The sequence below is a fragment of the Triticum aestivum genome, chromosome 3A (assembly GCF_018294505.1).
Source record: "Triticum aestivum cultivar Chinese Spring chromosome 3A, IWGSC CS RefSeq v2.1, whole genome shotgun sequence".
NCBI lineage: Eukaryota > Viridiplantae > Streptophyta > Magnoliopsida > Poales > Poaceae > Triticum > Triticum aestivum.
Window position 1 is genome coordinate 223,114,897 of NC_057800.1, and position 72,089 is coordinate 223,186,985.

Sequence of the window (72,089 nt, forward strand, 5' to 3'; positions counted from 1 at the left end):
TGTCTTGGGGCATAAAGTTTCCGAAAGACGTATTGAAGTTGATAAAGCCAAGGTTGATGCTATTGAAAAGATGCCATGTCCCAAGGACATCAAAGGTATAAGAAGTTTCCTTGGTCACGCCGGATTTTATAGGAGGTTCATTAAGGACTTCTCAAAAAATTCTCGGCCTCTGACTAATTTATTACAAAAAGATATACCATTTGTCTTTGATGATGATTGTGTAGAAGCATTTGAAATACTTAAGAAAGCATTAGTCTCTACACCTATTGTTCAGCCACCTAATTGGAATTTACCCTTTGAAATTATGTGTGATGCTAGCGATTATGATGTAGGTGTTGTTCTAGGGCAAAGAGTTGATAAGAAATTAAATGTTATCCATTATGCTAGTAAGACTCTAGACAATGCTCAAATAAATTATGCTACTACTGAAAAAGAACTTTTAGCAGTTGTATTTGCTTGTGATAAGTTCAGACCTTATATTGTTGATTCTAAAGTAACTATCCACACTGATCATGCTGCTATTAAATAGAATGTTCTTGATTAAATAGAATGTTATTGATGACCCACTACCTATTGATGATAGCTTTCCTGATGAACAATTAAATGTCATAAGTACTTCTCGTAGTACCCCTTGGTATGCTGATTATGCTAATTACATTGTTGCTAAGTTCATACCACCTAGCTTCACATACCATCAAAAGAAAAAGTTCTTCTATGATTTGAGACATTACTTCTGGGATGACCCACATCTTTATAAAGAAGGAGTAGATGGTGTTATTAGACGTTGTGTACCTGAGCATGAACAGGAACAGATCCTACGCAAGTGCCACTCTAAAACTTATGGAGGACACCACGCGGGAGATAGAACAGCACATAAGGTATTGCAATCCGGTTTTTATTGGCCTACTCTCTTCAAGGATGCCCGTAAGTTTGTCCTATCTTGTGATGAATGTCAAAGAAATGGTAATATTAGTAGACGTCAAGAAATGCCTATGAATTATTCACTTGTTATTGAACCGTTTGATGTTTGGGGCTTTGATTATATGGGACCTTTTCCTGCCTCTAATGGATATACACATATTTTAGTTGTTGTTGATTACGTTACTAAGTGGGTAGAAGCTAGTCCAACTAGTAGTGCTGATCATAACACTTCTATTAAAATGCTTAAAGAAGTTATTTTTCCGAGGTTTGGAGTCCCTAGATATTTAATGACTGATGGTGGTTCACATTTTATTCATGGTGCTTTCCGTAAAATGCTTGCTAAATATGACGTCAATCATAGAATTGCATCTCCGTATCACCCACAGTCTAGTGGTCAAGTAGAATTGAGTAATAGAGAACTCAAATTGATTTTGCAAAAGACTGTCAATAGGTCTAGAAAGAATTGGTCCAAGAAACTTGATGATGCATTATGGTCCTATAGAACTGCATATAAAAATCCTATGGGTATGTCTCCGTATAAAATGGTATATGGAAAAGCATGTCACTTACCTCTCGAACTAGAACATAAGGCATATTGGGCTATTAAAGAGCTCAACTATGATTTCAAACTTGCCGGTGAAAAGAGGTTATTTGATATTAGCTCACTTGATGAATGGAGAACCCAAGCTTATGAAAATGCCAAGTTGTTTAAAGAAAAGGTTAAAAGATGGCATGACAAAAGGATACAAAAGCATGAGTTTAATGTAGGGGATTATGTATTGATATACAACTCTCGTTTAAGATTTTTTGCAGGAAAACTTCTCTCTAAATGGGAAGGCCCCTATGTTATCGAGGAGGTCTATCGTTCTGGTGCCATAAAAATCAACAACTTCGAAGGCACAAATCCGAAGGTGGTAAACGGTCAAAGAATCAAACATTATATCTCAGGTAATCCCATAAATGTTGAAACCAATATTATTGAAACCGTAACCCCGGAGGAATACATAAGGACACTTTCCAGAACGTTTCAGACTCCGAAAAAGAATAGGTATGTGGTACGGTAAGTAAACTGACTCCAAAACAATTTTTAAGGCAATATTTCTCCGTTTTGGAATATTTAGAAAAATAGAAAATTAAGTAGTAGTCCGGGAAGGACACGAGGGCAGCACGAGGGTGGAGGGCGCGCCCCCTACCTCGTGAGCACCTCGTGTGCCTTCCAGACTCCGTTTTCTTGCACGATACGTATTTTGGTCGGTAAAAATTCACTATATATTCTCCCGAAGGTTTTGACTCCCGTATCACGCAAATATCCTCTGTTCTTGTTTTGCGCTGTTCTCTGTCAGGGTTGTCAAGGCCAGGCATCATGTCGTCCCCCTCCTCCAACAACGGTGACAAAGATGCCTGGCTAATGAAGATAGAGCTGAAGAGGGAAGAACCCATGGAGATCAACAAGGATGAAGGGATCAAGAAGGCCATGGAGAACCAAGCTCCAGCAACAGAAGACATCCTTCAACTTGATCACAACCTTCTTACCCCAACTGAGATCGAAGCTTTCCAGATGATTGAGTTAACTCGTATTCAAAACAAGTATCTCATAAGTGAAAATATTGTGTTGAAGGAGCATATCTTAGCACTCAAGGGCATTATTTGCAAGCTAGAGGACCTCTTACGCTCGATGTGCGACTATCCATCACCTCCTTCTTCACCAACCAAGGAGATATAATCACATGGGTATGGGCACTCCCGTTGGCAACTGCCAAGCTTGGGGGAGGTGCCCCGGTATCGTATCACAATCACAACTCCTATCTTTACCGTTTTCCTTAGTTCGATCCTATTAGTAGTATTTTGATCTAGTAGAATAAAGTTTATGGCATGATCTAGTTTTGAGTTTTGCCTTATGATCTCTCTATGTAATCGAGTCCGTGAGCTATATAATAAAGATTAGTGTTGAGTCAAGAGCTTGATTTTCTTGCTATGATCTTGGGTGAATAAAAGAAAAGAGAAAAAGAATAAGAAGAAACAAAAGTTCATATTGATCTTATTGATAGTAATGACTTCACATAGAAAGAGTGTGATGATTAAAAGTTGTTGGGAGTTGGCAGACATAGCTTTGGTCATCGTTGCAATTAATAGGAAGTAATAAGGAAAGAGAGGTTTCAGATATAAATATACTATTATTGACATCTTTTATGATTGGGAGCACTCATCAAAATATGACATGCTAAAGAGTTGATGTTGGACAAGGAAGACAACGTAATGGGTTATGTTTTCTTATATCTGAGATAGAGTATGTTGTCATGGATCATCCAACATGTTGAGCTTGCCTTTCCCCCTCATGCTAGCCAAATTCTCAGCACCAAGTAGAGATACTACTTGTGCTTCCAAATACCCTTAAACCAGTTTTGCCATGAGAGTCCACCATATCTACCTATGGATTGAGTAAGATCCTTCAAATAAGTTGTCATCGGTGCAAAGCAATAAAAATTTCTCTAAATATGTATGATTAGTGTGGGAGAAATAAGCTTTATACGATCTTGTGATGTGGAAGTAATAAAAGCGACGGACTGCATAATAAAGGTTCATATCACAAGGGGCAATATAAAGTGACGTTCTTTCGCATTAAGATTTTGTGCATCCAACCATAAAAGCGCATGGCAACTTCTGCTTCCCTCTGCGAAGGGCCTATCTTTTATTATTATCTTCTACCTTATGCAAGAGTCATGGTGATCTTCACCTTTCCTTTTTACATTTTATCCTTTGGCAAGCACAGTGTGTTGGAAAGATCCTGATAGATATATCTAATTGGATGTAGGGGGGCATGAGTTATTATTGTTGACATTACCCTCGAGGTAAAAGGTTGTGGGGTGAAACTATAAGCCCCTATCTTTCTCTGTGTCCGATTAAAACTCTGTAACCACAAGTATTGCGCGAGTGTTAGCAATTATGAAGGACTAGATGATAGTTGAGTATGTGGGCTTGCTTTTTAGCTCTGACATAGACTCTTTCTGATGTTATAATAAATTGCAATTGCTTCAATGACTGAGGTTATAGTTTGTTGGTTCTCAATAAGGTTTCTGATTCATACTTTTGCATTGTGAATAGATCATCACTTGAACATAAGTAATCATATGATAATATCTATTTATGTTGATGTCATGAGAATAATCATGATGCCTTCATGTCCGTATTTTATTTTTATCGATGCCTCTACCTCTAAACATGGGGACATATTTATTGTTATCGGCTTTCGCTTGAGGACAAGCGAGGTCTAAGCTTGGGGGAGTTGATACGTCCATTTTGCATCATACTTTTATATCGATATTTATTGCATTATGGGCTGTTATTTCAAATTATGTCACAATACTTATGGCTATCCTCTCTTATTTTACAAGGTTTACATAAGGAGGGAGAATGCCGGCAGCTGGAATTCTGGGCTGGAAAAGGAGCAAATATTAGACACCTATTCTGCACAACTCCAAAAGTCCTGAAACTCCATGGAATACCTTATAATAAATAATGAAAAATCCTCGCCAAAGATGAAGACCAGGGGGGCCACACCCTATCCACGGGCGCACCCCCCTACCTCATGGGGCCCCTAGTGGCGCTCCGATGACCATCTTCTGCTATATGAAGTCTTTCCTCGAGAAAAAAATAAGAAGCAACCATTCGGGACGAAACCCCGCCGCCACGAGGCGGAACCTTGGCGGATCCAATCTAGAGCTCCGGCAGAGCTGTTCTGTCAGGGAAACTTCTCTCCCGGAGGGGGAAATCATCGCCATCATCATCACCAATGCTCCTCTCATCGGGAGAGGGCAATCTCCATCAACATCTTCATCAGCACCATCTCATCTCAAAACCCTAGTTCATCTCTTGTATCCAATTCTTGTCTCCAAGTCCGGGATTGGTGCTAGTAGGTTGCTAGTAGTGTTAATTACTCTTTGTAGTTGATGCTAGTTGGTTTAATTGGTGGAAGATCATATGTTCAGATCCTTTATGCATATTATTACCCCTCTGATTATGAACATGAATATGCTTTGTGAGTAGTTATGTTTGTTCCTGAGGACAAGGGAGAAGTGTTGCTATTAGTAATCATGTGAATTTGGTATTCGTTCGATATTTTGATGAGATGTATGTTGTCTAACCTCTAGTGGTGTTATGTGAACGTCGACTACATAACACTTCACCATTATTTGGGCCTATAGGAAGGCATTGGGAAGTAATAAGTAGATGATGGGTTGCTAGAGTGACAGAAGCTTAAACCCTAGTTTATGTGTTGCTTCGTAAGGGGCTGATTTGGATCCATATGTTTCATGCTATGGTTAGGTTTACCTTAATACTTATGTTGTAGTTGTGGATGCTTGCAATAGAGGTTAATCATAAGTGGGATGATTGTTCAAGTAAGAATAGCACCCAAGCACCGGTCCACCCACATGTCAAATTATCAAAGTACCGAACGCGAATCATACGAACGTGATGAAAACTAGCTTGACGATATTCCGATGTGTCCTCGGGAGCGCTTTCCTTATATAAGAGTTTGTCCAGGCTTGTCCTTTGCTACAAAAAGGATTGGGCCACCTTGCTGCACTTTATTTACTTTTGTTACTTGTTGCTCGTTACAAATTATCTTATCACAAAACTATCTGTTACCACTTATTTCAGTACTTGCAGAGAATACCCTGCTGAAAACCGCTTATCATTTCCTTCTTCTCCTCGTTGGGTTCGACACTCTTACTTATCGAAAGGACTACGATAGATCCCCTATACTTGTGGGTCATCAGGGGCCCCTTCGTCTTCTTCTTCCTTGACCTCCTCCCTATATGGGAGAAGGGTTTCCCCTCTGGGCCTTGGCCTCCATGGCATGGGAGGGGCGAGAGCCCCTCCGAGATTGGATCTGTCTCTCTGTCTCTCTCTGTTTCTGCATTCTCAGATTCTTCCCTTTCACCGTTTCTTATATTCCTGGAGATCCGTAACTCCGATTGGGCTGAAATTTTAACACGATCTCTATCCGGATATTAGCTTTCTTGCGGCGAAAGAAGGGCACCAACCGCCTTACGGGGTGGCCATGAGGGTCAGGAGCGCGCTTGCCCCCCTAGGGGGCGCCCCCTGCCTCATGGCCCCCTCGAGCACCGTCTCGCGTGGATTTTTCTTCCCAAAAATCATATATATTCCAAAGAAATCTCCGTCAATTTTTATCCCGTTTGGACTCCGTTTGATATGGATATTCTGTGAAACAAAAAACATACAACAAACAGGAACTAACACTGGGGACTTGATCAATATGTTAGTCCCAAAAAATAGTATAAAAAGTTGCCAAAAGTATATGAAAGTTGTAGAATATTGGCATGGAACAAACAAAAATTATAGATACGACGGAGACGTATCACACAACGGCATCTTCATATCTCAAGAGAAATACCTCAAGGATGTGTTGAGAAAATTCGACATGCAAGATTGCAAAGGCGTCAAAATCCCTATGCCCACAAATGGCCATCTATGCGCTGATGAAAATAGTATAGACTTCTATCAAAAAGTATACCGCTCCATGATTGGCTCTTTATTGTATCTATGTGCATCTAGGCTAGATATTATGCTTAGTGTTTGCATGTGTGCCCGTTGAGGGAGTCCTGGACTAAGGGGTCCTCGGGTCTCCGGCCTGTTAGCCATGGGCCGGACTGATTGGCTATGAAGATATGAAGACCGAAGACTGCACCCATGTCCGGATGGGACTCTCCTTGGCATGGAAGGCAAGCTTGGCAACCGGATACGTAGATTCCCTTCTTTGTAACCGACCTTGTGTAACCCTAGATCCTTCCGGTGTCTATATAAACTGGAGGACTTAATCCGGAGAGAGAATCATTATCATAGCCATACTAGCTAGACCTCTAGGGTTTGGCCATTATGATCTCGAGGTAGATCAACTCTTGTAATACTCGTATTCATTAATATCAATCAAGCAGGGCGTAGGGTATTACCTCCATAGAAAGGGCCCGAACCTGGGTAAACATCGTGCCCCTTGTCTCCTGTTACCATCGACCTTAAACGCACAGTTCGGGACCCCCTACCCGAGATTCGCCGGTTTTGACACCGACATTGGTGCTTTCTTTGAGAGTTCCACTGTGATGTCGCCAAAAGGTTTGATGGCCCCTTCAATTGTCAATAATGACGATGTCAAGGAGAAACTTTCCTCCCCAGATAGATCTTCGTGTTCGGCGGCTTCACATTGCGGGCCAATTCGATTGGCCATTTGGAGCAGATCGAAAGCTACGCCCCTGGCCACCAGGTCAGATTTGGGAGCTTAAACTACGTTGCGGACGTCCGTGGAGACTTGATCTTCGCCGGATTCGAGACCGTGGCTGCCACCCCGGTCACGCCTATGATCATGACCTAAATCTGTCGTCAGGCCGCATCCAGGAGATTGCTCCTATAACCGCTTTGGCCTTACAGCCGGAGCAGACTGCACCATCCGAGGACGGGAGGATCAACCCCACCACGGAGGCCACAAATTCCACGGCATTGGAACCACACATAGACTTAACCTCTCACGACATCTTTGTCACCGGAACTCCGGACTCGTCTTCGACCGTAAGTTCCGAACCACGTGAGCCTGCGGACGCCGAACTTGATCGTTTATCGATCTTCGAGTTCAGCGTCGCAGACATCTTCCAGCACTCGCCTTTGGGCGATGTGCTAAACTCGTTCGAAAACCTGTCCTTGGCAGAGGACTCACAGCCGAACTATATTCGGTTCGAACTAGGGGCTGATGGTGGAGAATTTTTGCTTCCCACCCGCCACCCACTTCATCGCCACGGTCGAGGATTTGACCGACACACTTGATTACGACTCCGAGGGCATCGACGGTATGGACGGCGATGCCGGAGAAGAAGAGGCCCAGAACCCGCCGTTCACCGGATGTTGGACGGCCACTTCCTCGTATGATGTATACATGGTGGATGCACCAAAGGAGAACAGCGGCGATGACAAGGAAGATCCAGCCGAGGATAAACTTTCTGAAATACAATCCAAGCGCCGGCGTCAGCGGCGCCGCTCTAAGTCATGCCGCAGTAAAGACAGCAACACCAGCACAGGAGAAGATGATACTCTAGAAGGTGCCGAAGACAACGAAGACCCCATTGAAACAGCTAATGAACAAGATGAACGGGAAGATGAGCAGGCTAGCCCTGGCAAGCAGGCCACGCACGAAGACTCAGAGGACGGAAGTTATCTTCCGCTCTCCGAGAATGAGGTGAGCCTCGGCACCGACGATTTCATCGTGCCTGAGGAACCTCTGGAGCAGGAGCGCTTCAAGTGCCAGCTAATCTCCACGGCAAGGAGCCTGAAAAAGAAGCAGCAGCAGCTTCAAGTTGACCAAGATCTGCTCAATGATAAATGGACGGATGTCCTAGCAGCCGAAGAGTACAGCCTCAAGCGCCCAACCAAAAGCTACCCATAGTGCAAATTGCTACCTCAGTTTGACGATGAGGCATCGAAATACATACCTCCATCGTACAATGCGGCTGACCGACCACCACGTGGTCGAGAAAAAACGGCAACTCACGCCGAACACCAGCCAGCCCCGCCTCAGCGCACAGGTAGAGGTAAATTAGCCCACGTTCATACATATGACCTCCAGCAAAACCTGAACAATAAAGCAGGACACACTAGATCAATCTACGGATCACGAGGACGTGCCTCGACACGCGACGACGGCCACCTATTCGGGCATGACAAACTTAGTCATGTGCAGGCTGAAAACCACAGACGGACTACATCAGAGCTACGTCGCGATACGGCCCGATATAGAGGCGCCGCACACCCTCATTGCTTCACTGATGAGGTCCTGGATCATGAATTCCCAGAACGGTTCAAACCCATGAATATAGAATCATACGATGGAACCATAGACCCCGCGGTGTGGATCGAAGACTTCATTCTCCACATTCATATGGCCCGCAGCGATGACCACCACACCATCAAATACCTCCCTTTAAAACTTAAGGGGCCAGCTCAGCACTGGCTCAACAGTCTGCCTGCATATTCTATTGGCAGCTGGGAGGACTTGGAAGAGGCCTTCCTTGATAACTTCCAAGGCACATATGTTCGACCTCCGGATGGTAATGACTTAAGCCATATAGTTCAACAACCCGGAGAGTCCGCCAGGAAATTCTGAACTAGGTTCTTAACTAAAAAGAACCAAATCGTCGATTGTCCGGATGCCGAAGCCCTAGCAGCCTTCAAACACAGCATCCGCGACGAATGGCTCGCTCGCCACCTCCGCCAAGAAAAGCCAAAATCCATGGCAGCCCTCGCGGCACTCATGACCCGCTTTTGTGCGGGCGAGGACAGTTGGTTTGCCCATAGCAAACATAATGCAGGCGACGCTGGCACCCCTGAAGCTAAAACTAGCAAAGACAAGTCTCGACGCAACAGATACAAGCGTCGAAACAACAGTGATAACACCAAGGACACGGCAGTCAATGCCGGATTCAGGGGCTCTAAGTCCGGTCAGCGGAACAAGCCATTCCAAAAGAACAATTCAGGCCCATCCAGCTTGGACCGCATACTTGATCGTCCGTGCCAGATTCATGGCACCCCAGACAAACCACCCAATCATACAAATAGAGATTGTTGGGTTTTTAAATAGGCCGGCAAATTAAACACCAAGAATAAGGAAAAGGGATCGCAAAGCGAGGACGATGATGAAGAGCCCCAGCAACCGAACATAGGGGGACAGAAGAAGTTTCCCCCTCAGGTCAAAACGGTGAACATGATATACGCTACCCACATCCCCAAGAGGGAGCGCAAGCATGCGCTCAGGGACGTCTACGCGATAGAGCCAGTCGCCCCAAAATTTAATCCATGGTCGTCATGTCCGATCACCTTTGATCGCCGGGATCATCCGACCAGTATCCGTCATGGTGGCTCAGCCGCACTGGTCCTAGACCCAATAATTGATGGGTTCCACCTGACTCGCGTCCTTATGGACGGAGGTAGTAGCCTTAATCTTCTCTATCAGGATACAGTGTGAAAAATGGGTGTTAACCCATCTCAGATCAAGCCCACTAGGACTACCTTCAAAGGAGTCATACCAGCTATAGAGGCCTGCTGTACGGGCCCAATCACACTAGAGGTTGTCTTCGGATCACCGAACAACTTTTGAAGCGAGGAGTTAATCTTCGATATCGTCCCCTTTCGCAGTGGCTATCACGCACTGCTCGGACGAACCGTGTTCACTTGATTCAACACAGTACCACACTATGCTTATCTCAAGCTCAAGATGCCCGGTCCACGCGGCGTCATAATAGTCAACGGAAATACGGAACGCTCCCTCCGTACAGAAGAGCACACAGCTGCCTTAGCAGCAGAAGTACAGAGCGGCCTACTCAAGCAGAACCTTAATTTGGCTGCCGAGCCCACGGACACCGTTAAGAGGGTCCGAACTACTCTATAGCAGGAGAGCTCGGCTCGTCAGGAGCTCGACTAGCAATCCGGCCTCCGTCGTAGTTCCGATCAAGTGGTGGCATTCATGTCGCGCGTACATAACTACGCACTCAAAATCCCATGGGCATCGACGGAGGCATAGCTAGCTTGTGGTCTGTAGTACGGCTCAACCAACATTGGATACACACATACTTTCACTTTTACTTGTTTCCTTTTCAGGTCTCCATCCCATAGGCACCATCTGATGGTCTGGTCATCGGTCCTCTTGAAGGATAAACTCACCAAGACAGCGAGAAACGTAGACATATGGGAGACTTTTTAGGTGATTTCGTTAACAATAACTTTACCTGTTTTTCAGGACCCACATGCAGCTCCCCCTTGGTTTCGGCATGTCAAATAGCATGTTGCTTATCGCACTATTTGTATCAATGCGCCTTGACGTACTAATTAAATTACAATGATAACAGTTTGCGGCTGGAGCTGTAGGACTCCAGCTTTTTACCTTCGTACCTTTTCTGTTTTCTTTTTTTTAGCTCCCCTGTGGATAATCCTATCAGGTAGCACCCGTACACTTTGTACGCTTGATGTACGCCAGGGGCTTCATAGCACCCCACATTATGGCAACAAAAGTCCGGACACTTTTGATGAGACCGTTGATACAAAAAATGGCAGAGGGTTGCTAGGTTCTGCGCCATCATCAGCTTGTAATATTGTGTGTTTGGATTATTGGGGATCTAAAAGCAAGGAAGGTGCGTCCGCTTCTGAACCAAAACTAGATGAGGTCAATCCCAATTTTAGAATACCTCCGCAACATATCTTTGTTGGATCCCTCCTCGTTGAATTATGAATAAAGAGTCCCTTTGATAATAAAGTGTCCAAGCTCAGGAGATGAAGATCGATCCCAGAAGCATCAGGACGCCCGTACTAGTTGGTATTTGTAGTTTGAGTTTTGGCTTCTAGCGATCAACGTTGCCGGATATTTAATTAGTATAAACACCTTAATTAGTTTGAATAGAAGAGATAGAGTCCGTATCTTTTTGTTAGCTGGAGTCGGTTTGGTCAGGTCTGCGTCGCCTATAAAAGGGGTTGGCTATGACCGATGTACGGGAGTTAGTTTTTTTGCCGAAGTTTAGTTAAATAAGAAAATACCAGAAAACACACTTGATGTAGACCGAACCCTGTGGCGAGATCTGATCCGTTGTTAAGGCCCGACCTTTCATGACACTCCACCTTCAGCAGAAGCAACATCTCGCCCGCGCACGCGATGTACACGAAGTAGAGGGTTTGAACCTTGCGGCCCAGCACGAGAAAACCAATCTCGACAACGGTACTCACGCACAAAACAATTTTCACGAAGAGAAATCGCAACAGAGAGGTTTTCTAAAGCTTCCCCTAAAACTTAGGGATTTTTCGACAGCTTCCCCCAAAACTCGATATGGGTATTTATCCTAAAAACACATCGTGTTTATTCATACAAATATAGCATGTCTTACATGTGACGCGCCTTGGCTTTATATATCAGCCGACTCCTAACAAAGTTGGAAACCAAATATATTTCTATCCTAGACTTGCACTACCAAACAATAAAGGGAAACTTTAAATTGACTTGGACTTTACTGAACGGATGACTTGATGCATCTCTATCCGCAGGTGGGCCCCATCCGACTTCTTTTAAGGTAAGCTGATCACGTATGAACAATCCAATCCAGACATGCTCCTTCCATGGTAAGAAGAGGTATACAAAATAATATATATATTTGATCCTCACGTGGCAACCAATCTTTGCTAGCAAACACACAAGATCCATGGTGGACTCCTTAAGCTTGATGCCTCCTTGTAAACGTGGCTCACCAGAATAACTGGAATATATTTTTTCTTGTTTTCCTTCTAATGCGTCTAACGCACAAGAAATTATTATCTCAACCTGAACATGCTTCTCATCTTTCCAAATCCACATGGCCTGCAACGATTGAGCGTGCGTGCAAGTATATTTTATGGGTGGTTCCTCATCTTCGTAACTCAGCAGCGGGCACTTTGATATATACCCAGTGTACTTTTGCGCCATATTGTCTTCAGTCAAAACCGTAACAACCTCTGTATTTAAATTACCCAGGGTTACATCAACTTTTTATAAGTATAGTTCGGCACCCCGAATTTAGCATTATATGCATTGGCTCTGAATCATGTCTTTGGTCAATAGTTGGGTTGCCCGGCTCTTGTGCTTGCTATCTTACGTTCCGCTATATCGGCTAAGGTAGTAAAGGGAGAACTACTGCGATTGTGACTTGGTTTATCCAAAGGAGCACCTCAGTAGAGAAAGCCAAAAACTAGCTGTCATGATGCGGCGAGAGCTGGTCAGCTGTTCGGAGGTTGCAAATCGTTGGAGATTTCTTCCGCATTACGCGAAGGATTGGTACTTCCCGATCAGACGCTTATAGCACTCTAGTTCGGATACTAGGGGTTGCGCCCATGTTTTTATTGTGGCACTCCTATGGCTAAGTGAGGGCATTACAGCCGCATAGTCTGGTTGCCTGGTTCGTTGCGCTAAACAACTCCTTCAAGGACCATCTAATTAGATCATGATTGTTTATATTCCATCCCGAACACCCCCTATCGGTGTCAAAACCGGCGGATCTCGGGTAGGGGGTCCCGAACTGTGCGTCTAGGTCGGATGGTAACAGGAGGCAGGGGACACGAAGTTTTACCCAGGTTTGGGCCCTCTTGATGGAGGTAAAACCCTACATCCTGCTTGATTAATATTGATGATATGGGTAGTACAAGAGTAGATCTACCACGAGATCAGAGAGGCTAAACCCTAGAAGCTAGCCTATGGTATGATTGTTCTTCGTCCTACGGACTAAAACTCCCCGGTTTATATAGACACCGGAGAGGTCTAGGGTTACACAGAGTCGGTTACAATGGTAGGAGATCTACATATCCGTATCGCCAAGCTTGCCTTCCACGCCAAGGAAAGTCCCTTCCGGACACGGGACGAAGTCTTCAATCTTATATCTTCATAGTCCAGGAGTCCGGCCGAAGGTATAGTCCGGCCATCCGGACACCCCCTAATCCAGGACTCCCTCAGTAGCCCCTAAACCAGGCTTCAATGACGACGAGTCCGGCGCGCAGATTGTCTTCGGCATTGCAAGGCGGGTTCCTCCTCCAAGTACTTCATAGAAGTTTTGGAACACAAAGGTAGTGTCCGGCTCTGCAAAATAAGTTTCCACATATTGCCATAGAGAGAATAATATTTACACAAATCTAATCTGCTGACGTATTCCGTAGCGTGACATCACACCACGGCCAAGTCTTTATTCGAATCGTTTTATTGTCCCACCTCAGCGTGTTTAGCGAGGCGGCTTCCTTGGCACGTCTTGTTAAAGCAGAGATCGTGTCCCCTTATTCCGGGATTCTCATCAATACGGGTGTGGGTAACCCAACCGCGCCACTGACTATGGCGCTTGGGAGATAAGCGAGTTTTACCAGGCTGGTGGGGACGCATAGTCGCGTCCACCCATATAAGGGGATAAGGATCCACCTTTTCATCCATGCCTTCTTCTCCTTCGCCTATCCATTTCCGCGCACTCGAGCTCCAGCGCCCAAGTCCGCACACCCCACCTCAACCTTCTCTAGCCATGTCCGGAGCGGGAGGCAAGTGGATGGTCTCCTCCGTCACGGAGGGACACATCAAAAGACTGAGGAAGGCCGGATACTTGTCTAGCGACATTGCGCACCGGCTTCCCGAAGAGGGGCAGCTCATCCCCACCCCTAGGCCCCATGAGAGGGTGGTGTTCCTCCCCCATTTCCTCCACGGACTGGGCTTCCCTCTCCACCCATTTGTCCGGGGGCTCATGTTCTACTATGGCCTGGATTTCCATGATCTGGCCCCGAATTTTGTCCTCAACATCTCGGCGTTTATCGTCGTGTGCGAGGCTTTCTTCTGCATCCGCCCCCATTTCATCCTATGGCTCAAGACTTTCAATGTCAAGTCGAAGGTGGTGCGCGGCACTCAGGCGGAGTGCGGAGGCACCATGGTGGGCAAGATGCCCAACGCCCTATGGCCCGAGGGCTCCTTCGTGGAGTCCCTAAAGGGGTGGCAATCGGGGTGGTTTTACATCACCGAGCCGCGTGACCCTGAATGGGTCGCAGCCCCCGAGTTCCGATCCGGACCCCCTACGCGGCTCACCTCCTGGAAAGAGACGGGCCTGTCATGGGGTAAAGAAGGAGAGCTGACTGGACTCCAAACATGCGTCCAAACCCTGGTGGACAAGAAGCTCAACCTTGTCAATGTAGTCCAGGTTATGCTCATCCGCCGGATCCTCCCGTGTCCACAACGGGCTTTCAACCTATGGGAGTTCGACCCAGCGCAGCACCGAACTCTAAGCAGGCTCTTCGACACAACGTACGAAGATGCCTGGAAGGTGCTTTTCAAGGGCGCCGAGGCCCCCGCATCCGCTACCGAGGATCGCGGATTCAGCACGCAGCGTCGCGCTCGTGCGGTAAGCTATATTTACCTTTTACATGGTATTAGTTTTTCATAGTTTGACTCCACGCGGGATCTTAAGCTCCCTTACCTTTGACAGGATTGGCAGGAGACGTCCGGACAAACCAACTGTCCGGCTCCTTTGCTCGAAGGCCCAGCGGACGCTTGCTTGGCGAGGCTGCTGGTTCCGGCACCCTATGTGGTGCCAGAGAAGAAGGCCAAGAAGAAGTCCACGGGGACTTGGAAGAGTGCCCGGCGCCTGGGGGTGTCGGATTCATCATCCGATGACTCCAAGACACACCCCTCCCATGAAGACGAGGAGGAGGAAGAAGAGACCTCTCCCCCTCCAGCGGGAGGAGAGAAGAAAAGGAAGGTCGCCCCAACTGGGGAGGCCGAAGGGTCCAAGAAGGGGAAAACCCTTCCTCCGGATGGCTCCACCAACACCGACGACGGCGAAGAGGAGTGGCCGCACAGGGCCAAGCCCCTGGCGAGATCGTAAGTGTCCGGGTACCAGAGTGATTCATAGTATTCTTCCATTGCACAACTTTTCCTTATGTCAAACATGTTTATGCAGTCCACCCAAAGACCGGCTCGACGTGTCGTCAAGCGGTTCCCTGGATTCGTCGGATGTGAATTCGCTTCTGACGGCTACCTCCCCCCCACCCTACGGACGACGCCGAGGTGTTGTCCCAACAGGTTCTAAGGCAGGAGGAGGTGGTCCTGGAGGCGCCGCAAGGCGACCTCCCGGACTCCAGGCGCGAAGGGGATAAAACCCCCAAGGGCTTCGAGTCTGGCCTTGAGTCGGACACCGCGCCGGAACCTTTAATGGTTCCGGACTCTAGTAGGCGGCCTCCTTCCAAGAGGAGCGAGCCTACCGAGCCGGTGACCTGCGTCCAATCGGAGGCACCGGAAAATTTGCTGGAGACGCTTAACGGCGCCTCCATCGATGAGGAGCACCGCACTATTATGAGTGCGGTGATCCAAAAGGTTCAGTCCGCCAAGAGCAGACTGACTAAAGCCTGTGCCAGCCTTCTAATAGGCTTTGAGGTAGGTAAAGAATATGTAAAAATATTACCGCATAGACAGTAGCCCCTGATGCTCTAGTCGGCGTTTGGAAAGAAAAGCCGAATAGAGGATCTAATAATCGCATGAGTCTAACATAATCAAGTCAATATGCGTATGCAGGCTTCGCTGCTGGCCTCCGCCGCACTGACTGCGGAGGTGGATACGCTGAAGCAGAACCTCGTGCAGTCCGAGAACGAGCTCGGCCATGCCAAGAGGCAACTCGAGGAGAAGGAAGGTAAGTAATACCTTGCGCAATTATATAGAGAAGATGTGGTTGCAAAAAATGATAGGATCAACGTGTTATTATAGGGGCCACGGCCGAGGTGGCAACCCTTAAGCAAGCGTTGTCCGAGGCCGAAAACAGGGCGGCCGCGGAGCGCACGGAGAGAGAGAGAAACAGGAGGCGTGGGTGGAGGAGGTGCAGAAAGAGCTCCAGGCTCTCGTGAAAAAACACGAGAGTTTGGAGCTTGACTCAAAGACGCAAGCGTCCGAGCTTGCGGCAGCCCTCAAAAGCGCGAAGTTTGCCAAGGCCAAAGCCCAGAAATCCCTCAAAGAAATTGACGTGATGAAGAAGATAGCGGCGGGTAAGGCATTCATTACGCAAAGCAAGCACGTGAAAGTGCATTGTTTGTTACTTACCCGAGTCCGGAGCTCTCCAGGAGCATTCGCAGATTTGCCCCACAGTGCGTCTGATGCCGCTGCCTACTACCGAGCCGAGGAGGGGAGCTCGACGGGGAAGGTATTCTGGTCTTAGTATGCTGAGGCCGGACACCTGGTGCCTTTGAGCGACCAGCTGAAGCAGATGGTCGAGCTCCACAAGGTTGCCGAACAGGCCGTAAAGGGCCTCATAGTTTGGCTGTGGCCTAGAGAGGCTCTGCCTGGGAGCTACTTCGGGCTGGTGAGGCAGCTGGTGGATGCCTATCCACGGCTTGAAGTAATCAAGCACTCCGTCTGCATCGAAGGTGCCCGTAGGGCGCTTGCCCGTGCTAAAGTGCACTGGGGCAAGATGGATGCGGAGAAGCTGGTGAAGGACGGGCCGCCGCCGGGCAAGGAGCATCGTGTCCCGGAAGCGTATTATGAGGCGGCGTCCTGAAGGGTGCCCGCCTTATAGCGGATGAATGCTCCAAAGATGTAACTTTCGAGTAAACTCACATTTGTGTTCCTGTACGCTGAAAACGTGTTCATATGCGCTAAGCAACGCTTTTGAATTTAAAATATTACCTTCTGTGCGGCCGTTTATCAAATTTGAGAGATGGCGAGTCGTCGGCTTCTGCCCCCATGCCATGAGTGCTGGGGTGTTCAGGATAAACATGAGCGCTCTTTTTCCCATTCTTGGGTCCTTCGAGGGAGGCGCTCAACACAACGAACAAGGCAATCGGACTATAATGCTTGAACACTCTCACTTAGCCATAGAATTCTATAATTTTAAATTTCGGTGAAGCCCCTAGTGTTCAGAAGACCGAGTTCGGGGCGCTATCCACGCCTAGGCCGGACAAAGCCGACTCCTCGCTCTAAGCGGCAAAAGTCATTAGGGAGTCGAAAACCTCTCGAATAGCGACCAGCTCTCGCCTCATCATGACGGTCAGTTTTAGCTTTCTCTACTGAGGTGCTTAGCCCAGCTCAACTGGGGCACAATTGCAGTAGTTCCCCTAGTGCTACCTTAGCCGATATAACGGAATGTAAGGTACCAAAACACAGGAGCCGTGCAAACCCAACTATTGACCCAAGACATGATTCGGAGCCGATGCATATAATGCTATAAGTTCGGGGTGCCCCACTTGTGAAAGTGTTCGGACTTCTCACACCATGTTGTGGGGTACTTAAGCCCCTAGCGTATTGGCCGTACCAAAGTGTACGGGTGCAACATGTCATTAATGCACATATATTCGTAAAAAAGAGGTAATGCGGTAATAGACGTAAGCTATGCATTGTTTATTTAAAAAAGCTGCGATCAAAGCAGAACGATACAAATAGTGTGATAAGCAAAAGATGGAACTATCAAATATGTCCTTTCCAGGGGCGAGCTGCGGAATGTTATGCGAAACAGGTATACTGCTCGTTATAGAGACCACCTTAGAGTTCCGTAGTGCGGCGTAGCTTTCTGCTTCCCTGGTTGTATCATTTGTGCGGCAATTGTACTGCCGGACAAGCCTTTCGAAGAATGGAGTCCTGAAAATAAGAGAAAATTTAAGAAATCGGCAGCCCCTAGTGCGGTTTAAGCCGCGTTTCGGGCTTGCCGTGATGGTGCCCCTCCCCCTGTGCCCATGGTATTTCCATAGCGTAGTTATGTACGCGCGGCACTGGTTTCGCAAGTTCGCGAGGGCTGGGGTTGGGGCCGCATTACTACGCTTTCTCGGAACGTGCCAGGCGGTCTTGTTGTAGGTTACTCCGGGCGCGCTTGATGGTGTTCGGACGTTTAATGGCCGGACTGGAGAATTGCCTTGAGAGGCTGCTTTGTACTTCCGCTGCGATAGCCGCCGTATGCTCCTCCGTTCGGAGAGAGCGTTCGGTGTTTCCATTGACCGTGCTGACGCCTCGAGGACCTGGCATCTTGAGCTTGAGGTATGCTAGTGCGGCACCGCATTGAACTTGGCAAATGCGGTTCGCCCGAGCAGTGCGTGATAGCCACTGCGGAACGGGACTATGTCGAAGATTAACTCCTTGCTTCGGAAATTATCCGGAGATCCGAAGACCACTTCAAGTGTAACTAAGCCTGTACAGTTGGCTTCTACACCTGGTATGACGCCTTTAAAGGTCGTTCTGGTGGGTTTAATCCTCGAGGGATCGATGCCCATTTTCCGCACTATATCCTGATAAAGCAGGTTCAGGCTACTGCCGCCGTCCATAAGGACTCTAGTGAGGTGAAATCCGTCAATAATTGGGTCTAGAACCAATGCGGTGAATCCGCCATGACGAATGCTAGTGGGGTGGTCCCTTCGATCAAAAGTGATCGAGCAGGAAGACCATGGGTTGAACTTTGGGGCGACTGGCTCCATTGCGTATACGTCCCTTAGCACATGCTTCCGCTCCCTCTTGGGGACGTGGGTTGCGTATATCATGTTCACCGTCCGCACTTGTGGGGGAAAACCTTTCTGTCCACTATTGTTCGGCGGCCGGGGCTCCTCCTCGTCATCGCTATGCAGCCCCTTGTCTCTGTTTTCGGCATTTAACTTGTCTGCCTGCTTGAACACCCAACAATCCCTGTTGGTGTGATTGGCTGGTTTTCCGGGGGTGCCATGTATCTGGCATGAGCGGTCGAGTATTCGGTCCAAACTGGACGGGCCCGGAGTATTTCTTTTGAATGGCTTTTTCCGCTGACCGGGTTTAAAGCCTCTGAATCCGGCATTAACTATCATATCCTCAGCATTGTCCTCGTTAATGCGGCGCTTTTGCTTGTTGCGACGTGACCTGCCACTGTTGTCCTTGGTATCCAAATTACGAGGGTTCTTGGTCATGTTATTGTTGCGAGCTAGCCAGCTGTCTTCTCCCGCGCAAAAGCGGGTCATAAGTGTCGTGAGGGCTACCATAGATTTCGGCTTTTCCTGTCCTAGGTGTCATGCAAGCCACTCGTCGCGGATGTTATGCTTGAAGGCTGCTAGGGCCTCTGCGTCCGGACAGTCGACGATTTGATTTTTCTTGGTTAGGAACCGTGTCCAGAATTGTTTGGCCGATTCCTCTGGCTGCTGAATTATGTGGCTTAGGTCATCGGTGTCTGGTGGTCGCACATAAGTGCCCTGGAAATTGTCGAGAAATGCGGCTTCCAGGTCCTCCCAACAACCAATTGATTCTGCTAGCAAGCTGTTAAGCCAATGTCGAGCTGGTCCTTTAAGCTTGAGTGGGAGGTATTTGATGGCGTGTAAGTCATCACCGCGGGCCATGTGGATATGGAGGAGATAGTCCTCGATCCATACCACAGGATCTGTCGTGCCATCATATGATTCGATGTTCACGGGTTTGAAACCCTCGGGGATTTGATGATCCATTACTTCATCTGTGAAGCATAGTGGGTGTGTGGTGCCTCTATACTGGGCTATATCACGACGCAGCTCAAACGAGCTTTGTCTACTGTGTTCGGCCCGGCCAGATTTACTATATCCGGCGTGACGAGTACCGTCTCGTGCCGTGGGGTGCCCACATGATCCGTAGATCGATCTTGTTTTCCTTGCCTTGTCCTCCAATATGTCTCGCAGGTCTGGCGCATTTTCCCATGCCTTGGTATTTTTGGAGCGGCACCGGGGTGCGACTTGAGTGGAGGGCCGAGAGGCCTCTTTGTCGCGGCCACGGGGTGGTCGGTCGGCCGCATCATGCGATGTTGATGTAGGTTTAAGTGCTTCCTCCTCTAATTGGGGTAGCAACCTGCGCTTTGGGTAGCTCTTGGAGGGGCATTCGAGTTCGTACTCTTCGGCCGCAAGGACTTCAGTCCATCTGTCGACTAGCAAATCTTGATGAGCTCTAAGCTATTGTTGTTTTTCTCTTGAGGCTGCTCGCCGTGGCCATAACCCTGCGTTTGAAATGCTCTTGTTCGACGGGATCCTTCGGCACGACAAATTCGTCATCGTCGAGGCTTGCCTCGTCTTCGGAGGGAGGCATGTAATTATCGTCCTCGACCTCTCTGTCTGCCGCTCTCTCATGAGGGCTGGCTTCTTTATCCTCATGTGCTGAATCTTGCTGGAGGTGGTTGTCTTCGGCACTGTCCGGGGTGTTATTATCCCCCGTGCCGGAATCACGGTTTTTGTTTTGGCAGGATTTAGAGCGGCGCTGCTGACGCTGGCGCTTAGGCTGCTTCTTGGAGGGGTCATCCTCCGTTGTTCCATCGCCATTGCCTTCTTTTGGGGTGTCCACCATGTATATATCATACGATGAGGTGGCTTTCCAGTGCCCTATAGGCGCTGGTTCTTGATCGTCTCCTGCATCGGCGTCCATACCGTCGATGTCTTCGGAGTCGAAGTCGAGCATGACGGTTAAATCATCGATAGTGGGTACGAAGTGGGTGGTGGGTGGGCTTTGAATTTATTCATCATCCGCATCCCAACCTTGCCGACCATAGCCCGGTCAGGGCTCTCCTGACAAAGAGAGAGACTTTAGTGACTTCAGAATATCGCCGAAGGGCGAGTGCTGAAAGATGTCCGCGGCGGTGAACTCCATGATCGGCGCCCAATCGGGTTCGATTGATCGGGATGCGGAGGGCTCGGAGTCTGGAGAGGAGTCCGGCTCCTTGGAGTCTCGGGCTTCGCAGAGAACAGGGCTGGTGTTCGGCTCGATCGCCGTAGAAATTGCAGCCCCCGAGGTGGTGTCTAACCACCCATCCTCGGTTGGTGTGATTGGCTCCGAGCTAGGGGTCGGAGCGGACACAGGTGCGGCCTCCAAGGCACTGTTCGGCGGCAGAGCTAAATCATGCCCATCGTGACAGTGCGGCGCGCTCGGCTGTGGCTCGAATCCGTCGAAGATCAAGTCTCCGTGGATGTCTGCCGTGTAGTTCAAACTTCCAAATCTGACCTGATGGCCATGGGCATAGCTTTCGATCTTCTCCAGATGACCAAGCGAATTGGCCCGCAGTGCAAAGCCGCCGAATACGAAGATCTGTCAGGGGAGAAGTCTCACCCTGGATCGCATCGCTGTTGATGATCGGAGAAGCCATCGGGCCTAAAAGCGACGACACAGAGGAACTCTCAATGAAAGCACCAATGTCGGTGTCAAAACCGGCGGATCTCGGGTAGGGGGTCCCGAACTGTGCGTCTAGGTCGGATGGTAACAGGAGGCAGGGGACACGAAGTTTTACCCAGGTTCGGGCCCTCTTGATGGAGGTAAAACCCTACGTCCTGCTTGATTAATATTGATGATATGGGTAGTACAAGAGTAGATCTACCACGAGATCAGAGAGGCTAAACCCTAGAAGCTAGCCTGTGGTATGATTGTTCTTCGTCCTACGGACTAAAACTCCCCGGTTTATATAGACACCGGAGAGGGATAGGGTTACACAGAGTCGGTTACAATGGTAGGAGATCTACATATCCGTATCGCCAAGCTTGCCTTCCACGCCAAGGAAAGTCCCTTCCGGACACGGGACAAAGTCTTCAATCTTGTATCTTCATAGTCCAGGAATCCGGCCGAAGGTATAGTCCGGCCATCCGGACACCCCCTATCCAGGACTCCCTCACCCCCGTACTACCTACGTGGGGGCAGAAGACGGCGACTGGTTAACCCTCAGATTTCATGCAACACAGCCGCACAGGAAGTAAAATTTTAAAAACATAATAAGCATTATATTGCATAAACACTTTATTTCATCATACAAGGCAGAGGGAGCTCGAATACATTCATTCAAAGATGGTGTCCTTCGCACAATGATCCGCAACAATGCGGGACCCCTCTAAGACATCGCCGAAGTATCGCTCAGGTGTGCGGTGCTCCTTGCCCTCCGGCGGCCCCCCAGTCACTAGCTTGATAGCGTCTAGCTTCGCCCACCAGACCTTGCATTAAGAGAAGGCCAAATGCGTGCCCTCGATGCAGATGGACCGCTTGATGACATCCAGCCGAGGACAGGCATCCACCAGCTTCTTCACAAGGCCGAAGTAGCTGCTGGGAATAGTTTCGGCTGGCCACAGCCGGATTATCATATCCTTCATGGCCAGTTCGGCCACCCTATGCAGCTCGACCAGCTGTTTCAGCTGTTCGCTGAAGGCCACCGGATGTTCTGGCGCGCAATATTGCGACCAGAACATCTTCTCCATGGAGCTCCCTTCTTTGGCTCGGAAGAACTCTGCAGCGTCAATCACACTGCGTGGCAGATCAGCAAAGGCCCCTAGAGAACTCCGAATCCGGGTTAGTAAAAGAAATTTCCTCTTCACACTCCTGCTTTGAATATTGAATGCCTTACCCGCCGCGATCTTCCTGGCCTCCTGGATCTCATGGAGGGCGTCCTGGGCTTCAATCCGGGCCGCCTCCACACTCTTACGAGCCTTGGCAAGTTCGGCCTCTTGAGCCGACGCATTGTGCTCCAAGGTCTCGCACTTCCTCACCGCATCCTAGAGCTCCTGTTGGACTTCATTGACCTGGGCCTTGAGCCTCTTAAGGGCAGCCTGCTCCTTGACAGCCTTCCCCTCGGCTTCAACCAGGGCCGCTTTCAGGGCCCCGACCTCGGTCGTCGCCTCTGTTGACATCATGGTATTTTGGTCATTGTATATCATTTCCCCTTTTTCGAATCCATAACAGGTTATTACTTACCTTGTTTTTCCTGGAGCTGCCTCTTCACCTGGCCCAGCTCCTCCTCAGGCTCCACCAGTTTCTGCTTCAGTCCAGAGACTTCGGCAGTATGCGAGGCCGTGGCCAACAGCGACGCCTGCGCATACATTTCAGACAAACTTAGTTAGTTTCCAGCAATAGGAGATTGATCCTCTGTCCGTTTTTTCTTTTCAAACACCGGACAATGTCTCAGGGGCTACTGTCTATATTGGGATTTTCTCCTTTTTGGGGCTACTTACCTCAAAACATGTTAACAGGCTGTTGTAGGCTTTGGTTAGTCTGCTCTTGGCGGACTGAACCCTTTCAATTATCATGCCCATAAGGACACGGTGCTCATCCACAATGGAAGCGCCTTGCAGCGCTTCCAACAGATTATCCAGTGCCCCTGGTTGGACAGGGGTCACCGGGGGAACAGGCATCCCCCCTTCTTCCGAAGGAGGTCGCGTACCGGATTCTGGAGCATCCTCGGTCTCCGGAATTGAGTCCGGCTGAGGGTCGAACTGAGTACGGCCCTCCCCACCAGTCTCCATGGGGATTGGTTCCCCTTGGTGTTTGGCGACGGGGATTTCGCCTTCTGGCGCCTCCTGAGCCTCTCCCCCGCCTGAAACAGTTCTTCGGGATAGCACCTCCGCATCATCCTTGGCCTTGGGGAGTGAGCGGCTGGCGGTGAATCACTGGCCATCGCCTTGGAATCCAGCGAGCCTCCTGACGAGGATCACGGGGAGCTGTTGTGGGCCGGACTACAATAACATAATAAATCATGTTAATACAATAAGGGGGAAACACTTTATGGGTGGATATAAGTCTTAGCACTTACGATGCGGCCCAAGGCTTAGTGCGGGGGCGTCTCTCCGGACTGTTGTCAACGTCCCATGCGGAGTTATCCGTGAGGGAGCCTTTCCCCTTCTTGGGCGCCTCCACCACCAAAATTGTGGAGGCCGCCCTCTTCTTCCTCCCCCCATCAGGGGGAGAGTCGCTTTCCTCCTCCTCATCCTCGTCGTCTTCGGCGGCGGGGGAACGGGTCTTGTCTTTGGACGTCACGTCCGAAGTGTCTTTGCGGCGGGGGCCACTCCGGACCCCCTTGGCCTTTCCTGTGGCCTTCTTCTCTGGTGCCTTATAAGGCACCGGCTCCAGCATCTTCGCTAAACGCGGGATGACTGGTTCTTCAGGTAGGGGAGCCGGAAACTGGATCTTTTCGCCCTCTTCAACCAGTACTAAAAAAGCAATGATAATAAAAGCTTGGATATCGTCCTTAAAACAATCAAGTAGGGGATGTGTTGAAAATAACATACGTCATTGGGGAGGTGATTTATGTTGTGGCCACGGTCCGAATCTGTGGCCGGCGGTATCTCGTTACCCTTGAAGAGCAACTTCCGGGCATCTTCGTGAGTTGTTTCGAAGAGCCTCTCCAAGGTGTGGTGTTTTTTCGGGTTGAAATCCCATAGAGGGCGGCTTCGGCTCTGGCAGGGGAGGATCCGGCGCACCGGCATCACTTGGATTACGTCGACAAGCTTGATGTCCCTATCGATCATGCTTTGAGTGCGCGTTTGCAGCGCAATCAGCTCGTCTGACGAATACCAATTCAGGCTCTTCTCGACCCAGGAGGTGAGTCACACGGGAGCGCCGAAGTTGAATTCGGCAGACGCGGCCCAGGTGGCATCGCGGGGTTCGGTGATGTAGAACCATTGTTTCTGCCATTCCTTGACAGACTCCATGAATGTGCCTTTTGGCCAAGAGACGTTGGTGAGCTTGCTCACCATGGCACCCCCGCACTCTGCATGCTGGCCATCCACCACCTTCGGCTTCACATTGAATATTTTGCACCACAGCCCGAAGTGGGGTTGGATGCGGAGGAAGGCCTCGCACACGGCAATGAACATCGAGATATTGAGGAAGGAGTTCGGGGATAGGTCATGGAAGTCTATCCCGTAGTAGAACATTATCCCGCGGACGAAGGGGTGGAGTGGAAACCCTAGCCCGCGGAGGAAATGGGGGATGAATACTACTCATTGGGATTCGGCGTGGGAATGATTTGACCCTGGGCTGGAAGACGATGGGCGATTTCCTTCGTCAGGTACCCGGCCACCCGAAGCTTGGCGATGTCCTCCTCCTTGACGGAGGAAGCCATCCACTTGCCTTGACCTCCAGATCCGGAGATGGTTGAGTGCTTTCTTGAGTGGGAACAGATGAGAACTTGGGCGATGGAGCTCAAGAGTGGAAAGGCAGAAGAAGAGAGAAGGTGTGGGAGGAGAAAGGGGAATCTTATCTCCTTATAAGGGCAGTGAATATCAAACGCCTTCCTGCTTGCCTTAAAACTCGCCTATTCCCGAGGGTTGTGTAAATGGCACGGTTGGGTTACCCACGCCCGTATTGATGAGAATCCCGTAATAAGGGGACACGATCTCTGCTTTGACAAGACATGCCAATGGCAACCGCGTCTCGGAACATGGAGCGGCAGACGAAAAACGGTTCGAAATTATGATCGGACGGACGTGATGTCATGTTGTAAAAAGTTGTCAGTGGATTGGACTCATGGATTATTGTATTCTCTCTACAGTTGTGTGTGGTGTGTGTTACAGGTCCAGACGCGATCAATTCGTCCGAAGACTATTTTGGTGTTCGGAAGGAGGAACCCGCCTGGCAATGCCGAAGACAGAACTACGCACCGGATATCTTGTCATTGAAGCCAGGTTCAGGGGCTACTGAGGGAGTCCTGGACTAAGGGGTCCTCAGGCGTCCGGCCTATTAGCCATGGGCCGGACTGATGGGCTATGAAGATACAAAGACCGAAGACTACACCCGTGTCCGGATGGGACTCTCCTTGGCGTGGAAGGCAAGCTTGGCGACCAGATATGTAGATTCCCTTCTTTGTAACCGACCTTGTGTAACCCTAGATCCTTCCAGTGTCTATATAAGCCGGAGGACTTAGTCCGGAGAGAGATTCATTATCATAGCCATACCAGCTAGACCTCTAGGGTTTGGCCATTACCATCTCGAGGTAGATCAACTCTTGTAATACTTGTATTCATCAATATCAATCAAGCAGGACGTAGGGTATTACCTCCATAGAGAGGGACCGAACCTGGGTAAACATCATGTCCCTTTTCTCCTATTACCATCGACCTTAGACGCACAGTTCGAGACCCCCTATCAGAGATCCGCTAGTTTTGACACCGACACCCGTTTTCAACCTACACCGAAGGAATCACACCATAAGGCTGTGAAGCATATTCTTCGATATCTAGCTCACACACCAACACTTGGATTATGGTATCCCAAGGGCTCGGCTTTTGATCTCATTGGATATTCTGACTCTGACTATGCTGGTGATCGTGTGGACCGCAAGTCAACATCAGGCACATGCCATTTCCTCGGACGATCCTTAGTATGTTGGTCCTCGAAGAAGCAGAACTGCGTATCACTCTCTACTGTTGAAGCTAGTACATTGTTGCTGGTTCGTGTTGTGCTCAATTGCTATGGATGAAGCAAACCCTCAAGGACTACGGCATCAATGTGAAGAACGTGCCACTCTACTGTGACAATGAGAGTGCCAGCAAGATTGCTCATAACCTAGTTCAGCACTCAAAGACAAAGCACATCCGGATTCGTCATCATTTTCTTCGAGATCATGTGTTGAAGGGCGACATCTCTATTGAGCATGTGAAGACTGAAGAACAGCTAGCCGATATCTTCACAAAGCCCTTGGATGAGAAGAGATTTAGCAAGTTGCGGTGTGATCTAAATATCTTAGAATATTCAAATGTCCTTTGAAAAGGACACACATCCTAACACCTATGCAAACTAATGACTTAGATGTGCATCACACGAAGTGATGTTTTTCCTCATTCAATGAAGACTAACCCTCTAAGTGTGAAGAAATTAACGAAAAATTTGATTCTCAGAGCCCTACGACAATTGTACGCGACATCTGAAATCATCATTCTTATACGGTGGGTTACGCCACCAACAAAAGTTGAAAATCTTCAATTTGAGTTTTTCTTCAGTTTTGAAATTCCTCAGTTGTTCAAATTCTTCAACTTTGCATAGTCTTCACTCTTTCTGATTGTGTTCTTCATTGGCTTTATATATATTTGAGTTTTAGTCCTCTACGGCATTCACTTATTGCTAATTCTTCAAGTTGACTTTTCTGCTAAGTGAATGTGATCGGACCCTTCCCCCTCTATGCTAACCTCAACTCAGTCTATTCACAAATTCTTCATGTGCGTTCTATTTGAAACCCGTTCAAAATCTTCATTGTGTCCTTGTCAGCTGAAGAATTTGCCAACAAAACATTAAAAAAATTATATCTCAATTTTCGGATTTTGCCGCTCAAACCATTCCACATTCCACGATATGATTATTCTATTCACCCACGATCTCACATGATCTCCACCTCACTGTACGTGGGTGACACATGTCTCTAGGATGAGAAGGGTCAGGTGCATGTTCGTCCAATTTCCTCGGGCGAGCGGTTTTTCACCTCGGCTATAAATACCCTCACCCTCCTCAGACTACGTTTACCCCGCTCGACCTCACTTCCCTCGCTCGAGCTCTCAGACCTAGCGCCGCCACTACTTCCATCGTCGCCGATGAGGAAGAGCTTCACTGCCTCGACCTCATCGCCGTCGTACTCACGCTGGCCGCTGAAATCTTCACTCCGCCGCCGCCGTAGCTGTCTTCCACCGCCGAGTTAGGGCGTGGAAGATCTGAATGGACGAACTTCCCATCTACACTTCCCAGATCGTCATGTTCTTCGTCAAGGGTAAATAAAATCTATTTTTACTGCCCTTGTTGATTCTGATGATTTTCACAAAATCTTCAAAAGGTGTTTATTCTTCAACTTCCCCACTAGTTAAACACCTCACATGCATTTGTTCTTGATCTATTTCTCTAAGCAATGTTTTTCTTCAAGATTCCTTAATTGTGTGGATTTCTCAATCTATACAACTCTGGAACCTAAGTCAAAGACCGCTTAGTGAAATTCCTCGAGACACTCCTGGTCAAATTCCTCAAACTTGTTCTTTTTTTGAAAAACTTCTGAGAACGCATGTGATCTCTCCAAATTCTTCGCACCTATACTCTGTTCACAGGTACTCATGTCCGTTGCTGAATAACTAGGTTCTCATCAACTTAACTCATTTGCAGCATTCCTCGAAGAAAAATTGCATACCTCTTCAGAGAACTCTGTTGTTCAAATTCCTTAGCTGAAGAAAATGGCTGATGGCAAGAGACCTCAGAAGGGAGGAAAGAGACTTGAAGTAAACACATCATTTGAGATCCCTGATGACATCTATGCAGGGTACTGCACTCCAACTGAAGAAACGAAGAATGAGCGCAAAGTGCACATTCATAGGATAGAGATGAGATGGGCACGGGAATGGAGGGAGTACAGATATGTCACTCCTAAGTACATGAAGAAATTCGCTTTACACCGTCCTTGCCCAAGACCTTCGTTGGCACCTAGCCAAATTGTTGATCCCACTAGCCTCAAGAGCGTTGAGGACTATCCCGATGAATGGGCCAAGCAGCAAGCAAAATTGGCGAAAATAGCCAAGGAAGCAGTGAAGAAATTCAATGATGATTCTGTTGCTGCCGCTGTTGAGGCCTGTGCTAGCAAGCCTAAGAAGGATATGCCCAAGAAGCCAGCGCACAAGCCCAGTTACTCAGCTGCAATGCCCTCATGGCCAAGCTCGTCAAAGCCCTCACGGAATATTCCTCAAGCAACTCCAGTCCCCACAGCTACAAAATCTTCAGCTACTGCCGCCAAGTCCTCAGCACCTGCGCACCTCGCCTCGTGCCAAAGGACCACTGACATCTCAATTGCTTCAGGAGCCTCTGCAAGTTCTTCAGCTCCTATGTAGTCCTCGGTAGGCCCAACTTTGCTAAAGACAAAGTCAAGTGCTGGACGAGGCACAAGGTCAAGTCCTCACAAGAAGCAGGTTGCCTTCCATGTACCGTCTAGTGAAGACGAAGCTGATGATGAGGAATTAGAAGAAATCATCAGAGACAGACAGCAACGGGCCGCTAGAGCCAAAGGCACCGATGTGCCTCTTCTGTTGGATCCCAAGCTGATCCTAGACTTCATTGATCTCTGGCACGAGGACCCCAACACTCCTATGCCTGATTTCAAAATCACAACTGGCCAGAATCACATGTTGACAGCCTTCATAGGCGAAGAAAAATGGAAGTTTGAGAAGGCCAGGAAGCTAAAGAAGGCTCGGTACAAGAAAGAGCATCTTCTGAAGAAGAACATTGTCAAAATGACAACTGATGAACTTGTGACCATGCAAGTTGAGATCAAAGCACTCGGTGATGAATTTGACGTATACCGTGCAGATTGGCTGGGAGCCAAGGTCAGATTCGTCAGCATAGCGAAGGGATTCACCTCAAATGTTGCAGCCACAACGCAACATGAAATTCCTCAGGCTGAAGCATCTGCTCAGCCTACTGAAGAACATGCCAGCACTACTGATGAAAATCAGGTTGCTGAAGAAAATGAAAGGACCAGGGCTAATGAAGACATTCCAACCATTGAAGAAACTGCTTGGGCAATCTCTAGGCGCCTGAAGAACAAGCCAGACCTATTGAAGCATCTGCTACAGTGCCTGAAGAGACTGACCAAGCCAAGACAACTGCGTCAGTTGTGCATGAAGAAACTAAACCGACTTCCTCTAGTCCTCCTGCACCAACAACAAGGATCAACCTTCCTTCTACATCAGAAGCAAAGAAAGTGATGGCTGCGGAGCGAGCAGCTGTGAAGAAAAGGAAAGCATCTGCTGCCTCAGAGTGTTCAACTCCAAAGAAAGTGAAGACTTTGACAAGCTCCTATGAAAATCCCATAGATGATGTTCCTCTACCAAGCATGCCATCAAAGGAGATTGTTCCCTTTGGTGAGGAATATATGATACCCAATGAATCAGATGAAGAAGATCCTTCTGCTGCTTTGACATCCTTTCAACTCCACTGGTTTCTTCGCCCATGCCTCAGTTCACTGCTGAAGAGGTCGGCGTTGAAGAAATAGATGAGGAAGATGAAGACGTGGACATTGGGTGTACCACTCCAATTCTGAATGATGACTACTGGGAAAGTCATCACCCCAATTCACACTATTCACCCTTCTGCAATAAATTCCTCAGTCCCCTGTCCAGACTGAAGATATCCACACAGGCTCTGAAGAACACCATGCATCTCTCCTCACTAATCCTAAAGAAGTTCCAGCCACTAGCGCTAATGAAAATGTTGCTGTAGAAATGGAGGCCAAGGCTGCTAAAGAAATTGACACTAAAATTCCTCAGCCTGTGGCTCCAGAGATTGATTCAAGAGGCTGTGACGACTTCAACAGTTAATCTTCAGCCCAAGCCTCAGAATCCTCACTCCAAGAAGTAGAAGTTCAAGGATGATGACTTCTTTGTTGAGCGCATATTCTTCACATACTACAATCCATATGACTCTGCAAGACTTAGACACAAGCGCTTATGGACCGCAAGTCAAATGAACTTCTATTCCTCACTGTTGTTCGATAAAGACAAGATCTTTGACCATGAGCAAATTCCTCATGTGGACATGGAGTCGCTGCCCTGCTTCATCCCAGTCCTCAGTGTTCTTCATGACGCTGGACTGCTCAACCTCTGCACCGACATCTGCGACTGGAATGAGGAACTCATTCTTCAGTTCTATGCCACGTTGCACATCACTGGCAATGTTGAAGATGTGAACTCATGGGTGCTAGACTGGATGACTGAAAATTCTCACTACAAAGCACCGGCCTCTGAATTGCTTCGTGTCATCCCAGTTAGTCCTCCTACTGAAGGTGCAAGGCGCATCTATGATGAACCTGGACTTTCAAATCATCTGATGCAAGTGCTCATGAAGCCACTGAAGGCAGGCCAAGCTCCCAGAACCAAATTCCACGTTAAAGAACTGCTCTATGTGCCACCGACAATATACAGGATATTGACCAAAACCCTCAGTCCAATCAAGGGCCACAACTCTGATGATGAATAAGTTGTTGGCATCATGAAGAATCTGCTTTTCAAGGAACTGCTCGTCAAGTCCTCTCTATCATGGTGACAACGGACCCTGGGCCTCATTTTTAAGCATTGCAATACCGTTTTTGTGCCCGTTTACTATTTGCTACCTTGCTGTTTTTATTTATTCAGATTATAAAAATATATTTCTACCATCAATATTACACTTTTATCACCATCTCTTTGCCGAACTAGTGCACCTATACAATTTGCCATTGTATTGGGTGTGTTGGGGACACAAGAGATTTCTTGTATTTGGTTGTAGGGTTGTTAGAGAAAGACCATCTTCATCCTACACCTCCCACGGATTGATAAACCTTAGGTCATCCACTTGAGGGAAAATTGCTACTGTCCTACAAAACTCTACGCTTAGAGGCCCAACACGAGTCTACAAGAATAAAGTTGCGTAGTAGACATCAATCATCCCATAATTAACTCATTAGTCACATTGCTTGCAAGGCTTATAGTGATGTGCATTACTAAGAGGGCCCAGAGATACCTCTTCGATACTCGGAGTGACAAATCCTAATCTTGATCTATGCCAACCCAACAAACACCTTCGGAGACACCTGTAGAGCATCTTTATAATCACCCGGTTACATTGTGATGTTTGATAGCACACAAGTTGTTCCTCCGGTATTCGGGAGTTGCATAATCTCATAGTCAGAGGAATATGTGTAGGTCATGAAGAAAGCAATAGCAATAAAACTTAACAATCATTATGCTAAGATAACGGATGGGTCTTGTCCATCACATCATTCTCCTAATGATGTGATCCCGTTCATCAAATGACAACACATGTCTATGGTCAGGAAACTTAACCATCTTTGATTAACGAGCTAGTCTAGTAGAGGCATACTAGGGACACTTTGTTTTGTCTATGTATTCACACATGTACTTAGTTTTCGATTAATACAATTCTAGCATGAATAATAAACATTTATCATGGTATATAAGTAAATATAAATAACAACTTTATTATTGCCTCTAGGGCATATTTCCTTCTAAAACTATCATCAATAGGCAGTGGGTTATCAAGAACATTTTCTATTCTAGACAAGTTATCTGCTACAGGATTTTCAGCTCCTTTTCTATCAACAATATGCAAATCAAACTCTTGTAGTAAAAGAACCCACCAAATTAGTCTAGGTTTAGCATCTTTCTTTTTCATAAGATATTTAATAGCAGCATGATCTGTGTGAATAGTAACTTTAGAATCAGCAATATAAGGCCTGAACTTATCAGATGCAAACATAACTGCTAAAAATTCTTTCTCAGTAGTAGCATAATTTCTTTGAGCACTATCCAAGGTCTTACTAGTATAATGAATAATATTCAATTTCTTATCAACTCTTTGACCTAGAACAACACCAATAGCATAATCACTAGCATCACATATAATTTCAAAGGGCAGGTTCCAATCTGGTGGTTGAACAATGGGTGCAGAAATTAAGGCTTTCTTAAGTATTTCAAAGGCTTCTAGCAATCATCATCATGAACAAATGGAACATATTTTGCAAAAGATTGGTAAGAGTCCTAGAAATTTTAGAGAAGTCATTTATGAACCTTCTATAGAAACCAGCATGACCACGGAAACTTCCTATACCTTTGATATCTTTAGGACATGGCATCTTATCAATTGCATCAACTTTAGCTTTATCTACCTCAATACCTCTTTCAGAAATTTTATGCCCAAGGACTACACCTTTATTCACCATAAAGTGGCACTTCTCTCAGTTCAAGACAAGATTGGTCTTTTCACATCTCTGCAAAACTCAGTCAAGGTTGCTTAAGCAATCATCAAAAGAGGTTCTGTAAACGGAAAAATTATCCATGAATACCTCAATAATCTTTTCACAAAAATTAGAGAATATAGCAGGCATACATCTTTGAAAGGTAGTAGGTGCATTGCATAAACCAAAAGGCATACGTCTATAAGCATAAGTTCCATAAGGGGAAGTAAAAGTAGTCTTTTCTTGATCTTCTTTCGACACGAGTATTTGAGGAAAACCAAAATATCCATCGAGGAAACAAAAGTGTGTATGCTTAGATAGCCTTTCTAACATTTGATCAACAAAAGGAAAGGGGTAATGATCTTTTGTAGTAGCTTTATTTAATTTTCTGAAATCAATTACCATCCTATAACCAGTTACAATTCTTTGTGGGATAACTTCATTTTTATCATTAGGAACAACAGTAATGCCTCCTTTCTTAGGAACACAATGAATAGGACTTACCATCTACTATCGGCTATACGATAAATTATACCTGCCTCTAGAAGTTTTAATATTTTAGTTCTTACCACATCCTTCATTTTAGGACTCAAACGATGTTGATGATCAACCACTGGTTTAGCATCAGGCTCCATATTAATCTTGTGCTAGCATAAAGTGGGACTAATGCCTTTAAGATCATCAATATTATATCCAATAGCACCACGGTGCTTCCTGAGAGTTTTAAGTAGTCTCTTTTCTTCATGCTCTAAAAGGTTAGTGATAACCCACAAGTATAGGGGATCAGTTGTAGCCTCTTTCGATAAGTAAGAGTGTCGAACCCAACGAGGAGATAATGGTAGAACAAATATTCCCTCAAGTTCTATCGACCACCGGTACAACTCTACGCACGCTTAATGTTCGCTTTACCTAGAACAAGTATGAAATTAGAAGTACTTTGTAGATGTTGTAGGCTAGGTTTGCAAGATAATAAAGAGCATGTAAATAAAATCTAGGGACTGTTTAGACAAAGAAACAACTAAATTAGTTTTTGTAGAGAGCTTTTTGTCACGAGAAAGTTATTGGTCCCTAGGCAATCAATAACTAGACCGGTAATCATTATTGCAATTTTAGATGAGGGAGAGGCATAAGCTAACATACTTTCTCTTCTTGGATCATATGCACTTATGATTGGAACTCTAGCAAGCATTCGCAACTACTAAAGATCATTAAGGTAAAACTCAACCATAGCATTAAAGTATCAAGTCCTCTTTATTCCCATACGCCATAACCTACTTATCTGTGTTTGTGTTTCTATCACTCACGCTACGCACAATAAGCAAACCATGAACATATTGCAAATCCTACAGCAGGGATCCCTCACACTTGCGCGACACGGAGAGCACCATAGGATAGCACCAATAATAAAACATGCAACTCAAACCAATCACGATCATCAATCAACCCATAGGACAAAACAGATCTACTGAAACATCATAGGATAGCCATACATCATTGGGAAATAATATATGGCGTTGAGCACCATGTTCAAGTAGAGATTACAGCGGGGAGAAGAGGTGTTACACCGCTGCATAGAGAGGAGAGAGTTGGTGATGACGGCGGCGAAGTTGTTGGTGTAGATTGCGGCCACGATGATGGTCCCGGCGGCGTTCCGGCGCCACCGGGAGAGAGGGGTTGAGAGCCCCCCTTCTTCTTCTTCCTTGACCTTCCCCCTATATGGGAGAAGGGTTTCCCCTCTGGTCCTTGGCTTCCATGGCGGTGGAGGGGCGGGAGCCCCTTCGAGATTGGATCTCTCTCTCTCTCTCTGTGTGTGTGTTTCCTTCTATTTCTGCGTTCCCAGATTCTGGCCTTTCACCGTTCCTTAAATTCTCGGAGATCCGTAACTCCGGTTGGGCTGGAATTTTAACATGATTTTTATCCGGATATTAGCTTTCTTGCACCAGACGAAGGGCACCAACCACCTTACGGAGTGGCCATAAGGACCAGGGACGCGCCCTACCCTCTAGGGCGCGCCCTCTATCCTTGTGGGCCCCTCGGGCATCGTCTCGCATTGATTATTTTTTCTCAAAAATCACATATATTCCAAGAAAAATTTCCGTAAGTTTTTATCCCGTTTGGACTCCGTTTGATATGGATTTTCTGCGAAACAAAAAACATGCAACAAAAAGGAACTGGCACTAGGCACTGGATCAATATGTTAGTCTCAAAAAATAGTATAAAAAGTTTCCAAAAGTATGTAAAAGTTGTAGAATATTGGCATGGAACAATCAAAAATTATAGATACAATGGAGGCATATTAGTTAGCATTTATAATAACAGGACATGTCTTATTTTCATCAAGATAAGCATATTTCCAGTGTATCACACAGTTTCTTTAATTCGAACACAGGGTCACTCTTAGGTGGAAGAGGATCTCCCAAAGTTTCAACAAGCAAATTGTGTTTAAGGATATGTGGTTGTCTAAAGAATATTTCATTTCTCTCCTTCATATGCATATCATTTTCATGTTATAGCAGATATTTTTCTAGAGGACCAGTAGGGGGAATAGCAATAGAAGCAAGACCAAAAATTTCATCTTTATTAGGAAGTTATTTATCATAAGTTTGTCTATAAAACTTAGAAAAATTAAATTCATGCGAAACATCACCAAAATTAACACTACCCGTTTCCCTAGTACAATTAATCTTAGCATTAACCATATTCAAGAAGGGTATACCAAATATAATGGGACAAAAATCACCTTGTGGCGATCCAAGAACTAAAAAATCATTAGGGTATTTAACCTTACCACACAAGACTTCAACATCTCTAACAATTCCAAGTGGTGAAATAGTATCTCTATTTGCAAGCTTAATAGTAACATCAATATATTCTATCTCAGCAGGTGCGATATCATTCATGACTTCTTCATATAAATTAAATGAAATAGCACTTACGCTAGCACCCATATCACATAAACCATGATAACAATGATCTCCAATTTTAACAGAAACAACAGGCATGCCAACAACAGGTTTGTTTTTAGCAGATGTATCGTGCTTAGCAATCCTAGTTGCTTCCTCACAAAAATATATGACATGTCCATCAATATTATCAACCAAAAGATCTTTGATCATTGCAGCATTAGGTTCCACTCTAATTTGTTCGGAGGGTTTAAGTGATTTAGTATTACTCTTATTAACCATAGTTTTAGCTTCAGCATGTTCTTTAATCCTACAGGGAAAGGAGGTTTCTCAATATAAGAAGTAGGCATAACTGGATGAACATTATAAACGATTGTTTCATCATTAGCTATAACAGGTTCCTCACAATTTTCTTAAATAGGTGGATGGAATTTAAACCACTTCTCCTTAGGGAGATCAACATGAGCAAAAAAATGATTCACAAAAGGTAGCAGATATCTCAGAGCAACATTTGGTTCCACTCTAATTTGTTCAGAGTACTAAAATTATGAAAAACATCTGTTCCCATAAAGATTTAACACAAACAAACTCAAGATTTATACCTGACTCTTTACCTTTGTCGATTTCCCAATCTTCAGAGTTGGTTTAATTCTTTCCATAAGATCCCATTGGAATTCAATAGTTTTCTTCATAAAGGAACCAGTAGTAGAAGTATCGAGTATGGATTGATCATTATGAGAAAGTCGAGCATAAAAGTTTTGAATAATTATCTCTCTTGAGAGCTCATGATTGGGGCATGTGTGCATCATATATTTAAGCCTCCACCAAGCTTGAGCGATACTTTCTCCTTAATGAGGCCAAAACTTATATATGTAATTCCGATCACAATGAACCAAATGCATAGGATAAAACTTTTGATGAAATTCTAGCTTCAACCGGTTCCAATCCCATGTTCCAGTATCATCCAATAGCCTATACCATGTCAATGCCTTTCCCCCCAAAGATTAAGGGAATACCTTCTTCTTAAATCCACCCTTAGGTAAACTTGCAAGCTTAAAAAATCCACAAGTTTTATCTATATATATCAAGTGCATATCAGGATGTATTGTTCCATCATAGGATTAGCTAGCAGTTTCTCCAACATACCTGAAGGAATCTCATAATAAATATTTTGAGTAGGTTCAGTAGGTTGTGGGGCAATTCTTATTACTTCCGGTCGAGGTGAAGATACCCCGACAAGCCGCTCAAACGATTATTTTCCATAGTGACAAGTGACCATAAATTTCAGCACATAATAAAAATGTTTCCTTACCAAATTCCACTTGCCAAAGGCGCTTACTCCCCGGCAACGGTGCCAGAAAAGATTCTTGATGACCCACAAGTATAGGCGATCAATCATAGTCCTTTTGATAGTAATATTGTCGAACCCAGCGAGGAGAAGAAGGAAATAATAAGCTGTTTGCGGCAAGGTATTCTTTGCAAGTACTAAAAGTAGCGGTAACAGATAGTTTTGTAGGAAGGTAATTCGTAACAAGTAAAAAGTAGCAATGGTAACAAAGTGCAGCAAGGTGGCACAATCCTTTTTATAGCAAAGGACAATCCAGAATCTTATAGTAAGCAAAGCGTCCTCGAGGACACATGGGAATTGTCATCTAGTCATGTTCATCATGTTTAGTTGATTCACTTTCGCTACTTTGGTAATTTGATATGTGGGTGGATCGATGTTAGGGTGTGTTCTTACTTGAACAAGCAACCCTCTTATGATTAACCCCTCTCATAAGCATTCGCAACTACGAAAGAAGAATTAAGATAAATATAACCATAGCATGAAACATATGGATCCAAATCAGCCCTTTACGAAATAACGCATAAACTAGGATTTAAGCTTTTATCACTCTCGCTGCCCATCATCAACTTATTACTCCACAATGACTTCCCTTAGGCCCAAGTATGGTGATGTGTCATGTAGTCGATGTTCACATCACACAACTAAAGGAAGAAGAACATACATATCATCAAAACATCGAACGAATATCAACTTCACATGATTACTTATAACAAGACTTCTCTCATGTCCTCAAGAATAAAAGTAACTACTCACAAATCTTATTCATGTTCAAGATCATAGGTGTATTGAATATGCTTGAGGATCTGAACATTTAATCTTCCACCAAATAAACCAACTAGCATCAACTACAAAACATAATCAACACTACTAGCAACTCACAGATACCTGAGGTTTTGGGACAAAAATTGAATAAAAGAGATGAACTAGTGTTTGAGAGGAGATGGTGTTGGTAAAGACATTGATGTGTGCAGGCAGCCCCTTCACTCTCATCCTCCACAATCATGTTGTGCAAGATTACACAACATGTCATGAGCTGTCAGAGTGACTCCGGTTTGCATATCATTGCAGCTCCACAAACAATACTATAATGAACTTGGCGCACTCTGAATGCCCTCTTCACATTCTTTCTAGCACCTTCTTGCATTTTTGCAAAGAGATATTTGTTTCTTGCCATGGTGATCGAATATAGTCTTCACAAACGCCGCTCATTGAGGATAGATATCATCAGCAAGGTAGTGCCCCATGTTGTAGTTGTGCCTATTGACGCGATGTAGTTGCATGCTGGAGTTTCCCCATCACAAAGTCTCTTGAATAAAGGAGATTGTTGGAGCCCATTTATGTCATTGTTAGAACCATACGTGCCAAATAAAGTCTACCAAATTCACATGTCCTTCGATGACACTGTTTCAAGTATGATGGTGGCCTCTTTGGTGTGACCTCGGTAATATTGTGCATACCTTTGGCAGCTCTTCCATTGCTAATGTATGCAATCAACTGAGCCAAGCATACCTGAAAAACCTCTTGTTGCTCCAATTGTTGGCAACCCTTCTGTGTCCTCGACATTTGGTTCTCTCAAGTACTCCGCTCCGAACACCTTCACCACGGTGCGTACAAATTGCACCATGGTATTCAGGCATGTGGTCTATCCTGTCTGAATTTCAGCATCAATGGCATCTACGGCCTTGCCATAAGCAAGCATCCTGATAGCAGTCGTGCATTTCTGCAGAGGTGAGACGGAAAGTTGTCACAACAGTCCTTCTTCAGATTGAAGTAGTCATCAACCTCCCCCATGGCATTCACTACGAGCAAGAACAAATCTCTACTCATCAGGAAGCGATGTCGAAAGGAACCTTTGTGGTAAGTTGGGTCCGGTTTGAAGTAGTCCTTGTAGAGAACTTTTGTGCCAGCGATCATATTCCAGGGAGCCACTCTCTGCCCTTTATTGAATCCTTGAAGTTTTAACACATGCTCCTCTAGCTTCTCCAGTTCTTTTTGAATGTTGATCATCATCATCATCACTTTGGCATCTTGGCCGTCTGAATCTGACGAATCAATGAACTCTTTGTATATGAATTGGTCAAGGTCCTTGTTTCCATACTCATCGTCCAACGACGGATCCATCGTTGACCTACAAACGAGCAAAAAATGAAAAAAAATTGTTCAGGCATTTTATCATACAGTGTGAGGTGTTTGTCTCGAGGAGTTACAAGTACCAGGCGGCGACCTTGTCCGGTGGCGGCACGGTCAGCGGCATTGTGGTTTGGGGATGACGATGAAGATAGAGTGGCGATGGAGGTATGGTGGCAGTTGTGTGGATGAGATGGAAAAGAGGATTGGAAGAGGACAAGACAGGCTAGGCCAAGGACGTCTTGAAGAGATTTGGGCAAGGGTCCTTGTCGTCGGTCGGACGTGGCTAATACGTCCGAACATCCTCATATCCGTCTCACATATGGACTGGGTATAAAGGTGCTGATCAGCCCAAACGTACAGGACCGATTTGAGGTGTGTAGATGAGTGGGAAAACACTTGATGCTCTAACGAAGTTTCCGCACTTTGCTCCACCAACATTGACGATCCTTTATCGCCGGCAACTCGCCCTCGTACCACCCCTTGCTTTGTTGCTCGTCGATTATGGGGCTTCACCTTGCCATCCACCTCCGGTGTTACTGTGAATCGACCATGACGAGCGAACAAAGCAAGGGACATTGAGCAAACGCTCCTTTATTAAATCTGCGTCGCCACTGAGGTCTAGAATAGGCCATATCAAACCATACACATGCACATTTTCACAGCGAAAAAGAAATGGCAAATTAGGCGCTTTGGCAAAGCAAGGGGAGAAAAAAGCCATACAATGCAAACATCATCACGTCTTTTTAACTCTATAGTTTGGCTATTTAATAAAGGCAATTATTTTATCTCTATGTACAAATCCCACAATGGCACCATGAAGCTGATGTAAAGAAAAGAAGAGAACAATTTCCTGGACAGCGACAAGTATCAGCAGGGGAGAGCAAAATCTGCACAGGGACGGGTCTACTCAAATCCTTAGTTTACACCAAACAAAAACGTTGCTACTTTCTCTTTCGTAGGATCACCACCAAAATTTCATTCCCAAGTAGGACCTACTTAGCCACAGCCTTGCTATGGCTTGCCGCCACCGCACTCTTGCTGCCACTACCGCCGGTTTCTTTATCTGCCGCACGCCGTGCCTTGAAGTCCTCGATGGTTCGGAACTCCTCCCTGAGGAGCCTCTCCAACTCTGCATGCTTATTAATGGGGCTGCTATCCTGTTTACGGAAATGATGAAATGCCCTGATCCAGAAGAAAAGTCAGCGACAATGTATGACAAGCAGATAACTGCAAGTTTGGCGATGCAACAAGCCAAATTGTCGTAAATTTATATCTTGTAATTGCACTTTTCAGGGCTCCCTTCATAAGAATTAAAGGGAACACCTATGATATATCAAGTTCGAATTATACAGTTCACACCAGTTTCCATGTAACAATTTTTAGCAACTATAACATGTGCACGGATAACTGTAAGGTCGTAAATATTGAACTTTGCAACTGATTGTTCATTCACCAATGTTAAACATAGATCCATGCCTATAATATCAGCAAAGGAGAATGTGATGTTGCACTTCATTATCATTTTTTTTCTAGTGTTGCACTTATTCAAATGCAATGCTATTGCATACGCTTTGCATTTGAAGAGGGGGGGGGGGGGGGGGGTAAGGAGTATTAGTATTAGGTCTAGGTGTCCTATTAGGCTATGTTTCCTTTCCTTGTACCCCAAATCTTGTGTAATATATATATATAGGGAAAATCCATCCTATCACCCGGTGGTAGTTACCCCACATATCTCATATACTACCATGTGGTACTATATATACTATTTTATTATTTTAAATATGTTCATATACTATATCTAAGATATTTCAAAGCAAGTTACATGAAAAAATTGCATATAGCCCATAGTTTTTGTTATATTTATGAAATGCGTACATATTTGTACGTAAAAAAGAGCATACTCATAAAATGGTACATACTACCTAAAAATTAGTATATATACTACCTAATCATTGTTATATAGTACATACTACACGTACATATACAACATACAAAACGCAAGTGGTAGTGGTAACTACCACTGCTTGTAGGAAACTGGGCTAGGCAATAGAGATAAGTTGCATCCATAACACCATGTACCACTATTTTTTAAGTCATAAAGATCATTAATACAGACTAGTAACAGAGAAATGTGAACAAACAATAAAGCCGCCAATTACCAGTATTTTTCAAGTCCATAAAGATCACCCTTGTGGTAGAACTCAAGCGTCAGTTGCTCAAAATCTTCATATACATTCCATTGGAAGTTTTTTTCCAAACCATAACTGCAAAAAGAATTAGGAGGTAACTGATCTGCTCAATAAAGAATGTAATGAATATCAGAAAGGTTTTCTTTTTCAAGTTCTATATTCCATACCTATAAAATCTGAAGAGACACTCGAGTCCATATCTGTAATTTGCTGCTGCATCATCTACTGCAAAGTTCTTAAAATGCTTGTACATATCTTCATTGAAATTATCTCTCAGATAGTATGACCAAAAACGATAGAGCGAATTCATTTCCTGCACGCCATTGGATGCACACAATATGAAAGGAATATTGGAACGTATCTTTTGAGGATAGAACAACAGATGGTACAATATCAATCAAAAGACAACTTTCCAACTTCAAATATAATTAGCAAGCAACAAACATTAACGAGACAGGAGACAATTCACCATATTATCGAAAGAAAAAGAATTAGGAAGGCAATGATTACAGTAGAACATAACTTGACCGGCTTTATACACACTACTGTAGTTGTAAACTACTTTTCTTCAGCCAATAGTTATATTGCAAGAAAATATGAGAGGAAGCTGCACCTCGCTCAAACCGATTCCTAACTTCTTACGTTCAGCAACGCATTTATTCTTGAACTTATTGTACCTTCACAAACAAAGAACAATGGCATCACCATGTGAAACTTAGGATGAATCAATGACATTGATAAATTATTATTTGAAGGAAACTAGAACTTGCAAGCACACCACAAGTTGTTTAGAAACTTACCTTTGTTGCTGGAATTTATTTTTCTCTAGAAGTTGATGGCTAGGGTGCTGAAACGGTGGGAAAGATTTAGGTACTGATCCAATAGGTGAGCTCCCAGTAGGAATTCCATGAGGAGATGAGCTCAGCTTTGAACTCTTATAGCTACTGAACAATAAATAGTCATTCAAATAACCGCAAAATGGGATAAACTGAGGGTAAGGAGGGTTTACTGAAAGAAAACATCCATCGATTATCTAACCTGTGATTTTCCGGAGTAGAACCATAGAAATATCCAATTGAATTGCTTGGGGGGCTTTCTGATACACCACCATAGTGAGATCGACTATTGGGACTATTCGCAAAATTACCAGCAAAGAACCTCTGCTTATGTGAGGTATGTGTCTTTCTATTGCCTTTACTTTGCCGCCTACGCGGAATAGGTTGTCCAGCTTCCTCAATGCCATTAGTTCCGATGCTACCATGGTTCCCTTTTGCTCCACCAAATTGTTTAGAATCGACATCTGCAGTATCGGCCTGGGAGCTCCTTTGATTATTAGTGCGCCGATCATGTACACTCTGATGTCAGGAGTAACACCATAATATTAGCATGAGCAGTTCAAAAATAACATGATTTGAAAAAAGTAATTCTATAATAAAATGAGAAAACCAGAATGATAAATCTGATAAGATATAGAAGGATTGTCATACATATCATAACAGAACAGGCTTTCGAGATAAAAAGAAAAACACAAGCACAGGGTACACAGAACTCAGCTCAAGTCTTGTCCCAAACCAGCTTGATTCGAACTGGAAGCTCCAGAACAAGTCTTGTCTTCAAATGTTTATTCGAACACTCAACTCAGTTTCAAACGGTTGTCAATTGAGATGTCAAACTTGCCAACTAATGCTACAACTGAATGCCATTCCAAAATATGAGATAGAAATTACCAATCCAAAATTAAAACATCACATTCTTAAAAACAACTACAATGATATAACATTGCCTTGTTAAATCTAACTGGGTAGTTTTAGCACTAAAATTCAATGGTTAAAAAATGTATTAACAAAAGAACAAATAGTTTGATAAATAAATTATTAATATAGTATGCGGTCCTAAAAGGCATTGACTATACCTTGCAAAAAATTAAAATATTAGAAACGGATGAATCGGTTCAATGAATGCTATAGTTACATTTACCACAGAACTGTTAAAATGGACTGGACAACGACAAATACCTAATCAGGACAACTCATCAAAAGTAAGAAGGCTTACATTTTGTATGCCTAAAATAGACCTCATTTACTTGTATAAAAGTGCATTTGCAATAAGTGTGTCGGAGTCGACAGCAACTCTCAAGACAACACAGCATATGCGCTAAAATATTTAATTGGCCCCTAGAATGCAAGTGCGATATCGATGAACAATAAACCAAACATATCACCTCATAATAATATAAGGCGTCATTTATTCTTGATGCTTCCTCTGTTGAAAATGCTTGAGATATACTCGAGCAACTTTTGTCATCCTTCTCTGATCTAGTATCCTGTGAGGTGGAAAAATGAAACAAGATTTCAATGCGGTATTACAAAATAATACTTGCTTAATGTTAGATCATTTATCGATTCCAGGAGATAACAAAACAACATAAAATAGAGGAGTTCAAACAACATAAGAAAATTGAAACTATGGTTGTGCAATCAGAACTTCAGATGCACAATGAAGGGACGCCGGAAGTCATGCTACTATACTAATCACGGATTAGCAGTTGCTATAGGAAAGCTATGATAATTTACCATTCCCCTGCTAGCTATTCTTCGCACAACTAAGCCCCATGGTAGTACTGCCTCCTATCAAAATATAAGACTTTTTTTTACACTACCATAGTGTCACAAAACGTCTTATATTTCAATACAGAGGGAGCATATTTTATTCAGCTTATCAGGTGGGCTGCTTCAGGCTTCCGCTCAAAAAAGAGGTCAGGGTAGATGTGCTGATTCCTATGGAATCGACACATGGGAATCCTTTCCTCTGATACGATGTAGCAGGTTCCTTTGGACTGAACGCAGCAAAGGAAAGAGGAAACCATGGAATCCACAATTCCTCTAGAGTCTCTAGAAATCCTGTGAAGAAAACAAGGCCTTAGCTATATGTTGGTATGGCCCTGGTTAACCCACCGATTAATGGCCGGCCATAAATTCAATTAATCGGCCAATTCGCCGATTAATCCCTACTCCCCTGCCAACCAAGCAGCTACCAGTTACCAATAACCCGAAAATTTCTTATTGAAGTACAAACTGTTTGACTTTGTAATACATAAGTACAGCAAAGTGCTACAAAGTAAGTTCATCAACTTATTGGTTTATGGTTCATCCTTCATAGTGAAGCACTGACAGAGTGATGCATTAGAATGGCATGAAACTAGGGAAGTAAAGGGAACATATCAGGAGCGTAGAATATCTTGAAACCCAACCTGTGTAACAATTATTAGCCGATTCACTTCTTGGTCATCAACAAAAAAATCGTCATCCTCATCATCGACCCTGCTTGAAATAAACATATTGCAAAAGATCATCAATTTCACGCACACAATTCATACGCTATACAGGTACATAAGAGATGATGCATCACGTGAGCAACACACGAATACAAAACAATATCAAAATGATCTGTTGATCTTCTGAAAAGACACCAAGTCTAGGACTCCAAATATGAAAGTTTAACCGTTAACACAAGTATATTCAGAACAGAACATTTTAACTGCTGGGAAAAATTATATAAATGCAACTGAACTACACTATTCGCATTAATGCGCCATCACGGCATTAAAATCTATCATCTGATATTTATTTAGTTCAATCTAAAATTGCTTGCAGCTTAGTCAATTCAAGGTTGGCGACTTTACCTTCAATTTTCACAGGCCAGAGTAATATATATATTGTTACCATAGATCAATAAAATAGAAGCACGACTATAGCAAGTCATCTACTCTCACAAAGGCATGTGATACACTACTGTTATTATAACTGGACGCTTACATGAATTTAAATTGTTGCTTAGATGGCAACATACATTAAACAATCATAATGCACGAAACGAAATCACAGATCGTATACCATTTAAAGTTCACCTTTTGTGTGAATAGACATCATCACGTGAATGTTCTGCGTGTTCCAATTCCAATTCCTCATCAAGCATGAATGTGCTTTGATCCCCACTGAAGCTAGGGGAGTTACTTGGCAAATCCTTACGGAAACCACTTTCGCTTTGAGAATCAGGTACTTTCATCTTTGTGTTTACTTTCCGAACTTTAACATCACTAGTTCTAACAGAAGCTTCTTGTGTGCGTGAATTACCAGAGAATGTGGAAATGCGCTTAGGCTTTCCGCCAATAGTCATGGCAGACAAGCCTTTATTCAATGAACAGCTATGTGCATCATTAGGTAGTTCTTCATCTGGAACTATTGCCTCAATAGCAGCACCATCTATGTTGCATTTATCATCTTGAGAGTGAGGATGCTTCTTTTGGTCTGAAGAAAAAGAATCATCCTTATTTGAGAAGCCGCCAGTATTGCTCTCACCCATAATATTATCCATACTGGCAGTAGATGATGGACTATGAACAGATGTTGCCCCAGAAGAACAAACCCATTTTGACCAGTCAGAGCGCCTTCTTATCTTGTCATCCTGGCAACAGGAAAGTAGCATCAGACAAGCCAAATTCCAAAGTCAACAAGGGATATGAACAGTAACAGTTCAAACAAACATGGCTACCTGAACTTCTACAAGACTTGAGCTTGCCAATACATCTACTATCAGATGGACATCCGTTGTAATTCTCTTCAGCTGCAAATGAGCCCATGCAAAAACAACCAGTTTTCATAACAAAGTAAAGAAACAAAAATATGATATCTAAAAAAGCAATATATACATAAGAGGGCGTACTCTATTGAAGTCTGCAACTTTTGAAATTGGAACCCAGCCATGTTCATCCATTAAAGATTTCAAGAAATTATCTCGCTCCAGATTAGTATCACTGGAAAAATGCCATAATGAGTCAACAAAACTGTAGAGTACTAGAGTACATGCTAAAAGTACGTTCACCCATCCACATGATGTATATCACATAGGTGCAAGATTGATTTATTTAGAGTGTAGCAGTGACGTTTGTATGTATAATGTATAATGACAACGCAACTGTCTGTCAAAGAAAACAAGACTTCATATGGCATTCTGAAAGGCGACATACATACACCGAAACTAAATTACTTAGCAGACACATTAAAATTATATAAAAACCTTATCAGCACATTGCTAAACTCATAAGCCTATTTCTCTGTGTCATGCTTCCTTTGGGGGGAAACCCATGATAGAATAAACAGAAGAAAATAATTACTTACCTAAAATAGTACTCCACTTGAGCTAATATTTTAGCTCTTAGCTCAGTCGCTTCAGGCGATAAAACAGGTTGGGGGGCTGGTTGGTTTTGGACAAAACGAGGTGGACCTCTCATTGCCTCCATGGGTGGAGCAGGCATGTAATAATACATGGGAGGCATAGGCCCTGAGGTAAAAACATTCTCAAACATTAGAACACCAAAAGCTTCAGCATACGAGATACAAAAGGAGATGTTACAGCGAGTACAGCATTACCAGGGTATGATGGTCCATTGAGGTACCCAAGAGTAGGGGGCAGATGTGCCATTGGTCTAACAAAAGCTCTTGGCCCAACGCCATGTGGCATACTTGTGTTTTCTCTCGTACCAAACGTCTGATGATTTTGCCAAGTGTGATTAAAATGGCCACGGCCTTCAACACTAGAATGTGGTCTAGCACCATGAGTACCAACAGCAGGACGCCAAGCATGATGATCTCCTCTCGTTTGTGGAGGCATTGGCCTGTTACCTTCATTGCCACCAACTTGATCTACCGGAACAAAAGGTGGTGTAGCAGATTCGAATCCAGACTTCCCAACATGTGGGTCATGATTTGGGACCGGAACAGCAAAAGGCTGGTATGGATATTCATGTAGCATCACTGGACTTGGGAGAACAGGGTAAAAAATAGGTTGCCCTGGATGTTGATGATACGGCATTGTGGCAGGGTATGGTGGTGCATCATTTGCACCAGGGGGGCGTCTCTTGGGCCCATTTTTATGGTGTGCTTGGTAATTCTTGTTGGGATTTGCATGGCCATCAAACTTGTGCATACGATTAGGCACCTAAAAGAAGTTGAACCCTTTCCATCAGAGTAAATCGGATATGAGTAGTGCAGAAATAATTTATGTAGGAGCTTAGCCAGGAAAACTGAATGCATAGAACAGTGACAGGGTATCTGTTCACAAAGGCTTCAAACGACAACATAAAGTATATTTTGCTTATTTCTAATAAACCGTCTAAGAGGAAGAGTATAAATTTCATTAACGTGCATCAGAACAATTCTTGACAATTTCTATAAATGGAACACCATTCAAGAACTTTCTTGGTTGGGCCAGAGCAGATTCAGAAAATCACCCGCTCATACAATTCAACAATTGAATCATGATACAGGCACCGCCGAGATAAATGGGAGGAGCTTAACTTAACATGGAGTGGTTCCCAAAAGAAACATCCCATAAAAAAGTCATTATCTAACTACAGGAGGTGCTTCAGTGGTTCGGTTAGGGAACCTTTCAGACAGGGCACATGTGTGACTGCAGTCCAACAATGAATCGTCACAAACACGATGGCAACATCAGTAGATGGTTCAGCTAGGGAACTGTTCAGACAGTGCCAGTATGGTTGCATTCTATAAAAATTCTAAAAACCAGTATGAATGTACCATGACTACATAAGCAGGAGATAAACAAATCCAATTGCAGAATAGAAAGCGAGCACTAATACTAAGACATGCTGAATGTATCATTCAAACTCTATGATTCATCTATCACCTCGACATCAGGCATAGCAATTGGTATTGATATTCTTACCTCGAGAAAAGCAACAGCTTTTGATTGCCATGGGACGTATGACCTACTACCCTAACAAGTAAAGGTCCAATACGGCAGCAAAAAAAAGGAGACTAACCAGACCAGTTGAGCACAGCCATAAAGTTCATATACTGGTTCTAAAACAGGAAAGCTTTACTCGTTAGTCGTCACCAACAAAACAATGCATACTCATGAAAAGACCACACCAGTCCCATGAAAAGAGAAGGCAACATATATCTACCAAAACAAAATAAGTAACTTTCAGTTCATTCCTTTACTAGCTACACCAAACGCAAAAATTGACCTGATACCAATATGGTACCATAATCATATTGTGAGGGTCAATGTTCCCGTACTAAAAATGCCCATGAAACAAGTTATGAGAGTACATAAACATAGTATAATCTGAGCAAACATATCTCCACACAAACGCCATATTCTACCTGTGATGGAGATGGAGGCGCCTGCTGCACCTCGGGCCCCTTTGGCAGGTCGCCGCCGGCAGCATTGCCCGGCAGAGGCTTCCCCGTGGGCTCCGCCACGACCTTTTGCCGCGCCTCCTCCAGCGCGGGCCACGACTCGGCCCCCATGACCGCTGCCTCACCTGCGACAGGCGGCGGCGTGGTCTTCCTCCACGGCGAGGCGGCGCGGCCAACGCCGCCGCTGGCCCCGCCAACACCCGGATCCGCAATCACCTCGGGTGCCGCCACGGCCCCGCCGCCCGCATTCGGCTCTTCCATCGCCGACACGGAAACGCCCGCCACCTCAAAATAGGCCGCAGGGAGCACAGCAGTTTAGGACTTCAGACCCGTAGCTTCCGCCGCCACCGACGACGACGACGAGAGGACGAGAGAGACGAACGAGAAGGTTTCGGATGAGATATTTGGGGAACTTAGCTTAGCCTAGCCTTAGCCAGTTGTGGGAGCAGCCATGGGGCCGCCGCCGCCGCCGCCGTGGTAGGGAGGGTGGTGTAAGGTTTTGGGTGCGGAGGGTGACTAGGGTTTTGGAGTGCGGAGAGCGAGAGCGACAGGGTGGGGAGGGGAGAGTGTGCGGGTGCGTGCGTGGAGCGCGTGAGGTAAGAGAGAGAGGAGACGGGCAAAGTTCCGCTAAGGATGGGGACCTGCGGGGGGGATTTGTTTGGGAAAGATTTTATCCGGATTCGGGAGGGGTGGATGGGTTCAGGCCCAGGTGAGGTGACGGGGACTGACTTGAGGGGACACCAACCCTGGGAAAGAGAGGGGGAATGGCTCCGTGACAGACGGCCGCTGCCACGCTTTGTGATGAGCTCTTGGGCGGACTATTCAACAGATGTATTTTTTATTTATTTTTGTTTATTTTCTGCTAAAAAACAAATGTATCTTTTATGCGATGTCTAGGGTTTCAACTTCCCTCGCGGTGGCATCTAGGGTTCCACCAAGTGTCCGTGATTGATCTCTCGTGCATCTTCCCCTCATCCACAGAGACTCGGGCTGACAGAGGGGATAGTGAAAGTGCTAGTTATCGACTAGAGGGGGGTGAATAGGTGATTTTTATGAGAGTTTTCAAAACACGGGGCTTTGAAGACAAACGATAAAAATGAACCCATTGATATGCAGCGGAAGGTAGACTATATTAGACAAGCCATAGTCAAGTAAACAATAAAGTGAAAGCACGAAGACTATCAGCAGCTAGGTACTATGGATTAGGATGGAAGACAGTACGAAGCCAAACAGTAAACAGTCTTTACTCAGTGAAGTCAATCAGATCATACTGGCAAGCAATGACTTCACGAAGACAAACTGTAAAGTAAAGGGAAGTGAAGGATAGAACCAGTAGCCTGATGAAGATAAGGATTTGGTAGACCAATTCCAATTGCTGTGACAACTGTACGTCTGGTTAGGGAGACTGGGACTCAACTCAGAAGACCGTGTCTTCACCTTATTCCCCTTGAGCTAAGGACACACAGTCCTCGCCCAATCACTCTGGTAAGTCTTCAAGGTAGACTTTCAAACCTTCACAGACTTCGTTTACCGGTGATCCACAATGACTTTTGGACGCTCAAAACGCGACGCCTAACCGGCTGGAGGATTCACAGTCCTCAAGTGTAACAAGTCTTCAGATCACGCGGACAGAAAGACTTTAGCGATGCCTAACACTCTTTGGCTTTGAGTATTTTGGGCTTTGTCCTCGCAAGGATCTCTCTCTCTTCCTATATATATATATACATACATACATACATATATATATATATATATATATATATATATATATATATCAAACGCTTTGGAGGTGGGTTGCTCTCAAACGACAAAAACCGTGCACTAACTCTGAGCAGCCACCAATTTATGGTGTAGGGGTGGGCTATTTATAGCTTGGAGGCAACCCGACCTGATTTGTCCAAAATGACCCTGGGTCACTAAGGAACTGACACGTGTCCAACGGTCAGATTATAAACACACGCGACAACTTGACTTGGGCTACAAGTAAAGCTGACTTATCCAGCTCTGGATAAGATTTACTCTCATTGTCTCCGCTCGAAAATATAGGATTTGGTTGAGCATCGCATCAATCACTCTGACTTTGTTCACTTGGACCCCCACTTAACAGTACGGTGGTTCCTATGACTCAACAAAGAAGAAAAGGAAACTACGAAACAACTATGTCTTCACACTCCATAGTCTTCATGTGAATGTCTTCTCATGTCATAATCTTCACTGTGAATATCTTCATAGACCACCATTGTCTTCAATGTCTTCATACATTTTTAGGGGTTATCTCTGGTAGGTAAACCGAATCAATATGGGACTACTACATGTGTTATCCTGCAATTCTCACGAACACATTAGTCCCTCAACCAATTTTGTCGTCAATACTCGAAACCAAGTAAGGGTGGCATTAGATGCACTTACAATCTCCCCCTTTTGGTGATTGATGACAACCCGGTTGAAGTTTTCAACGGGGATAAAGATATGTGAAAGTTTAAGGATAAAGATATTGTCTTCATAAGTAGCAAAAGGCTCCCCCTGAAGATGTGCATATAAGTAGTTTTCTTTTGAATGCAAATGCACATGGCAGGTTTTACTTGTGAAGATCATATTTAACTTATGAAGACAATTCATCATGCATATAAAAAGATAACGAAGATAATGACATGCATAATGAAAAATGGGCGTCTGCGGAATGGCTTCATGCGGAATTTATCATCGCATCATAAGGTAGCAGAATAAGTAGCAGACGACCATCGAGTTGAAGTGTTACAACTCAAAGAACCAAATGTTTCAAAAAAAGAGAGTTGTAAAGACTTAGCAAAATAAAGCAACCACCCATAAGGACCCACTTGAAGACTATCAACTCATAAGCTTCTCCCCTTTTGTCAATAAGGACCAAAAAGGTTTGAAGACATAAAGTATCTACTCGTTCCTATCAGGAGTAGATGAAGGAGCAGGGTCGACGTTGGAGTTCGGTGGTGCAGACGGGCCTGATGCAGTGTAGCCATGGTTGGTGAAGTGGCGTCGTCTTCTTCATCGATGACTCTCGCAACAAAAGTTGCAGCCGAAGATGAACGCTTAGAATCTTCAATCGAGGGAGTGCGGCACCAGCTTGCATTTCGGGGAGGCCTGAAATCAAACTTGAAGCCCTCAGTGAAGCCATCTTCGCGATGATCATCTTCAGAGCATAGCAGTGTGAGACTCTTCCAGGACCGTCGACAGGCTTCATGGGCAACGAACGAGTTCTTGGTGGCCAAATTTCGAATGTGATTGATATCCACCAAGATACTCTGCATCTGATGCTTAAGCCGGTCATGATGCTTATCATGTTTCTGGTGCAGGGCCACAAGAAGCTCTCGGTCATTGAGGACACAGGAACGTTTCTGAGGTCTTTGGGCAACCGTACTTGTTGTGGCTTCAGTGTTGGCATGATGTGGCACTCTCATATTCCCAGCAAGAGGATAAGTAGGAGTTGCGGCATTGGAAACAAGAATTCCCTCCATTGGTTACGAGAAGCTATGGTGTTCGGCATTCTGAAGATGTATTGGTTGCTTGGCAGGCTCGGGGTAGATGTCTTCAATGGACAGATCAACCTCAGGCAGAAAGACAAGATGGTTGCGCGCTAAGGGCTGATAGTCAATAGTAGAATGGAGCTTGATCAGGCGCATCACCCATGAAGCATAAAACTTCAGGCCAAACAGATCAATCCCAGACACAACAAGTTGTCTGATAAAGAAGTCCTGGGTATTGAATCTTATGCCATGGATGGTATAGAATACCAAAGTCTTCATGACTCCGTCTAGTTTGGCTTCAGAAGAGTGTCCCTTGATTGGCCATAGACTACACCTCAGAATATGATAAACAGTGCGGGGCAAGTACTCGAGGTCCTTGACAAAGAACTCTTTGGGGTATTCAGCATCAGAAGGCAATGGCTTCATCATACTTAGCATCTCACTCATATTTAGCTTGGGCCTCTGGAAGATACTCTGTAGTTCATCGCGATGACGCTGACAACCAGGCTCGTAGAACTCGCCTCGAGTGGGCAGGGAAGTAAGCTTGATGATGTCTTGAGTTTTGGCTTCATGATGCACATCACCTGTCATCCACTCAAGAATCCATGACTTCAGATCCCTGTTGTAGCCGTGAATATGAAGTGTTGCATAGAACTGCAGCAGAAGCTCTTCATTCCAGTGCTCCTTGTCTGTCACAAATGGCAGAAGACCAACATCCCTGAAGCATTCAAGTGCTTCTTCAAGACAGGGCAGCCCAGCAATAGCTTCATAGTCAAGACGCATGTGTGGAAAGATCCGCTCTTGATTGTATAGAATGCAGGAGTAGTAGCTGCACTGCTGATGACTCAGAAGCGATCGGAAGAGATCTTTGGCTTCGAGTATGGGTTCTTGGCACTGTCAAAGAAGGTGTTGTGGGCTCTGAAGTTGTGCACATTGAAAGAACCAATTGTGGTGGCAGCACCTGGAAGCCTCGGCAGCCGTGGCTTGGGTTTCTGAACATGTGGTCTCTGCTCCACATGATAGTCAATATTGTGGTCTAGGAGCAGAGGGTGGAACCATCACTACTGGTCTACTGCAGGATGCTGCTAACGCGACACTACGATCAGAGACCCTTTGAGAAACTGTGTGCGATGCAATAATCGCAAATGGTGGTGTATGAAAACCGTCAAAAAAGGTGAAAATGTTTGCGATGGAGGATGCATCAAACACGGTTCAGATTTTAGTTGCGTGTGCGATGAAGGGCATACAGTTCAGTTCAATTAACTGTTAGCGATGAGGAGGAACAAAAGAAACGGGCAGCCAGATGAAGGCGTGTGCGATACACAGCATACAGTTCACTCAGATGAACTGTTTGTGATTAGGCAACACAAAAGAAACGGGTAGCCAGATGAAGGTGTGTGCGATATACAGCATACGATTCACTCAGATGAACTGTTTGTGATTAGGCAACACAAAAGAAACGGTCAGCCAGATCAAGGTGTGTGCGATATATGGCATGCGGTTCACTCGGATGAACTGTTTGCGTTGACACAAGAGAACAGAAACGGTTCAACTTAACAAGACGTGTGTGTTGTGCGATGGGATTGCATGCGGTTCACTCGGCTGTTGTCGTTAGTGTGTGACCTCTGTGGCAACCGTTCGCTCCCTAGGCGCCTCTTCGTGTACCGTAGCAACCATCCACCGACTCTTCGCCTTTCCCTCTTGATTTGGAACTGTTGTCGCGCACTAGCTCTTCCTCCCTCCTCCATTTGCCTTCACCCTTCCTTCTGCCATTGTTTGATCGTCTTCTCCATGGAGGGAACAAGCTGGAAACGACCCAGTTATTCTTGCCCCGATCTGAATGATGACGCGGTGGAGGAACTCATTGATCGGTGCAACGTCATCACCTCGGCTAGCATGGCAGGTTCGTTCAAGACCATGCTCGACTCAACTAATAACATCATTATAAGGAACCCAAGGGTTCAGAAGCGGTTTTATCTCCCCTATCTTCTTCGTCGTGACCCTCTGACTGGCGCGGGGATGAGGGAAGCCTCACCTTGCGTAAGTTGATGCCGCTTGATAATGATACGTATGATGTTAAGATGCCATCGCTTGAGGGCAAGGTTTGGGTAGGCACAAATGGATATTGGGTTGTTTATATTGGGTACAACTGCGAGTGGGAACTTGTGAATGTGTACACTCGTCACCGGGTTCCACTTCGAAAAATCTCAAACAACTGCCCAGAGGTTGAGTACACCGGTACTCTACGTGAGTTCAAATACGATGATGCTGACTGTCGTTTATGGAAGAAAGCAATTTGTCGAGTTCCCAACCGCTCTTGGGGTTATAGGAATGCTTATGTTGTCGCTATCTTCGACAAGCTTGTTGCCGTCCTTCATGGTTCGACTCGATGGATATTGCTCAAAAATCAGTTTCTATACACGGATGAGTACTGTGATGCAATTCAATACGAGGGTCTTGTGTTTGCTTCCACCACTCGTGGCACTGTTTTTGCATGGAATCCTCATGATTTCGGTACGTTTGTCTTCCACCGTAATTATAATTGTTTCATCCACATGCATGCGGGTTAGCTAGTTTCCCTTTACTAATTAACCTTCTTGTGTTTCCAAGGTCATGTGAACATTCCACCACCTATACTTGAAATTTTATTCACGAGCATGAGGACAAGTAGGACCCATATACTCAGTGGCGCCTGGCAACTTATTCCGATGGATCACCTCTTCTTGTCTGTATACGGGGCACTGCTGATGTTACTAAGGAAGCAGGTGTTGTCTCGTATGGTCGCACTCTCCGGACCTATTCCAACATCCGTTGCAGGGTATTCGGGATGGATACTAGTGTACTAGCGCCAACACCTTCTCCCTGGTTCAGTATTGAAAGTCTTGGAGGAAACTCGCTTTTCCTTGGACAAAACTATCCAATGATGGTGGAAGGCGATCCAGCTGTTGTTGACACAATGTTACTACCATTTATGAGAAGAAACTGTATCTATACCTCGAACATTACTATGCTTCCCTACCGTCCCAATATGGGTCGAGACATAGGCCGCTTCACCCTCGATGATCAGTCCTGCATTGGTCTCGAGATTAACAGTAGTTGGCCCTTCCCAGATACAGTATTAAACCCCAAAAAATTATTTCCGGCGGCGGCGGAGGCAGTGTGCCACGCCGTCGTTGTCGTCCTCCGGGACGCCATTGTTGAAGTCTTCAAGGCAGCACAAAATGTTCTTCACTTGTAAATCAAACATCATGTCGTCACGCGATCGACGGGCGGGGCACGGGAGGATGGAAATTGGCGCCGCTGAGAGGTAGCGGTCGACGGTAGCGTCCCATGCCGCTTAGGGGGGCGCACGGGCACGAGCGCGGCGGGTGCAGCCAAACACACGGGGACAGGCGCCACGGTGGGTGGAGGGGCGCGCACGGGCACGGTGGGTGCAGCCAAACGCACGGGGGCCGGCGCCACGGTGGGTGGAGGGGCGCGCACGGGAACGGGCATGGGCGCTGGCGCTGGCATGTACACGAGCTCGCGCGGGTCCGCGGAGACCTCGCTGACGCCCGTGGCTTCCAGCTCTGTGATAGTGCTCGACGACTAGCCCGTCAATGCTACGGGGATGGTCGCTGGCACGGGCGCGGGGATGGGAGCTGGGACGGGAGCGGGGGTAGCAACCGTCGCGGCCAACTCGTTCTGGGCCATGTCCATGAGGCTCCATTCCTCCTTATTTTCTATCTCCTCCAGCTCGGAGTAGACTTCACAAAACTTGAAGACTAGTGGCAGATGATCATTCTGCCCCATGGCGGTGGAGGTCCGCAGGGGGAGGGGAATGGGAGGCGAACAGTAAGGCCGCCCGTATTAAACAGCAACTCGGGCGCCATTAATGGAGAGGAAGGCGGTCAACTATAGGTTCGAGTTTAGCCAAGATACGTACACGGCTAAGTGTATGAAAATCCAAGAGAGAATCATAAAATCTAAAAGCTAGGAAGAAGAAGACCGGGTGATTGAATATGACTTGCTAACAGATCCTACTCTTCCTTAAGCGCTAGTTCTATTGACGATGGTTCAGTTTCAAGAGCAGCTAAAGTAGTTACCTAATAAGATAGATGAATATTCCACGATCTACGATTATAAAAATCTTCTTATAGAAGTCTAGTTCTTTCTTCTTTTAGAAAAGGAAGTCTTGCTCTCCTTTCTTGCCGCTACTTGTGTTGCTCATGTACATGGAAGTCAAAGGGCTCACTTCCCAGTGAGCCTACACAGCGTACAGCTCGCACGCTTCCCGGTGAGCCTGTGCATTGGAGGACAGTTTGCATGCCTCTCGGTTAGCCTACGCACCGGACTGCACTCGCACACCTCCCGTTCAGTCAAGGTTAAGCAGCCGTCCGCATGGCACCTCCTACAGCCATTAAAACCAAGACACATGGCGTCACGTGAATGGTTAACAGAACGCACACAGTTTGAATTATACAAATGTTTGAGATATTAAAGTCGCAACTATTTTTTCAAAATGGCTTTGTTGGCTGTCACTATTTGAGTGCGCCTTCGCTCAAAATGGACACAAAAAATACCACATCATGTCGGGTGCCATTCCATGATAGCATGCCAAGTTTTATGAATTTCAGACGAGTTTTGGATTTACTGGAATTTAAAAACGAGGCATCTCAATGTTTTATCGGCAATCAACGGTGCCCTGGTGTTTGAGATTCATTCCCATTTCTTGCATGGGACCTAAGCATGCATCCAAGGACACAAATTTGATTTTTCAACCAATTTATATGCACTGGAGCATGTGCATGTAGTTCATATTTGAATTATGCACATAAATGCATTGAAAACTCAGTTAATGCATAAAAATGTCCAAAAGAACCCCAAAAAATCACAAAAATTGACACAACACTCCTGTTGTTCTATGTTGACACGAGAAATTTTTTGGAAGTAATAAGAGGCAGTGGATATCATTTCGTCCCCAAAGGTGGGACGTTCCCTGCCGAAACCATGATGCTTGTTGTGAGAAGCTCTGGTTTGTGAGAAGCATATACCCAAACCTGCCCCAAACGGGACAAAATTTTTACCACAGCATGTTGATGCCGCTCGGCGGCGGCGGAGGCAGTGTGCCACGCCGTCGTTGTCGTCCTCCGGGACGCCATTGTTGAAGTCTTCAAGGCAGCACAAAATGTTCTTCACTTGTAAATCAAACATCATGTCGTCACGCGATCGACGGGCGGGGCGCGGGAGGATGGAAATTGGCGCCGCTGAGAGGTAGCGGTCGATGGTAGCGTCCCATGCCGCTTAGGAGGGCGCACGGGCACGGGCACGGCGGGTGCAGCCAAACACACGGGGACCGGCACCGCGGTGGGTGGAGGGGCGCGCACGGGCGCAGTGGGTGCAGCCAAACGCACGGGGGCCGGCGCCACGGTGGGTGGAGGGGCGCGCACGGGAACGTGCATGGGCGCTGGCGCTGGCATGTACACGAGCTCGCGCGGGTCCGCGGAGACCTCGCTGACGCTCGTGGCTTCCAGCTCTGTGATAGTGCTCGACGACTAGGTCGTCAATGCTACGGGGATGGTCGCTGGCGCGGGCGCGGGGATGGGAGCTGGGACGGGAGCGGGGGTAGCAACCGTCGCGGCCAACTCGTTCTGGGCCATGTCCATGAGGCTCCATTCCTCCTTATTTTCTATCTCCTCCAGCTCGGAGTAGACTTCACCAAACTTGAAGACTACTGGCAGATGATCATTCTACCCCATGGCGGTGGAGGTCCGCAGGGGGAGGGGAATGGGAGGCGAACAGTAAGGCCGCCCGTATTAAACAGCGGCTCGGGCGCCATTAATGGAGAGGAAGGCGGTCAACTATAGGTTCGAGTTTAGCCAAGATACGTACACGGCTAAGTGTATGAAAATCCAAGAGAGAATCATAAAATCTAAAAGCTAGGAAGAAGAAGACCGGGTGATTGAATATGACTTGCTAACAGATCCTACTCTTCCTTAAGCGCTAGTTCTATTGACGATGGTTCAGTTTCGAGAGCAGCTAAAGTAGTTACCTAATAAGATAGATGAATATTCCACGACCTACGATTATAAAAATCTTCTTATAGAAGTCTAGTTCTTTCTTCTTTTAGAAAAGGAAGTCTTGCTCTCCTTTCTTGCCGCTACTTGTGTTGCTCATGTACATGGAAGTCAAAGGGCTCACTTCCCAGTGAGCCTACACAACGTACAACTCGCATGCTTCCCGGTGAGCCTGTGCATTGGAGGACAGTTTGCACGCCTCTCGGTTAGCCTACGCACCGGACTGCACTCGCACGCCTCCCGTTCAGTCAAGGTTAAGCAGCCGTCCGCACGGCACCTCCTACAGCCATTAAAACCAAGACGCATGGCGTCACGTGAATGGTTAACAGAACGCACATAGTTTGAATTATACAAATGTTTGAGATATTAAAGTCGCAACTATTTTTTCAAAATGGCTTTGTTGGCTGTCACTATTCGAGTGCGCCTTCTCTCAAAATGGACACAAAAAATACCACATCATGTCGGGTGCCATTCCATGATAGCATGCCAAGTTTTATGAATTTCAGACGAGTTTTGGATTTACTGGAATTTAAAAATCAGGCATCTCAGTGTTTTATCGGCAATCAACGGTGCCCTGGTGTTTGAAATTCATTCCCATTTCTTGCATGGGACCTAAGCATGCATCCAAGGACACAGATTTGATTTTTCAACCAATTTATATGCACTGGAGCATGTGCATGTAGTTCATATTTGAATTATGCACATAAATGCATTGAAAACTCAGTTAATGCATAAAAATGTCCAAAAGAACCCCAAAAAATCACAAAAATTGACACAACACTCCTGTTGTTCTATGTTGACACGAGAAATTTTTTGGAAGTAATAAGAGGCAGTGGATACCGTTTTGTCCCCAAAGGTGGGACGTTCCGTGCCGAAACCATGATCCTTGTTGTGAGAAGCTCTGGTTTGTGAGAAGCATATACCCAAACCTGCCCCAAACGGGACAAAAATTTTTACCACAGCATGTTGATGCCGCTCCACGAAAGCATGCCAAGTTTCATGAATTTCACACGAGTTTTGGATTTACTAGAATTTAAAAACGAGGCATCTCAATGTTTTGCCGGCAACCAATGGTGCCCTGGTGTTTGAAATTCATTCCCATTTCTTGCATGGGACCTAAGCATGCACCCAAGCACATAGATTTGATTTTTTTAACCAATTTAGATGCACTGGAGCATGTGCATGTAGTTCAAATTTGAATTATGCACATAAATGCATTGAAAACTCAGTTAATGCATAAAAATGTCCAAACGAACCCCAAAAAATCCCCAAAATTGACACAACACTCCTGTTGTTCTATGTTGACACGAGAATTTTTTTGAAAGCAATAAGAGGCAATGGATATCATTTCGTCCCCAAAGGTGGGACGTTCCCTACCGAAACTATCATGCTTGTTGTGAGAAGCTCTAGTTTGTGAGAAGCATATACCCGAACCTGCCCCAAATGGGACAAATTTTGTAACACAGCATGTTGATGCCTCTCCATGATATCATGCCAAGTTTCATGAATTTGAGACGGGTTTTGGATTTACTAGAATTTAAAAACCAGGCATCTCAATGTTTTGCCGGCAATCAACAGTGTTCTCGTGTTTGAAATTCATTCCCATTTCTTGCATGGGACCTAAGCATGCATCCAAGGACACAGATTTGATTTTTCAACCAATTTATATGCACTGGAGCATGTGCATGTAGTTCAAATTTGAATTATGCACATAAATGCATTGAAAACTCAGTTAATGCATAAAAATGTCCAAAAGAACCCCAAAAAATCACAAAAATTGACACAACACTCCTGTTGTTCTATGTTGACACGAGAATTTTTTTGGAAGTAATAATAGGTAGTGGATATCGTTGTGTCCCCAAAGGTGGGACGTTCCCTACCGAAACCATGATGCTTGTTGTGAGAAGCTCTGGTTTGTGAGAAGCATATACCCAAACCTGCCCCAAACGGGACAAAATTTTTACCACGGCATGTTGATGCCGCTCCATGAAAGCATGCCAAGTTTCATGAATTTCACACGAGTTTTGGATTTACTAGAATTTAAAAACGAGGCATCTCAATGTTTTGCCGGCAATCAATGGTGCCCTGGTGTTTGAAATTCATTCCCATTTCTTGCATGGGACCTAAGCATGCACCCAAGGACATAGATTTGATTTTTTTAACCAATTTATATGCACTGGAGCATGTGCATGTAGTTCAAATTTGAATTATACACATAAATGCATTGAAAACTCAGTTAATGCATAAAAATGTCCAAACGAACCACGAAAAATCCCCAAAATTGACACAACACTCCTGTTGTTCTATGTTGACACGAGAATTTTTTTGAAAGAAATAAGAGGCAATGGATATCATTTCGTCCCCAAAGGTGGGACGTTCCCTACCGAAACTATCATGCTTGTTGTGAGAAGCTCTGGTTTGTGAGAAGCATATACCCGACCTTGCCCCAAATGGGATAAATTTTTTAACACGGCATGTTGATGCCGCTCCATGATAGCATGCCAAGTTTCATGAATTTCAGACGAGTTTTGGATTTACTAGAATTTAAAAACCAGGCATCTCAATGTTTTGCCGGCAATCAACAGTGTCCTCGTGTTTGAAATTCATTCACATTTCTTGCATGGGACCTAAGCATGCATCCAAGGGCACAGATTTGATTTTTCAACCAATTTATATGCACTGGAGCATGAGCATGTAGTTCAACTTTGAATTATGCACATAAATGCATTGAAAACTCACTTAATGCATAAAAATGTCCAAAAGAACCCCAAAAAATCACAAAAATTGACACAACACTCCTGTTGTTCTATGTTGACATGAGAAATTTTTTGGAAATAACAAGGGGTAGTGGATATCGTTTTGTCCCCAAAGGTGGGACGTTCCCTACCGAAACCATGATGCTTGTTGTGAGAAGCTCTGGTTTGTGAGAAGCATATATCCAAACCTGCCCCAAACGTGACACAAATTTTACCACGGCATGTTGATGCCGCTCCATGAAAGCATGCCAAGTTTCATGAATTTCACACGAGTTTTGGATTTACTAGAATTTAAAAATGAGGCATCTCAATGTTTTGCCGGCAATCAATGGTGCCCTGGTGTTTGAAATTCATTCCCATTTCTTGCATGGGACCTAAGCATGCACCCAAGGACATAGATTTGATTTTTTTAACCAATTTATATGCACTGGAGCATGTGCATGTAGTTCAAATTTGAATTATGCACATAAATGCATTGAAAACTCAGTTAATGCATAAAAATGTCCAATCGAACCCCGAAAAATCCCCGAAATTGACACAACACTCCTGTTGTTCTATGTTGACACGGGAATTTTTTTGAAAGCAATAAGAGGCAATGGATATCATTTCGTCCCCAAAGGTGGGATGTTCCCTACCGAAACTATCATGCTTGTTGTGAGAAGCTCTGGTTTGTGAGAAGCATATACCAGAACCTGCCCCAAATGGGACAAATTTTGTAACACCGCATGTTGATGCCGCTCCATGATATCATGCCAAGTTTCATGCATTTTAGACGAGTTTTGGATTTACTAGAATTTAAAAACCAGGCATCTCAATGTTTTGCCGGCAATCAACAGTGTCCTCGTGTTTGAAATTCATTCCCATTTCTTGCATGGGACCTAAGCATGCATCCAAGGACACAGATTTGATTTTTCAACCAATTTATATGCACCGGAGCATGTGCATGTAGTTCAAATTTGAATTATGCACATAAATGCATTGAAAACTCTGTTAATGCATAAAAATGTCCAAACGAACCCCGAAAAATCCCCAAAATTGACACAACACTCCTGTTGTTCTATTTTGACACGAGAATATTTTTGAAAGCAATAAGAGGCAATGCATATCATTTCGTCCCCAAAGGTGGGACGTTCCCTACCGAAACTATCATGCTTGTTGTGAGAAGCTCTGGTTTGTGAGAAGCATATACCCGAACCTGCCCCAAATGGGACAAATTTTTTAACACGACATATTGATGCCGTTCGATGATAGCATGCCAAGTTTCATGAATTTCAGACGAGTTTTGGATTTACTAGAATTTAAAAACCAGGCATCTCAATGTTTTGCCGGCAATCAATAGTGTCCTCGTGTTTGAAATTCATTCCCATTTCTTGCATGGGACCTAAGCATGCATCCAAGGACACAGATTTGATTTTTCAACCAATTTATATGCACTGGGGCATGTGCATGTAGTTCAAATTTGAATTATGCACATAAATGCATTGAAAACTCAGTTAATGCATAAAAATGTCCAAAAGAACCCCAAAAAATCACAAAAATTGACACAACACTCCTGTTGTTCTATGTTGACATGAGAATTTTTTTGAAAGCAATAAGAGGCAATGGATATCATTTCGTCCCCAAAGGTGGGACGTTCCCTACCGAAACTATCATGCTTGTTGTGAGAAGCTCTGGTTTGTGAGAAGCATGTACCAGAACCTGCCCCAAATGGGATAAATTTTGTAACACAGCATGTTGATGCCGCTCCATGATATCATGCCAAGTTTCATGAATTTTAGACAAGTTTTGGATTTACTAGAATTTAAAAACCAGGCATCTCAATGTTTTGCCGGCAATCAACAGTGTCCTCATGTTTGAAATTCATTCCCATTTCTTGCATGGGACCTAAGCATGCACCCAAGGACATAGATTTGATTTTTTTTAACCAATTTATATGCACTGGAGCATGTGCATGTAGTTCAAATTTGAATTATGCACATAAATGCATTGAAAACTCAGTTAATGCATAAAAATGTCCAAAAGAATCCCAAAAAATCACAAAAATTGACACAACACTCCTGTTGTTCTATGTTGACACGAGAAATTTTTTGGAAGTAATAAGAGGTAGTGGATATCGTTTTGTCCCCAAACGTGGGATGTTCCCTACCGAAACCATGATGCTTGTTGTGAGAAGCTCTGGTTTGTGAGAAGCATATACCCAAACCCGCCCCAAACGGGACAAATTTTTTACCACGGCATGTTGATGCCGCTCCATGAAAGCATGCCAAGTTTCATGAATTTCACACGAGTTTTGTATTTACTAGAATTTAAAAACGAGGCATCTCAATGTTTTGCCGGCAATCAATGGTGCCCTGGTGTTTGAAATTCATTCCCATTTCTTGCATGGGACCTAAGCATGCACCCAAGGACATAGATTTGATTTTTTTAACCAATTTATATGCACTGGAGCATGTGCATGTAGTTCAAATTTGAATTATGCACATAAATGCATTGAAAACTCAGTTAATGCATAAAAATGTCCAAAAGAACCCCAAAAAATCACAAAAATTGACACAACACTCCTGTTGTTCTATGTTGACATGAGAATTTTTTTGGAAGTAATAAGAGGCAGTGGATATCGTTTTGTACCCAAAGGTGGGACGTTCCCTACCGAAACCATGATGCTTGTTGTGAGAAGCTCTGGTTTGTGAGAAGCATATACCCAAACCTGCCCCAAACGGGACAAATTTTTTACCACGGCATGTTGATGCCGCTCCATGAAAGCATGCCAAGTTTCATGAATTTCACACGAGTTTTGGATTTACTAGAATTTAAAAATGAGGCATCTCAATGTTTTGCCGGCAATCAATGGTGCCCTGGTGTTTGAAATTCATTCCCATTTCTTGCATGGGACCTAAGCATGCACCCAAGGACATAGATTTGATTTTTTTAACCAATTTATATGCACTGGAGCATGTGCATGTAGTTCAAATTTGAATTATACACATAAATGCATTGAAAACTCAGTTAATGCATAAAAATGTCCAAACGAACCCCGAAAAATCCCCAAAATTGACACAACACTCCTATTGTTCTATGTTGACACGAGAATTTTTTTTGAAAGCAATAAGAGGCAATGGATATCATTTCGTCCCCAAAGGTGGGACGTTCCCTACCGAAACTATCATGCTTGTTGTGAGAAGCTCTGGTTTGTGAGAAGCTCTGGTTTGTGAGAAGCATATACCCGAACCTGCCCCAAATGGGACAAATTTTTTAACACGGCATGTTGATGCTGCTCCATGATAGCATGCCAAGTTTCATGAATTTCAGACTAGTTTTGGATTTACTAGAATTTAAAAACCAAGCATCTCAATGTTTTACCGGCAATCAACAGTGTCCTCGTGTTTGAATTTCATTCCCATATCTTGCATGGGACCTAGAAATTCACCCAAGGACACATATTAGATTTTTCAACCAACCTTAGTGCATTGGAGCATGTGCATGTAGTTCAAATTTGAATTATGCACATAAATGCATTGAAAACTTAGTTAATGCATAAAAATGTCCAAACGAACCCCGAAAAAATCCCAAAAATTGACACAACACTCCTGTTGTTCTATATTGACACGAGAATTTTTTTGAAAGCAATAAGAGGCAATGGATATCGTTTCGTCCCCAAAGGTGGGATGTTCCCTACCGAAACCATCATGCTTGTTGTGAGAAGCTCTGGTTTGTGAGAAGCATATACCCGAACCTGCCCCAATTGGGACAATTTTTTTAACACGACATGTTGATGCCGCTCCATGATAGCATGCCAAGTTTCATGAATTTCAGACGAGTTTTGGATTTACTAGAATTTAAAAACGAGGCATCTCAACATTTTGTCGGCAATCAACAGTGCCCTGGTGTTTGAATTTCATTCCCATCTCTTGCATGGGACCTAGAAATTCACCCAAGGACACACATGTGATTTTTCAACGAACCTTAGTGCATTAGAGCATGTGCTTGTAGTTCAAATTTGAATTATGCACATAAAATGCCTAGAAAACCTAGTTAATGCATAAAAGGCCAAACGAACCCCGAAAAATTCCAAGTCGAACACAACACTCATGTTGTTCTATGTTGACACTAGAAAATTTTTGAAAGCAATAAGAGGCAACGGATATCGTCCCGTCCCCAAAGGTGGTACGTTCCCTATCGAAACCATCATGCTTGTTGTGAGAAGCTCTGGTTTGTGAGAAGCTTATACTCGAACCTTCCCCAAATGGGACAAAAATTTCACCACGGCATGTTGATGCCGCTCCATGATAGCATGCCAAGTTTCATGAATTTCATACAAGTTTTTGATTTACTAGAATTTAAAAACCAGGCATCTCAATATTTTGCCGGCAATCAACAATGCCCTGGTGTTTGAATTTCATTGCCATCTCTTGCATGGGACCTAGAAATTCACCCAAGGACACACATGTGATTTTTCAACCAACTTTGGTGCATTGGAGCATGTGCTTGTAGTTCAAATTTGAATTATGCACATAAAATGCCTAGAAAACCCAGTTAATGTATAAAAAAGGCCAAACGAACCCCGAAAAATTAATTCCCATTTCTTCCATGGGACCTAAGGATGCCCTAAAGGACACGTATTTGATTTTTCAACCAATTTGTATGCACCGGAGCATGTGCATGTAGTTTAATTTTGAATTGTGCACCTGAAATGGCTAGAAAACCAGTTTAACGTATGAAATGTCCAAACGAACCCTGAATAATTCCAATTATTTTACGACACACATACAGTTGCATGTTCACTATAGATAAAAAGGTCTAGCAATTCAAACACCGTCCATTGCCGTTGTGACCCCATTTTGTAATTCAAATCAAGTAGATCCCACACAGTTTATTCTCACCAACCGTGTGAGATGTAGTACAACATATCTTGGAGCACCGTCGGTGTATAGTACGCCTATGGCTTACGCGAGAAGGTGCGTCGGCTACAGTCCACAGTCGGCATGTCAAGCACACTCGCTCGCTCCCCCAAAACTCCCGCCTCTGCATCCCTCGCAATCTCGAAAATATCTACCGCCTGGAAGGTTTTAATGTTTGATAGCACATGATTAGTATGTGCGGACCGTGTGCGATGTCTATTACTCCAGCTCTGCTTCAGTCCCTTGATTCAAATTTTCAGTAGCCCTGGCATTTTACTCCCGCCTCTGCATCCCTCGCAATCTCAAAAATATCTGCTCGCCCTTCATCCAAATTTTTAGTAGCCCCGCCTTGTCACTCCCGCCTAGTAAAATTTTCAGTTGCCGCGGTATTTCCTCAAACACAACCTTCACTCACACAGACACACACAACCCTCGAAACCATTGGTAGGTCGCCGCCATCGCCGGCGCCTCCATCCTCAACCTATGCATGTGTGCCGGGGAGCTCGAGTAGCCAATGGCCAAAAAGAGGTTTATCACGGCCTTTTCGCCCGACGCCAGCGAGGTGGCCGCCGAGGTGTCCCCGTCGTCCTCCGCGGGGCCGATCCACCATCGCCGGTCCCCCGATCTGCCCGCCGCCGTGCCCCTACGTCGGTTCGAGGACTTCCCCATCCTCCCCTGGACCCGGCAGCCGACGAAGTCCTACTTCGGGGTCCGACAGCGGTGGTGGGGGACGTGGGTCACCGACATTACAGACCGAGAGACCCACACCCGCCGGTGGCTCGGTAGCTTCCACACGACCGAGCTCGCGACCATGGAGTATGACCGCTGGCAGATTCGCTACCACGACGCGGCGGCTAGGCTCAATTTGCCCTTCGGCACACGTCCGGTCCACCTCGTTCCGCCGGAGCCAGGGGTGGTGAGCTCGGCTATGGCGCAGGAGGACCGCGAGGCATGGGAGCGTCTCGAGGCCGAGGCCGCCAACGAGGCCTACATGCAAGAGCTCTGTGTGACGCCCGGGTAATTAAGCTACAGTGAACCTCTGCTAATGATGCCACGTCACCTCGATTACTGTTCCTAATCACGTGTTAGTTCGAAACTGATTCAAATTCAAATTCAAAATCAACCAAAGAATAAAAGTTTTCAAATATTAAAACTAAAATGTTCGGAGTGAACCAAATATTGCATAGGTAATTATGGTGGAGAAAGCACACCTTTATAAAATGTTTAAACACTCTAAAATGAATAAAAAAAGGTAACAATAATAATTATTTATATGCTTTCAAAATGTTAAACAATTTCAAAACTATTTCATTTCGGTGCTAAGTGGTTTGTGGCTGTGGCTTAGTTTGCAAACTCTCTTTTGGTGCCACTGTAGTATTTTACTAAAATGAGAAATAAAAGAAAACACAAAAACAGAAAACAATACAAAAGAGAAAAAAAAAGAACTAAAACCTAAAGCTAACAGAAAAAAAAGTGGAAGACCCCCTCCCTGGGCCGTGGCCCAACTGGACCAGCCCACTGGCCCAGACCGGCCCCCACTCCCCCATAACCCCACTAAACCGAAACCCTAACCCCCCACTCGCTCCACTCCCTCCCCCGATTCCCCTGGATCGGGATCGATCCCCATCTCCCCTCACCCTCGCTCCTCTCGCTTCCCCCGAACCAGATCGGGACGCAACGCCCCCCCTTGCTAGACCCCGCCGCCCCTGGCGCCCGTCGCCACCACCGCTCCGCCATCGCCAAGCCGCCTCCTTGCCGGAGAGGGGACGGATCCCGGGGGCCCTGCCGCGGATCCGGCCTCCCTTGCCGCCCGTCCACGACCACGCTGACGCGGGACCCCGCCCGGAGCTACCTCGCCCCCGCCGCACGAGGACCGCGTCGCCGGCCTGCCTCCTCTCCGACGTCGTCGTCCCCGTCGCCCTCCTCGCGCCTCGCTGCCTTGTTCCCTGCGTTCCCCTGTGAGCCGCCGTCTCCCCTCCTCCCTCTCTGCTTCCGCAGTCCCCGCCGCTCGCCGCATCTGTCCCTGGCCTCGGCGCGCGTCCTCGCCCTCCCCGAGTTGCCTTTTCGCACGCGGGACGCGCCCGCGCTCCCGGCGCTGGGCCCGTCCGGCGTCGTGCCCGTCCGGCCCTGGCCACGCCGTGATGCCCTCGCCTCGCCTTGCTCTTGCACGTGCCCACCACGGCCCCGCACCGGTCACGCCCGCTCCGCTGTCGCCGGCAGCCTGCGGCCTCGCCCCGGCGCGTCCTGCATTCGGGCAACGCCCCGCCTGGGGCAACGCCCGCACCCGCTGAGTCGTGGTGCCCGTTACCCGTGCCCTTGCGCCCGCTTAGGCCCTTGGGGCCAATGACAGCCGGGGCCCCAAACCCCCCCAAGAACGATTTTATAAAAAAAATAAAAAAATAATAATAAATAAAATTATTAATTAATTAATTAAATTAATTGTGTTTAATTAACCTAGTAACTAATTAAACTAATTAACTATTGTTAATTAACATAACTAATCTGTTAACTAAACTAATTAACCTGGTTAATTAGTTATCCGACAATGACATGTGGGTCCCACTGGACCCACCTGTCTGTTTGACTAGTCAACCGACCAGTTGACCCGCTGACATCACTCTGATGTCATGCCTGCGTCATCATTCACTGTTATGGATAATGTTGGGTTTAAATAAATAATTAAAATCAGAAAATGATTTAAATCTTTAGAAAATCATATCTTTTAATCCGTAATTCGGATGAAAATACTTTCTACATGAAAGTTTCTCAGAACGACGAGACGAATCCGGATACATGGTCCGTTCGTCCGCCACACACCCCTAACCTATCAAACTCGCAACTTTCCCCCTCCGGCTCCTCTGCCCGGAAACACGAAACACCGGGAATAAATTCCCGGATGTTTTCCCCCCTTCACCGGTATCACCTACTACCGCGTTAGGGCACAACGAACACCGCGTATTGCCTTGTTATATTTTGTGATGCTTTGTTTGCTCTATATTCATTATTTCTTCCCCCTCTTCTCTCCGGTAGACTACGAGACCGACGCTGCTGCTGACCAGTTCGACTACGGAGTTGACGACCCCTCTCTCTTGCCAGAGCAACCAGGCAAGCCCCCCCTTGATCACCAGATATCGCCTATTCTCCTCTATACTACTTGCATTAGAGTAGTGTAGCATGTTACTGCTTTCCGTTAATCCTATTCTGATGCATAGCCTGACATTGCTGCTACAGTCATTGATACCTTACCCGCAATCCTAAATGCTTAGTATAGTATGCTAGTTTATCATTATTGGCCCTACATTCTTGTCAGTCTGCCTTGCTATACTATTGGGCCGTGATCACTCGGGAGGTGATCACGGGCATATACTATATACTTTACACTGTTACATTACCTGTGATACTGTTCGGAGTTGGGGGCTGAAGGGGCAGGTGGCTCCATCCCGGTAGAGGTGGGCCTGGGTTCCCGACGGCCCCCGACTGTTACTTTGTGGCGGAGCGACAGGGCAGGTTGAGACCACCTAGGAGACAGGTGGGCCTGGCCCTGTTCAGCGTTCGCGGATACTTAACACGCTTAACGAGATCTTGGTATTTGATCTGAGTTGGCTACGAGCCTATACGCACTAACCATCTACGTGGGAGTAGTTATGGGTATCCCGACGTCGTGGTATCAGCCGAAGCACTTCAGACGTCAGCGACGGAGCGGCGCGCGCCGAATTGGACTGGAACGCCACTAGGCTAGGTCTGCTTTCGGCCGCCCTCGCAACGTGCAGGTGTGCTATGGGCGATGGGCCCAGACCCCTGTGCGCTTAGGTTTAGACCGGCGTGCTGGCCTCTCTGTTTTGCCTAGGTGGGGCTGCCACGTGTTGATCTTCCGAGGCCGGGCATGACCCAGGAAAGTGTGTCCGGCCAAATGGGATCGAGCGTGTTGGGTATGTGGTGCACCCCTGCAGGGAAGTTAATCTATTCGAATAGCCGTGATCTTCGGTAACAGGACGACTTGGAGTTGTACCTTGACCTTATGACAACTAGAACCGGATACTTAATAAAACACACCCTTCCAAGTTCCACAGACAACCCGGTGATCGCTTTTCTACAGGGCGACGAGGAGAGGATCGCCGGGTAGGATTATGCTATGCGATGCTACTGGAGATGCTACTTGGAGATGCTACTTGGAGATGCTACTTGGAGGACTTCAGTCTACTCTCTTCTACATGCTGTAAGACGGAGGCTGCCAGAAGCGTAGTCTTCGACAGGATTAGCTATCCCCCTCTTATTCTGGCATTCTGCAGTTCAGTCCACTGATATGGCCTCCTTACACATATACCCATGCATATGTAGTGTAGTTCCTTGCTTGCGAGTACTTTGGATGAGTACTCACGGTTGCTTTCTCCCCCCTTTTTCCCCTTTCCTTCCTTTCTGGTTGTCGCAACCAGATGCTGGAGTCCAGGAGCCAGACGCCACCGTCGACGACGATCCCTACTACACCGGAGGTGCCTACTACTACGTGCAGCCCGCTGACGACGACCAGGAGTAGTTAGGAGGATCCCAGGCAGGAGGCCTGCGCCTCTTTCGATCTGTATCCCAGTTTGTGCTAGCCATCTTATGGCAACTTGTTTAACTTATGTTTGTACTCAGATATTGTTGCTTCCGCTGACTCGTCTATGATCGAGCACTTGTATTCGAGCCCTCGAGGCCCCTGGCTTGTATTATGATGCTTGTATGACTTATTTTATTTGTAGAGTTGTGTTGTGATATCTTCCCGTGAGTCCCTGGTCTTGATCGTACACATTTGCGTGCATGATTAGTGTACGATTGAATCGGGGGTGTCACAAGTTGGTATCAGAGCCGACTGCCTGTAGGAATCCCCCTTTCCAACTCCTTGGCCGAAGTCGAGTCTAGTCGTTGAAAAACTTTTACTAACATGGCTGTGTGGCCCATGGGCCCACGTCGCCATCGGGAGGTATTAGGATCTTTTATTCCTCGACCTTTACTCTGGGATTCTGAACCCTCTTCTATTTGGGTTAAATGATTTTTACTAAAAACTAACTTTAGGTTCTCGAAAATACTTTCTCCCGGAGAGCCCCTTCAGTCCAGATGGTCACCGACTGCACCAGAAGATTTCGGAGATACTCTTTGATATTCTCTCGAGACTTTGTGCCCATCACTTTTGCTATTCCCGACCACCGATAAATCCTTATGGATAACTACTTACACTTGCCATTCTTACGATCATTCCCCATTGTTCTTGTTATTACAAGATACCCGAAGTTTTCTCTATTGTTCCGAGAATACTTCGTGCCTACTGCCTAGCAGTTCTTTGCCACATGAATACCCCTTCAAATAAATCGCCGCACTTGTCAAGTATCCGCTCATCCCCAGTTGTTCATGAGTTTCACAAAAGTCTTCAAAATACTATTCAATCTTCCGAAAATCCTCTGGAGCCTTTGGCTCTTGAAATTCTTGTTTGCTCGCATTATGATTAATCCCATAAGTCTCGTAGTCTTAATGACATTCCTTGTCATTATCATTTTGAGTCTGTTGACTCAATATGTTTGCGAATGCACGCAATCATCATTGATCCTTATAAATTACTTCTCCGGCTAAGCTGCCATTCTTTTAACTGGAATTGGTTCTCGACCAATCCAATTGTCATTGATTGTACCCTAAGGCTATTCAACTTATCCATCCCTACTCAGAGCATTGCTTCTGATCCCTTGATTTGGAAATCATAATTCCTTTGCATTTGACAATTGAGTTAGTCAGTTGTTTCTATAATCTAATCTCCTTGCAATCTTCTTCCTCTAGTTGAGTACCGATGCTCACGTCAGATCCCTTGTGGACCACCAGATCCTTTGTTGGATTTTATCTGACAACGCCCTTCATATTCAATAACCTTGTGAGCCTTTCCTCTGATACATAATGCCTTTGGTAAATTGTATCCTCTGCTTTCTCAACCATGCTCTGCCTTTGAGCTTGAGTTAATTACTTCTGAAGATTTGGTATATGATTCTAAGATGCCCCAATGGGTTGAACCTATGCCTTCCTTAATAGGTGCGAACTCGAAAGTTTTCACGAGTCGTACTCTTCTGGTATTTTGCCAGATAAAATTTCAAAACTACAACATTGAGCGCGAGAAGTGAATGAAAGGTTGTGCATTGGAGAAGTGGGAGTCGACCT

The 72,089-nt window shown here is 45.4% G+C and overlaps 1 protein-coding gene across 2 annotated transcripts; it reads right to left on the reverse strand.

The window, feature by feature from the left end:
• Positions 1–40,028: 40,028 nt before the first annotated feature.
• Positions 40,029–49,338, reverse strand: LOC123061045 (la-related protein 1A). Of its 2 annotated transcripts, none has more exons than XM_044483948.1 (14): positions 48,667–49,338; positions 46,909–47,476; positions 46,657–46,819; positions 46,202–46,292; positions 46,031–46,102; positions 45,387–45,943; positions 44,730–44,799; positions 43,701–43,802; positions 42,518–42,834; positions 42,280–42,420; positions 42,093–42,156; positions 41,647–41,792; positions 41,450–41,554; positions 40,029–40,472 (listed from the first exon to the last, which is right to left on the reverse strand). In XM_044483948.1, exons 1-14 carry the CDS (start codon positions 48,961–48,963, stop codon positions 40,283–40,285), a joined length of 2,883 nt encoding a protein of 960 aa, XP_044339883.1. In that variant the 5' UTR covers positions 48,964–49,338; the 3' UTR covers positions 40,029–40,282. The 2 variants fall into 2 exon arrangements, with proteins under 2 accessions (XP_044339883.1, XP_044339882.1); XM_044483947.1 differs by having other exon boundaries at positions 42,280–42,423; positions 48,667–49,337.
• Between the last annotated feature and the right edge of the window lie 22,751 nt (positions 49,339–72,089).

What these genes read in the sequence shown, in the direction of transcription:
- LOC123061045 (XM_044483947.1), bottom strand. Translation starts at nt 48,963, where the DNA reads ATGGAAGAGCCGAATGCGGGCGGCGGGGCCGTGGCGGCACCCGAGGTG. An exon ending in ACGCCTTATATTATTATGAG is followed by an intron (nt 42,835 to 43,700) that starts GTGATATGTTTG and finishes TCCTGACATCAG; the next exon opens with AGTGTACATGATCGGCGCAC. An exon ending in TCTACTCCGGAAAATCACAG is followed by an intron (nt 42,424 to 42,517) that starts GTTAGATAATCG and finishes TTTATTGTTCAG; the next exon opens with TAGCTATAAGAGTTCAAAGC.